Raw genomic sequence first — 59,046 nt, forward strand, 5'->3', positions numbered from 1 at the left:
CCAGCATTCTTCAGATTATGTTCAGCGTAAGAAAGAAACTCATACAGGTTTGGAAAGACATGAAAGTAAGTTAATCAATGGCAAAACTTCTATTTTTGGATGAACTCTCCCTTTAAAGGTTCTTCACACAACCATAGATGTCTATAAAGAAAGTGTATTCATGTTAGTGCAACTCAAAAACACCTCGTCTTGTACAGACACGAAGAAAGATCTAGACACGCACATACACTTTTGCAAAAACAACCTAAAGTAGCCTCAACAGGCTGACGTGTATAGGGTGAAACAGACTTAGGACTTTATTTGGAAACGTGTTGAAGTTCAATTACGCAAGACAAGAGCCTGTAAGCATTTATCTGTCTGCCGGTGGATGGGGAACAGAATATAAAAGACGCTATAACAAGTGTGTTATCATATTAAGAACTCAGATATGAGTTACTTATTCTTAAATGCCAGATCGTTGATCACGGTTTAATGCGATCAATCAGAATGTATATTATGTGAAGAGCCATATCTTTTTAACAGGTAATCTCATTTTAGTCTTTCTTATCTTACAACAAGCCCCAGCAAAAAACACAGCCCCACATCAACACACACACACACACACACGCACGCACACACGCACACACACACGCACACACACACTCACTCACATAACATTTATCTGAGTAGTTGCACTTTGGCACTTGAGTTATCAGGTCATCTGTACCCATATATAAGATAGGCCAAAGAGTTTTTGCCGCTAACCCATCTGACACACTTTCCGCAGAGGAGACACTGTGAGTACATCCATATTTTCCCTCTTGTTTTAAAGTGCATTGTAAAATGTTTAGATATTGGAACGGATTTTATGACTGTTTAGCACCAATGAATTTATAAACCTGACAAATTCCTAAAATGCACATGACGTAAGTCTCCATAGATAATATTACAGTATAGCAAGGACTGTATATCTGTATATTTAGTCTTTTGTAAAAACGTATATTTTATAGCAAAGTATTATCATTTTTAGTCCATTTATTATATATTACAAAAATTTAGAACTAATAATCAATTAAATAAATCAATGTAAAACATTTTAATGCCACTAAAAGTGCTTCATGAGTCTAGCCTAACAGCATATAAAGCATATGCTTGTTATAGCCCATTGATGATTTAAGTGACTGCGTGCACTAAAAATAAAATAATGCCCTCTTGTGGTCACATTTATAGTGTCATATCTGTGCTGCTGCCATCTGACCAATGCTTTGCTCAACTCCTCAGAGATCCCTGCCATTATGAACAAGCTGCTGGTTATCACCGTCGTCATCACTTTCCTTGCTCTGGGTACGTACAGACACATTCATAAACATATTGTGGATTATTATTATATCTGCTTCGCTGCTAACGAAGTAATCTAAAAGGACAATAAACCATGAAAAGGAATAAAGATTTGTTAACTCCTTTAAACGTGCAGGAGCGGAGAGCTTCCGTGTGCCCAGGCAAGCTGAAGATGAGAAGGGAACCGTTGCCACTGTAGTGGACACACTTAGGTCCTACTACGACCAGAGCGTTGACACTGCCAGCGGCTACGTTGAAACCATCAAGGGCTACAAGCTGGATGAGAAAGCCAAGTAAATCTAGTTTATACATTACCTTATCTAGTCTGTACTTACAAGCATTTTCTTCTGGGCTTTTAGACACAAGCGCAAGTTTAGAGTTCTATTACAATACATGGGCAATGATGAGATTTTAACAGAACAGTAAAGGAAAATGCGTTCGCTCTTAGGCCATCTGAGATGCAGATGAGTTTATTCATTGATCAAAAGAGATTTGGAGACATTTTGCATTATATCCCTGTTAAAAACATTGCAACTGTCCACAAGTAACCCACATGACTCCAGTCCATCAATTAACATCTTGTGAAGTGAAAAGCTATGTGTTTGTAAAAAAAAAACATCCAGGCTTATTTAACTTCAACCAGTTGATTCTGGCTAAAATATGAATCAATCATCCATAATTTTGCTTTCTTCAGGGGAACACTGATTTGAATCAGAAGAGATGTTGACAGATCAAGCGCCGTCTATGAACAGAAACTGTTCTAAACAACTGTGATTGTGTCAGGAAGAAGCGCAATTATGGATTACGGACTTTTTTGGTCATAAGTCAAACATTTTTATTTTTATGTTATTGCTGGACTAGAGTAGTTTTGAATATTTATGGATTATTGTGACGTGTTTATCAGCACCCATTGACTGCAGAACATCCACTGAGTAATGGTTGTATTGTTCCAATGAAAAAAACAAACCTTTGATGGCATGAGGGTGAATACATATTCAGCAAATCGTCAACTACTCTTTTCAAGTTCACGAAATCCTGAAAATGATGACTCATGATGCATTTTGCTCTGACGTTTTGTCTTTCCTCTCTCATCAAGGAACCTGTACGAGGACACAGTTCGTGCTGTCAGCACCTACGCCGGCATCTTCAACGACCAGCTATACCACATTTTGTACCCTCAAGACAGCTCTTAAATCACATTGTATCACACATCAACAAAACTCCATCTCTTTCTGGTCCTGAGTCCATCATCACGCTGGAACTACAATCACATGCATCTCAGAAAAAGATGGCACTGAGCTGAAAATATGACTGTTGAACTCCAAAGGCCTGTTACCTTCGCCCTGTCAAAAATACTGCAAAAGCACGAGCACCCTGACACACATCAGTGGATAATTATGATGTGAAGTTCTGTGGTAAAATCGGGTATAATGCTCAACCACAATCTGTTTTTGGATGAAGATCAGAGACTCTTTGCTGCTGACTGTTACCTGGCGCCCTCTATCGTACATCCAGGTTAAAAAAGAATCATCGACCGTTTCATTGTGGTTTATCTGTACAGATGAAAAAAAATCCTTGTATTATATCAACATTTAGTGGTTCTTTGTCCATGAGCATTAACAAATAGCAATAAAACTCCACATTTGTAGAAAATCAAGTTGTTTTCTTTGTTTTAGAGCCTTTACGTAAGAGATCTGATACATGGAAACTCTAAATACCGGCAATCTAGAAGCTTATGCCACAAAATATGCAAGTTTTAAGAGGTCCGTGAAGAATTACTTTTTAATTGGATTCATTTCCAAGTCATCTGCAAATATAAGCCTTTTTAGCGCGATCAAAAAGGTTATTAGCAACTGTTTACACTAGGTCTTTTGACTGAATACAAACAATCTCTCTCTCTGAGGAGGACACTTGTTAATCAGTTAGTAAGCACAATTTGTCATGACTGACTATAATTGAGGAATTTCGGTTTAATGAGCTTTTGAATGAAATGACCTTTTAGTATCATGAGCTGATGCTCTTTGTTTATAAATCGTATATGTAAAAATCCACCAAAATATATCTTTCCATCAGTCATCTGGCATCAAGACGTTGAAACTGATAAGCTTTAACAAATAATTATTTTGCAACAAGAGAGTGGCTTTTCAACCTTTAACTATGCTGGAAATGTAAAAAAATGTCCTTGTGATCCTTATATTAGATATCTTGTTAATATGTCGGATGCTTATTTCTTATTATCAATGTTTTAAAGATGTGCCCCTTAATATTTTTGTGGAGAATCATCAGCATCATTACAATTGTTAAGAATGTCCCTTTTATAAGATGCAAAGCCTAGAAAACACCACAGACAAAAATCCAGACATAAATGTGTGGAGGACCCTGTACAGAACAACATGAGAGTGAATAACCCTATGACGGTATTATTTACTTGCTTCGCCTCATCTGAAAAATCGTAACTTTGTAGTCGTGCTCTCCATACACTCACTCATTTTAGGTTTAAATATTTATAATCATCAGGTTTGCACAAACAAAGAAAGAAAACGGTCGGCCTTGGCACACAGCAGGCAGTACTTTGCTCGAGGGCAACAGCTGAATTCAGACGAAAAGAGTTTTGGCAGGGATTCTAACAACCTTCCTGTTTAGCCACCTGCCATATCGAAAATAATAAAACACCACGCCTGATTTGATTGATTTCAGACCTCCTGTCAGTGTTATTATCCCAACTACGATATAAAACCAGAACTATGTTATTAATGCAAATCTTTTGATTATGTTCATGAACCGATTCATTTACCCATATTATCAATATCACAAGCGCACGAGTTCTGTCAAAATCTTAAGTCTGTTTAATAATTTATTCCAATGTTTAATAATATATTCCAGTTTTGGACACAAGTGAGTTTTAAACAAATTTATTAAGCCTGATAAGAAAAACAAACATGAATGAATTCTTATAAAATTGTGCAATGTTGACCTTTAATTATTAACTAATGCTAGACTATCTTGTTAGCAACGCACCGCCTGCCTCTCATATAGTATAAATATAATGAAAAAAGACCAATGATGCCTGTTTTTTTTTTTCAGTATACATTTAAAAACTAATGAATGAATTGATTATAGTGTCCTTTCCCATTCCCTATGCCTACTTCTAAACTTTATTTTATTGCTTTATTTTTATACCATTTCCACACATGAGAACGTTCTTAAACGGAGGTTTTTCGGATTTTGCTCAAAATCCTGAGTGCTAAAATATTAACACCCACTTGAAATTTGAAAACAGCCCACGTAACTTTTTTTGCTTACTTAACCTCACATTCTGTCCAGATGGTTAAAGCTCTTTAATGGCTGCTCTGTGTCTGATTCCAGAGCTCAAGTCACGGTGACGCATCTAGAGAAGACTGGCTTGAGCACAGAGGACAGAGCAGGTGATCACTGCCAGAACAGTGGATCATGACCTTTAAGGTTCCCCCAGGGTTCAAACAGGAGCCCAAGTAAGACACAGACTAACGTTTGAAAACTCTTCACTCAAATGTACAGTAGAACAGCGTGATGAATACAGATCTCTGAAACGGTTTGCACTGCAATGCTTTAAAATAAACGTGATTGTGTTGACATTTTATATTTAATGCAATTACATTATTAACTTATGCATCTAAAAATGTCTTGTCATGTGTTTGCAATATTCTTTATTATATTATGGAACACACTGCGCTGGGTTAAAAGAAATAAAGCCGTTAGATTTAGTCACAGTACTTGATATTTCCAAATTCATTGAACACTTCAGGTGGATATTGCCTTGTGAGAATCTCACAGATCTATTCTTACACACCTCTTTCCCACTTCTTTCTGTCTTCATCGATCTTGCTCTTTTTCTCCGAGATTAGAACCGCAGCCCTATGGGATCACGTTCTCTTCACACCTGAAAAATATATAAATAATAACCTGAAAAATTATGCTAATGTGTCCTTTCTTTAATGGGTTCTTTATCTGGAGGAGTGTCTCCAGGCTAATTTTCCGCTCTCAGGTGTTGAGCGAGTGTTTTACATTTCTCAGTTTTTCCATTGATGCACGGTCCGCTGGGAAACCTCAGCTTTTCTATCCTTCATGCCTAATTCACTTTGATAAAAAGCCATTAATGCTGCATGAGGCACATACACGTACATGAGAACACACGCACGCACTGAGACACACAGGCAGCTGTTCCTCTGGTCTTGATGGTTTGAACTGCATTACTCTTGGGTTTTAATAAGCTCACTAAAAACTGTCCAGTATTGAATACATGACCTAAGCATGTTTTAACAAATCTGTTTTCTTTATCGGCACTAGATGGCAGTGTATGCATATTATTATTTTTAAAATGCATTTTTTTTTATATATTTGACTATTTCTACTAGGCTAAAAACATAAATAAAAAAAAAACCATTTTATTAATATACTTTTTTTTCTATGTCCATATCACATTTTTAAAAAGCTGAACACAAATAAATTTCGAAGGATGGTGGTAACTAGTTTCAGTGCCCATTGAATTTTACAATGGAAATGAATGGGAGCCATAACGGTTACCAACATCCTAAAAAATATGTATTTATTTTTTTGTTCCACAGAACAAAGAAAGAAATGCAACAACATGAGGGGGAATAAATCGTGACAGAAATTTCCTTTTTTCAGCTTACAGCAAAAAAGAAAATCATACAGATTTGAGGGCCACTAGAGGGTGAGTAAATGATGGCACAATTAAATTTTTTGAATGAACTATACTTTTAAGAAACTGCACATAAATAAATAATGTTGCTGGTTGTAAATCTAACATAATATAAGGAAATATTTATACATATTTATATTTTGTGGCTAATTTTGCACCCAGAGAGAGTTAACACATCTACCAGCAGGTGCTCAGCGGTGACAGACACTCAGTTCTTTATCTCACAAATGGATTTGTTTAACGGAAAAGGAACACAGAGAACACAGAGAATAAGAGAATGGAAGTCAAATGTTTTGGGTTTCATCTTATGAGTGGCGCTAATATTCAGGCACATCTCCCTTACACACACACACACACACAGAAGTGACAGCTGTGTCCATTAATACTTCTACCAAAACTGGACTCACTCCACCATCTGTCTTTCCTCCACTGTCATCTATCTCTCTCGCTTTCTTTCTCACATCTACCTCATTCTTCTCCACCCATCACCATCCAAACAGATCCCTCTCGGCCTTCTACATCCCTTCCCTTTAAAAAGGTGCATCTGTTTCAACAGTCAAATATGCTGCAAATTGCGGCCTCATTTCTATTTCTTGATTTCCAGTGATATAGATATGTGTGTATAAATACATACTTTTTCTGTAAAGTCTGTTTTTCAATCATTGAGCAAAATGTCTGTTTAAAACCAGCAAAACAAATGTAAGTGTAAGGAAAAAATAACTTATTTTTGTCTTTGTGTTTTTTGTAATTTATTACCATTTACACAGAGCAGTGCTTTTTAACCACTAAAAATCCCCTGCTACTGACGGACATCATTCAACAGAACACACACTGCATGTTTCCTCCTTCTTTTTCCAATTCATCCTTCTCTACCTGATCACAGCCCCGACGCTATCTGGTCTTTAACAATGAACTGAAGCACATTAGTAACAGATTTCTTACAGCGAAAAACTGATTTTCAACTTTAAATGCTTCTTCAGTATAAATGGTCTTTTCTTTATATTTGTCTTCGCCTTTTCCGACTAAAGGAGTGCGTAAATACTCTCCATAAAACATTCTGTTGTATCCAAGTGCTTTTTCGTCTCGCTTTACCTTCTCTCTCCATCTGCTCTCCTTCTCTCATTTCCTCTAAACCAGCTTCAGTACAGTATTTCCATTCTCCCTCTGTCCAATTACACATATGCTTCACTTTAGATTTATTACAGTATGTTAAAGGGCGGTTGCAAAAGTGACTAGAGTATAATAGTGTTTGATTATGTAGCCCTGTTTTGCATGGCATTGTTTATTATGTGGTTGTGTAAACTCTCTGTGGTCATTTGTTCCACGCTAAACCTCCCTCTCCCATTGTTTCCCCAGGCTGCTAAGTGAGTGCTGATTCTCTCTTCTAATGGTTGCACTGAAGGGCTTTTAATACTGACTGAGTGATCAAGTCTTCAACAGCCGCCATATTGATCTCAAGTGTGTCGAGATAAAAGTACACCTGTGTTTCATAATAACAGCATTCATTACCAACATAATACGATTGGCGATAAGTGGATAATGCGTTTTGCGCCTTTAAACGCACGCAATGCGTTTCGTGTTTGTATAATCCACGCTGAAATGCTTTGTTTTTACTTTTATTAATGTTAGGTCGCAGCACAACTTTGAGTGTTCGCTGTATTGCATTTTATAAAAATTTTTTTTTATCGTTTTAAAGTAACTCGTTTTGAGTAACTTACATTTCAGACAAAACTCGACCGGATTTCTTCTTCTCTAACAAAAATAAATTGACAAAAACGTCGAGTTTTACGTGGAAAGGAGCGACACACGTTCTCTCAAACGCTCGAAGCGTTTTGTAACCGCAGACCAGACGCTCTTCGGCTTTTTCCCATTCTCGCGAGACATTGTCGGAATCCCGCTGTAATAAAATCGCGGCAGACTTACAAGTTCGAGAACAAGAGTCTATGGCCAAAACCACAGTGTTGATTTGTTAACTAAAACTTTTACAATTGATTTTGTCAATCGAAAAAATGACTACAGTTCATAAAATAAAATGTATATAAATATTTTAAATTACAAAATGTAAAAATGACAAGGGCACTTAACGAAAAGAAAAGAAAGTGACAAGAGCACATAACGAAATTACTAAAGCTTGTAGGAAAAACTATAAACATAAAAAAGAAATGCTGATCAAAAATGCTTCATTAATAATAAATAACAGTGAATACAAACACCAAATGTTTTAATTGAAAACAAGTAGTAATTAAAACAAAATTGTTATGGATAATTTAATATTTTCCTAGGCTCTCATTATTATTATTTGCTGACTTTTTTAAGAGTTTTTCAAAAATGAAAAAAATAAATAAATAAATCACAATATCACAAAAATGCATAAGCAGCCCGGTGGAAAACGGTGGCTCACCTCTGGATTGAGTGGAATTTTAAACTACTCAGTCATACTGCTTTTGCATTCAGTTGGCTTTTCGCTGTTAGAGGATCCAGAGAGATCAAACGGTTGTACTATAAATGTAGCTGAAGAGGACCTTTAATAAAAAACAGCGACCTCACATCTCACATCGACCGCTGTGATAGCAGCACTCTGTCTCCTGCCGCCACAGACACATATTTATCCATCACCAATTTAACCAACACAATTTCACTGCATACCAAAAGCAGTAGACAAACGTTGGCAGCTTTTCACATTTCGAGTACAAATAAAACTCTCCTTTCTAGTTTAAAACAATTTTCTTTTTCAATTTATTTGACCCACTGCCAGTAAATATGGGGAACCATAACACAATGATGAGTCAATTTTGGCACTGCGTTTTAAATGATCTGTTTGCTTACACTTAAGCAACCTTTGATGAGATGAAAATACAGTATTACGTAGAACAAGCTGCATCTTGTTTGCGGCGTATGAAAATGCATTGCTAAAAGGCACAATTGCATAAGTGCTAGTCACAGAAACAGACCTGTAAACACACATTCAGTGTGTTCGAATGAACCAGAGTTTCCTATACACAACACCTGTGTGTGTTTGTCTAGTGCGCACCTTGAAAGAATGCCAAAGGGAACTTGTAGCCCAAGGACAAACAAACCCGTCACACGCTTTTTACAGCAACTTAAAATACACAGAATATTTTTTAGAGACCTAACCTAACTTAACAAAACAAGCATTCAAGAAAAAGGCAGGAATGATTAAATACACTTTCAGGTCATTTGCAATGTGTACAGTACACGAAAATGTGCAAAGAACTGACAATACCTGTCATGAGCTGTTTATAATGGCACTTACAGGAATTCATTTCATCTTAAAAGCTCTCTTTACAGTAATACTAACAGAATCCTAGGGTGGGAGTGATGAGGAGCACGCTTTACCTGACATGAAGAAAGTTATTCAGATACCTTTAACATAAGAGCATCATAAATACATAAATAGACAGACCGACATCTGTTTTACTCTTACAATTGACTTTCATGATGTTATATCTTAAAGGCGCTTTTCATGCACAGACAGACAGACAGAAAGCAGAATGGACGTAGGGACAGATAGATGGATAACACTTTATCATTGCATACAGGTAAAACAACAAAAAAAACTGGCATTTAAGATATTTATCATCTTAGAGCACCTTTTCTTAGACCACATTCTACAGTCTGTCAAGTATGAAATATTTGCATTTCTTTATTGTTTGGATTTTAAGCATATCTGAGCAAAATGTTCAAATGTAAAAAAACAAAAGAAAAAGTTTATCGGTCTGAGAAAGATAGTTGCAGCATTTACCAGCAAGGCTAACCATCCATCCCTTAACCATTGACCCTTATATACAGTACATAACCCCAGCTGAATTATGTATGTAGTCCCTGAAACACATTTGAGACGCATGTTAATACCAATACTTAGCGGACCTAAGACTAAAAGACATCATTATCAGACTCCAAAGTAAACCCTGAACCACGGGTTACTCCAGAGGGACTGTCTTTGCATTGTAAATCCACTGAGGGAAAAAAAAACTTGACTAACTGTTACTACTTATAACCTGTTCCTTGTTTTAGGAAAAATATTCAGAGGTTCACCATCACTCTCAGTGAGCGAGGAGAAAACAGAAGCTAACCAGAGCTGTGAACCGGCACTACCAGGGACCGCAAACTAAACAAGAGGATCTATAAAATCACTCCCATACTCGCATACACATAATCCGTGTCCTACAGATAATCTTAAATGGAAGTAGACATATCCTAAAACAAATCGTCCTAGGAATAAATAAAGAAGGAGCGCACACACATACACGCTCAAGAGAGCCAGACAGGCCATCACGAGTGCTCGGCGGTGAACTAAAGCACAAGTAGTGCTGATAAACAGAGAGGGTTCAGCTATGGGAGTAATGTCAAGGCTTTTTCTGCTATCTCTGCTTTAATGCCTGAGAAATTCCCTCCCGAATGCTGACAACCATAACACTCCCACATTTCGCCTGCTGGTTCTGGTGTCACCGAAATCTCTTCTCATCAGTCACAGAATCTAAATTAAAACAATAAACTCATCACAAAAGCAGCTAATTAAAAAAAAAAAAGAGGTCTCACTTGAAGTAGCGAAGCCAGATAATTTAGCTAATCTTCAAGGTTGGTTTGATAACATTCTGCTCTGAAACCGAACACAGCAGGGGCTGTAACGGAGGGCCAAGGATAACGACAAACTGAGGAGGTCTCGTTCACTGCATCATTAAAGAGCAAATTGAGTGAACATTTTACATATAATATACACGCACACGCAGAGATGCGCAATTAGCAGTTTCTAAGAAAAATCCCCAGGAAATCAAGCCACAAAACCCCCTCCGATTACAGAAGGGGAATGTGGGTATAAGAATAGGAGTCAGTGAAAAGAAAGCTTGTGAGAACATGATGTGTGGGATGCACTTTTAATCATCATCTTGCTGTTTGCATATTGATGTTCTTTGTCAAGAAGGACTGGAATTTTTTATTTATTTTTTCAGTAAAAATATGACCTTACGAATGCTTAAGCACTTTTCTCTCACTGTCTGTCATACCTGTGCTGATATAACAGCAGGACAGCACTGACTGTCGGCACGTCCAGGCAGATCGTACGGCTGCCCTCGGTTTCAAAGTAACTCCTGCACATTTTTTCTATTGCTTCAAATGCATTGCTGCTTCATGTCTGTTCACAGAGGCACAGAAAATACACACTTCAGCTTTAAAGGTGCACTTCTGAACTTATACTGACATTTTTGCCATAATGCAGTTACAGTTTCAACATTCCCTCATATGAGTTGTAAAATAAGATGGCTTATTTTATATTAAGTACTACATGTGTACTTTCTAAAAGAGGTAAAAAATAGTGTAGTACCTTGAGTGTAACTTTTAAGTGTTATAATTCATTTTCCGGCAGGGTTGATATGGATAACTATAACTAAAACTGTACCTTTTTTTTTTTTTTTTTTTTTACAATAATTAAAGATTAAAATAACACACAAATATTATGAGCAATTATGAAAATGATTGCTTTGGCAGCTAACTTAAGCAAATATGTTTAAGTTCTCAGTCAAATCAAAAATAAAAAAGCACATATACACACATGTAAACCTAAACTAAACTAATATAGAATCTAATTAAAAATATTGATTGAATTAATATTAAAATAACAATGATTTCTGGCAGGGTTTTGGGACCACTTAAGTAAAGTGGCAGTATTTCACTTCGTCTTAATCACTCATACTAACAAGAAGTACAGAGTGGATTGGTATTGGGGAAAGATGGAGAGCCACTTGCTTTGATGAGAGAGAATCATCTTAAATCAATGGAATAGATCCAGACATAAATGTCTGCATTCACTAAACACAAATGCATAACAATGTGCTTGAGAGCATCTGATAGCTGACTCACTTACATCCCCTTTTTCTCTTTCTTTCCATTCACATCATTCTCCAAAGCATCCTTCCTAATTTCCTCCATCTACAGATCTTGTTCAGCTGCGGCCTATTGTAACAAGTCTTTTCTCCTCTTATTAAATGTCCTTTCTTCTCTAAAACAATTATGATTTCAATTTCCATTTCTCGTCCTTATTTTCATCTCAATATCAAACTGCGTTAACATGCATTTGTTCCTGTGCTGCTGATCTGACAGGTGAATGAGCTCCGGCTGGTGATTGAACTGTCACAATCAATGATTTAAGAAGGATCCACAGATGCTTCTGTCTCATTTCACAAACTCACACGGACAGTGCAAGCAAATAATGTTAATCACGCCTAGGGGTGTATCTGGCTTAGTATGTATTTTTAAAATGATCGACTTGCTTGCAGATTTCAACACAGGAGGAATTCCAGCACCTTGACTGACACCTGGCAGGCCGGGCAAGAATGGACAAGGCTGTGGGTGAAGGTTTCACGACATATTGCCTTTGTCATCTGTCCAAATATGCTGTGTAGGTTGCAGCTTTCTACATTTTGAGACAACCTTAAGAATGTGTAGAAAGTATCCAGTTCACAACTCATCAAACACTGTACATCAAGTACTTGTACACTAGCCTTATCACACTAAGCACAGTATGCTAAAAAAGGGGCAAATGGGACAAATATACAGACATGCATGAGTCGTTAGGCTACTAAATAATTTTAGGTTCTTGCATGACTGGTTAATAATAATAATGAAAAAATGTTTAGATTCAATGAACGAGTTTGACCCTAAATGATTATATTATGTGCAAAAAGGAGCGTATGGAGAGAAGCCATAATGTACATTTTTGTCCCTCTCCAAAGCAGATTCCACTCTTGAAGTTTTTTAGGAGTATAATCTTTGTGGTTTTGTTCTACACCACGAATTACATACTTTCACAAATCCATTTTTTTTTATTGTGGGTTATCAAGATAAAATGGTGTTTCAGCTTATTGCATAGTGTTGTTTCACGCACGACGACTAGTGTGTTCACAATCATAAAGAAAGCAGAATTTTCCTAAATACAACTTCCTTCTCACAAAGATGAAATAACCAAACCCCACGCCTATCAGATTACAAAACGCAATGATCGCACATAAATGTCATTCAGTTCGGAAGCGTGTACCTGTCCTCAGAGATAATGCTGTCTTTACATGTAGAAATCCCTTACGGGGATTTTGCATTATCATTTAACAAGATCATACATGATATAGTCACTTACCTGACGGTTCCAACAGATTAATGTCTATTAAATCTAAACTGTCATTAGAAGCAGAAAACAAAGACTGAAACTCCATAGTGAAAATCGAGATGAATTTTAAGAAGGTGAGTAACAATGTTTAACACACTCAGTTGGTTTACCTCTTTATATTATAAAGTCACCTGAGGATTACATACATTTTAGACACAAAAAAAGAGACCGTTTCAGATTTGTTGTAGTTGTTGTTGTTTTTGTTTGGCAGTATAAACTCTACACAGTTCCAATCAGAAGAAGACAAGCTACAAAGTTCACAAATGAGTACCACAAATATACAGTATACCTGGAGGGCACAAACAATTGCAGACATCCATAAAGTATGACATCTTATTCAAAACAGCGCTCTTCTTTCTTGCAAAACCAGCGAAATTGCTAAATCGTTCAGTAGTTAAGACGTGTATTTTTAAGAAAACCTTTTTTTTTGTTACACAATACTCTAGGAAATGGGCATTCAAATAACTTGTATGCAAATATTGACCATAACTATAAATCACACATTGCATTGACAGAACACATGACCACATTTTGCAAAATGAAATCATTAAATGTAAAAAAGAGCATCAAGATAAAAGTAAAAAATATTCTATGAGGAGTCTAAAACAGAGGCCTTCATAAAGGGGCCATCATACATTTTCCAGTGTTTGAGATGTTCAGAGATACTTTAGCTCACGTTCCATGTGTCTACTGGACAATTCATAATGATTCATTAAAATACTCTCAACTACACACAAAGACTCAGTAGGTAAAAAAATAATAATGTTATATCCAAACCAAGCCCTCTTCCACTCTCTATCCACCTCACCTCTCCTCAGTCCTCGTTTTACCCTCATCCAATTGTACCAAACCTGCTGCTTAGAGACTCTAGAATCACTGTTTTGTTGGTACAGAGAAACACTGTATGTATACTGTATAAGTGTCTGTGACCATGTTCAAAAATTGCATAAACGTTTGTAAAACTGTCCCTGGGTGTTGCTCTGACACGCGGAGGACCCGACTCAAAGAACAGCAGTTTGTGAATCTGTTATTTGAAGTAAATAACAAGGCTCACCGCTTTGTTTAACAGTAGGGCCTGGGAAAAAATGACAGGGTTTTCCAACAACATAGTGATTCTAGAATGTTCCAGCTGTGCCACCTGAACAACAGTGTGCTTTTACTGAAAAAGATACAAAATACATATATATGCACAACAAAGAAACTTGTAAAGTCGTATACAAGCTTAAAGAAATCATTTTTGCACCCCATGTTCACTCATATTTTTGGTTTTAGGAAACAAGGTGAAAGCGGCAATGGATAGCAATATTGATAAATAACAACAACAACAAAAAAAAGATTAGCCTACAATTCTGGCCCTGCCCTTCAACTTTGACCTTTTTTTTGTTTAGCTCCTTGCTCTCTGAATTTAAATTGATAGTTCTCCCACAAAGTAAAATTTCCAGTATATCATAATTTACTCACCCTCATGTCATTTTTAATTTTCTATTTTTTTTTGTTTTTACAGTGAAAATCAGTGGGATCAAATTTGGTTCTGTACTCCATTGACTTTCATTACGTACAAAACCAGTTTTAAAAAAAAAAATCTTCATTTTTGTTCAACAGAAGAAAGTAAGTTATCTAGGTTTGGAATGATATGAGGATAAGTAAATGATAAGAGAAATTGTTGTTGTGTGAATTGCGGAAGCATAAAGCCTTGGGGTTTCACATAACTAAACAGAGAGCGAAAAATTTTAAGCTGTAAGAAAAGGCTAAAAGTGTTTCATTTGATATGTTTCTCTAAATATAAATAATGAAAAACTTAGTGATATTAATAGTGTCGGAAAAACTTCAAACAGAATAGCATATTGGGACAGTATTTTCATTATGATTTCTGCTCCGTGAGTAGAACATTTCCAATCAGCGTTTTAATCATCCAAAAGAATAGTGAAGTTGAGACTATATAAAAAAGTGAACTATTAATCCTTACAGGATGCATTTTAAAAAATAGACCTGTCCTCTTACTAACCCATGTGTAATAATTACAGAGTTAGGTTAAAGTCTTTGAACATGTTTGGGCTGTCGAATGGAATTCAGTGCAGTACAGAGTGAATGAGATGATTGAGTTAGTTCTGTAACTCTTCCTCAACTCTCAGACTTGAGCTGAATGGGTCCATGCATTCAGATATACGGTTTAAATGGGATTCTCACACACATGCTATTTCTTTTTTGCCACCTCTAGCTTTTGGTTATAGCTCAAAACATACAGGTGTATCTAAGGCGCTGAAAGGAACAGCTGGACCGTGTGTATAATGGCACATCCATATGCTCCATGCACATCACGGCCGAAGCGTATAGTGGTCTGTAGGGTTTGCTAATCAGTGTAATGGCATGTGTGCAGTTCGCAATCAAAAATGTACATAGTAAGTGCAGTTTGTAATGCAAAAAGAGGCGGTCCTGCACTAATTTAACAACACTAACAAACTAATCGACATAACCAGGGTGCAGCACAGCATCCAGTGTCCACAGTGAATTTTCTGCTTTGTTTTGAGTAGAAGAACTCCACATTTTCACAGAGTTGTACTACAAAGATTGGCTTGATTACGTAATCAGGACACAGTATGCAGCTTTATCAAAATAATGCCAGATTTACATTTATTGCCCCTCCCACTTCTAAACTGAAACCCACCCTCAGTTCAACATCATAGCCCCTCCCACAATCTTTCAAAAAAAGAAAACTGTACAGCTAAAAAGAATTCATCATCTCTTTTCTCCGTCTCCTCTCTTGTCCTCCATCATCATCATCCTCTAGGTGTCTGAAGATCTTGTTTTTACTTGTACCTTTTTTATCACTGTGAAAGAGGAAAGGTTGTTAATGAACACATACTATTTTGTCTGGCCATCAATTAGCTGCATAGAGAAATACCATTCTTGAGATTAAAGGATTTAAAGGTAATGTTTGGCCAAAAAATTAAAATTACCCCATTATTTCTTTTCCCTCAAGCCATCCTAGCTGTATACAACTTTCTTCAAATACAATTTGAGTTTCACATTTCATATTTTATATATTAATTTTATATATAAAAAATGTGTTGGCTAGTCCCAGCTTTATAATTTCAATGAATGGAGGTAGAGATTTTGAAACCTGAACAAGTGTATCCATCTATCATAAAAAGTGCTCCAGTCGACTCCGGAGGCTTTTTGAAATAAAGCAATGCTTTTGTTTAAGTAAAACGTCCAACATTTAAAACATCAGTGAGAATATGTTAGTCTTGCAAGACCCATGTTTTGTATAGAGCACAGAAAAACCAGTCTCCTCTGATATTTTGTACTTCTGTGTTTTGTTTTGCTCTGTTCTCTGTACTCACCGGAGCCTACATTACACCTACATCCTGTCCTCCTCTGGAACACCAATCTCTTGTGTATCCACAACAGTTAGTGGAAGTTAAGAGATTACTGCTCATAGTTTTAAATGTGGACATTTGTCTTACACAAACACATTAAATCACATCAGAAGACCTTTATTAACCCTTCGGAGAAGGAGTGACTTTTTTATTGAAGAAGGGATACACTTTTTGGGCTTCAAAATCTTGATCACCATTCACTGCCATAATAAGTATTTTTATTTAATATAACTCAGACTGTATTTGCCTGAACGAAGGAACTCATATATACCTAGGATGGCATGAGGGTGAGTAAATCATGAGGTCATTTTAGTTTTTTGGGTTAACTATGCCTTTAAGGATCACAGTGCAGGCCTTGTAGTGTGAATTATGAAAGTATGATAACTAAACAAGAGAGCAAAAGCTTTTAAGCAAAGTTTTTAATTTGATATGTTTCTCTAAATATAAATAATGTAAAACTTCACAGTGTTGGAAAAACGTCACATAGAATCGTATATTTGCACAGTAAGTTCATGACGGTTTATAACGTATAAAAATGTATATTTTTCTTACACAAGCACATTAATTCACATCAGAAGGCCTTTATTAACCCATAAGAGCCATATGAAGCACTTTTTATGATGAATGAATGCACTTTTTGGGCTGCAAAATCTCAACCACCATTCACTTGCATAATAAAGCATGGAAAAGCCAAGACATTTTTGTTGCACAATAAACAATTTTGGTATTGTGCTGTGTTGCCACTTGATGTAAAATCTCCTTAATCAAAATCAGCCATGATAAATTCCAACTTTGACCCCTCACCTGTTTTGCAATTGGGTCGTTTAGCAGAACAGCCCCTTCATTGCCTTTCTCATTGGACTTCATCTCCACCACAATACTACCTTTCTCTCCTCCAGAAGCCCTGGAAGGAGAAAGTGACAAAATTGATCAAACAAATAAATGGAAATGTGAACACATGACCTGCAAATGTTTGTTATCATGGTTCGTCCTACTCACACATCTTTCTTGTCCTTTTTCCCACAGCTCAGCTTGCCCTTCTTGCTAAGGAAGAAGAGCAGAGCAACCAGGATGAGAAGCAGCAGAACGCACACCACCACGGCGATCACGACCGCGCTGGAACCTCCCTGCTGTTTCTCCGCTGAGAAGATCGAACGACAAAAGAGTTGTTGAGAAGCTGAGGGTTATAGGTAAGTGTGAAATAGTGATGATCTTGGGTGGGAGAGGAAAAAAAAGGGAAAACAGAAGTGGAAGGGGTGGGGAGGAAGTAAACCAGAACAATAGAGCAAGTGTTCTTTTGTCTACATTAAAGCAAGTAAGCAAATAAGGTCACAGTTTGAGAAATAATATATACGAATACACACACGCAATCTCACAGCTGTAAACAAACAGACAATCACATGCGTACACATTTTTTCATTCTCACGAAAAGACAGAAAAGCAGCAGGGGTTATACAGACCTGTTTCAAACACAGGGTTTCCTTTGAGCAGCATTATGGGAAAGAGAAAGTTGAGTCCAGTTGAACAGCGCACAGGAAAAAAAAACTCTACCATTAACCCACATATACATACACACACACACACACACACAATGAGGCCAATCACCAAGATGAAGACAAACACGTAAACACGCTAAAAGTGACCGCACGAGCTAAACACTTGACAGCACACTCAGGGATGAATGGACGGCGGTATTAAGAGACAAACACCCAGACACAGAGAGGAAGGAAAGAGAGGAAAGTAAAATAGAACAGAATCCTTTATTGTCCCAAATAAGGGAAAAGTTAAAGGTGCAGCATCAACAAAATAGAGGACGGACATCATACAAAGATCACAAACGTAATACAATATACAATATACACAGTGTTTGGTAACAGTACATAATATACAGTGTAAAGGGCAGGAAAGGTAGATCACGGAGTATGTACAAGAAAGAGTCCTGAGAGGGAGAGGAGGAGCAGAGAGAGCTGGGACAAGTGTCTACCTCGGTTAGCAGCATTGGGATTTGATGATTTGTCTGGATCTGTACAGAGGAAATAAAAGAACAAGATTTAGTTTATGGGTAATATTTTGCATGTAACTCAGAGTCTTTGGAGATATGCTTTGGAGTAAATCTGAGTACAGTACATACAACAAGAAGTTTATATTATTATTCAGCAATGAGCATTAAATCAACTATGAAAGATTTCTATTTCAAATAGATGTTGTTACTTTTTTTTAATATTAACCTTTTTTGCAACCATTTTCAACTTGATAATAAGAACGTTCTTGAGCAATAATGAAGAATCTCAGCTCAAGCACATTCTGCACAGGTCAATTTCTTTAGAATTAGCATCAAGGTGAATGCTTTGACTTCTGATCAATTACGTAACGTAACTAAAGATTTCAATGAGAAACATCATTGCACATCTATTCATATTCATGAGCATAGTGTTTCTAGATATTGATGTCACAACCTTTAGCTCATAATCCCACTCTACAAAAAAAAAAAAAGATATTTAAGGTCAGGGCGACCAATTATGTTTTCGAAAATGTGCAGCATACAGTCATAGCACTCTGCGTAAGATATGGCATTCTACAATCCACGGTGCACTTGACCATTCATTTTCAGTTTATTAAATGAACTGGAAGCAATATCCATGATTTTTTAAATCTTCTTAACTTACTATTTGCCAAATTGTTTATAAAACTGCATTCTTATATAATTGAAATATCTGGTGGCTACTGGCTAAATAAACCATGCAACATAATGAGGTCATGTGACAATGTACAAAACCCTACTGCTGGTTTATGTGTACTAAACTTGAACAAACTGCAAGATAAGCCAATGTCCGATATTAAACCAGTGTTGGGTTGCCAATGGTTATTTTTAACCCAGTCAAATTTAGAGTGTAGTATTCCAGTCCTTAACATAGTCTGTAAGAGTAGGAAAGACTAACCTGATTTGATGGACACCTTGAAGCTCTTGCTGTCTCTTCCATTCTTGTTGTATGCTTCACAAATCACACCATCCTTTAGAACCGCAGCCGAGGCCTCAAGAGTGACTGTGCTGATAAACTTATTCCCAATTACTGTCACTGACTACACACAGACACACAGATGAATATACAATGAATGAGTTTTCTGATTTAAATATCAGACCTGATTTATTTAAAGCACATTCACGCACCTCTTTTCCAGAAGGTGTCCAGGTGAACTGTGGAGCAGGATACCCAAGAACAGAGCAGTTGAGGGTGACCATCCCTCCTTCCTTATCAACAAAACCATGTTGTGGAGCAGCAATCTCAGGTGCACCTTAAAGTCAAAAACATGTTTATTATCACTGCCAGTATTTAAGTTTGTTAACTTGTCTTTGAGTTGTAAATTCTATTGTCAGCTGATGATGAGGATTCTAAATTAAACCTCCCACCATATCTTAACAAGTTTAACCTTTCTGAGGATTCGGTAAAACATCATATTCATCAGATATTATATTACTTGTGTTCAGACCAAAGAGAGAATTTACAGACCATGTTATGAATGCCTCACAATCCTTTCTTGGAAACCAGGAAAAGATGTGAACTACTCCCATACATACTACAAATGCCATGTAGGCACAGAACAAAACCAGGAAATCAACTATAGAATGAAAGTTTTTCCGATGGCACAGATAAGGTACATGAGTACATATACAGAATGGCTCGTATTGCAGGGCGACAAAGTATTTAAAAGCTTGTGTTTTATTAAAGGGATTCATTCAACATTGCTAGTGGCCTTGGAAATATACCTCCATTTAGCATTTCTGGAAATTAAACCAAATGAAACTCTGAGATGAATCACAACATTTGATTTGAAGCATTTTGCTTTCATCGATTGAATTTCATCGATTTCTCCCCTTTTAACAATCCTAGGTTCCGACTGTCTTGGCGGACTCCACACAAACTATAAAAGCAAAATGGTTACATCTAGGATTTTTTTTCCCCCATGTCTGTGTTCTCTCACATTTTGAAGATCTTATAAGATTAAAAAATCTTTTAGTGCGTACCCAGCCTAAGCTACTACATCTTAGGTTCACTAAAACTCTTTACACATTCAGGAATTAGGAAGCAGTTGGATGGACATGATTGGCTTAATTAAAGTCTGGCACCTTATTTGTTATTTTTTTTACATCCTAAGTTGGGGGTGTATAAATTCAATTTGTATGGTGGAAGCAAATTGTTATGGATCATAATAAGCTGTAAATGTGAATGTTGACAGTGCCATTTAGCTTGTAAGAATTTTGTTTACTGCCAGACAACCCAACTCATTTAGCTGGTTTATGAGCAGACTAACATTTCCCATCATCCTCTATGGCAGCAGGAGAATGATAAAACACGCAGATCAGCATCAATTACACACCTAATGTGGATTCTTTACTCTTCATTAGGGTGCATTAGTGCTAAAAAGCTTCCTGACTTGGGAATTAAAAAAAGAGAGATGGATATGAAACTGAAAGAAAATTACTTGAAATGACACGAGTGCACATCATATGGTAATTATGATTTGAAAGAAGGAAATTCCGAGGAGAATGTCGAGAACGCAGCATCTGTTCTCATTTGCTTGGTAAGACAGACTTCACAATTATAGATGACTTACGACCTGACATATTGAGCAGTAACGCACCATCATTTAACAACCTAAGCAAAAAACAAACACACTTGACTATTTTCTCTTGGCATTGTACTCCTACCTGTATCCAAACATAATATCCACACTACGGAAAGCAGCTGGTATAACAACAGAGTTTGTTGACAGCCCATAGTTTAGTTCTATCTGTTGAATGCAAGCTGTTTTGATACTGATGACAGCTTGCACTCACACTTTGCACTGATAATACTTATGTTATGATACTATAAAGCTGTGTGTGTCTGTGTTTGCACTTTAGTACCTGTGACTGTAAGGGTGACATTGGCTTGTTTTCGGAGACCAGGCACTGAAGGTACAGCTCCGACACATAAATACACACCAGCGTCAGCCAGAGTTACTGACTGGAGAGTCAACACACCCATCTGGGACAGCTCCTTTGAGTCCTATGGTGCACAGTGAGATCAATTGAGATGTCAAGTCAAGTCAATTAAGTTTTCCATTTCCATTGTTTTACTCAATCTTGTGTGGTTCCAAACCTATTAGGCTTTGTTTCATCTTCGAAACACAAATTAAGATAATATAAATGGTTTCTTTGCCTCCACTGAAGGTCCAGGTAACAAAAAATGTAAAGATCTGAAAAAGTTATTAAGTCATAGAAGCATTTAAGCCTTTTGAAGCTTGTTTGTTTGTTCGTTCTAGTGCATGAAGCATGACACAATCTTTTATGTTTTCCATATGTGATGCACTCTATGTATGTGTGTTTATATGTGCATATAATTCTAAATGAAATATATTCATTATATTAAGCCACCATATGTCATCCCAAGACTTGAGTTAAACCACTTGAACCATCTGGATTTATTACAGACTTTTGGCCTTATTGGATGTTGGCTAACTGCACTTTCAATGGGAGAAGATCCTATTGGTTTGGATTGACAAGAGAGTAAGAAAATGAAAGCAGAATATTCAGCTGTAGAAGAACAACCCTTAAAAATTCCAAAGGTGGACACAGCATAGAACCATGATTAAAACTAAAATAACATTATTCAGAAAAAAACACACCAGAGAGAAACGTCACAGTGGACAAAAAAAAAAGAGGGTAAAAATTGGGGTAGGGATGGAGGCTTGCTGAGATCGATACATGCCTTTCTCCACTGCAGGGTGTATTCATCAGAGGACTTGGTCTTACACTGAAGCTCCACGGTATCTCCTTTAGAAGCAACCAGTGGGCCTTCTGGGGACACTGCCACAGGGTCAAGATCTGACAGAGTGACAAAAGAATGAATATAGCTCAGAGGAAAAATCAATTTAAACCTGAAATAAACAACTGATCCATTGCTAAGCACAACCCTAAAACTTTATAGACCAATCTTAACTTAGAAAATGTTCTAAGTTAAAAAGAAATGTTACCAGAATGACATCATTTAATTGACATATTAATAGAGATTACTGTATTGTTGAAATAACTACACTGTGAAAAAATGCAACTGCACAGTTTCCCGTTTTCTCAGAGTCTCAAACACAAAAAATGCTATTTTCTTAAAACTACAAAAAAAAACTTGCTCCCAGAATGCATAAATTATGCAGTTACTGTTATAGGATTGTTGTTTTGCTGATTGCAGATTTCAGTATAATTTTTGTCAAAGATAATGTTGCCTAATTATTAGACTAACTTATCCATTAATGTTTGTCATTTGTAAACTTATAAAAAGCAGCAAGTTACCTTGAAATTTTAAGTTTACAATGTTAAAGTGAATGTGTTACAAAAAACATTCATTTGTAGTTGCTTTTAAATAGCAGTGTTACCTAAAAAGTTAGATCTTTTTTAAAAAACAAAAATCTAAGAAAAAGTAAAATAAAATAGAATAATAGAAAATACTTAAAACAACAACAACAACAACAACAAAACCTAGGTTTAAAATGACAAATGTTGCCTTGGATACTATACAAAATAGGTTTAAGTACTAAAATAAAAATATGTTTAAAGTCCATAAAATGCTAAAACTAAATACAAAACAGCCAAATAAAATCTTAATTTAAAATATGAACAATATATACAATACAATTTTTTTTTTTTTTTTTGCCATAATTTAAATATGTGCCATCGCCACAGTATTTCACGTTTGTCCCTGAAGTCTCTTTTTCATTCCACTGAGATGGTCTTTTCTAAATTAGCACTGGTAATGAAGGAGGTCAGCGGTTTACAAAGGATCAGTTATGTTTCATTTAGCAACTCGTTCAGTTAATTATATTAAGTGCCTGGGACTGATACTTACAGTGTACATTTAAGCTTAGAGTTTTGGAAAGGTCGACATCGTCTTCAGCATCAAAATCCAGAGCTTCACACTTATAGCTTCCTTCATCCTTTCGAGTGACGCTCTTCACTTTTAGCATTCCATTTAATCCTTCCAGTTTTACGTCCTTATGAGGGAGTATGTTAATACATGAGTAAGAATAATATCGTCAGCAAAATCATTTGGTTGTGATTTGACACGAAAAGTCTCTCACCTCTTTATAAAATTCAAACTCTGGCTGAGGGTTTCCATCAGTCTCACACTCCATGACCACATCGTCCCCCTCTTTCACTGGCCCCTGGTTCTTCAGTTTGAAGTAAACCGTCTCTGTCGAATCTGATTGGAGGAGAGCACAGGATGAGGAATCTGAGGCAAAAGGGTGTACTTTTGACACATTGTGAGTGTGTGCACGTCGGACTCACAGAGCAGCGAGAGGCTGAACTTATCGGAGCTCTCCTGTTTGATCTGGTTGTTTGGCATGGTGTACTCCACCGTGCAGTGGAAGACTGATTTAGCATCGGCTTTAACCAGCTTCATGAACAGCGTGCTGGTCATGGTGTGCAGGCCTGAGGCTTCTTTCACCAGACTAGGTATCATATATACAGCTGAGAAAGAGAGAACCGAGATGAACTTCACTGTAAGATGTCTACAGGTCTGTGTAGAGTTGTGAAATGCTACTATGCTAATTTAAAAAAAAAACATTATATATGTATATATTCTGAAAGGTACTGAATACATTTCTGTATGACTTGTATTTGAAAGTATTAAATATTAAATAATATTATATTTTAGAATTTTATTTTAACCGCTTTAATAACCGCTTTCTATTTTAATATATTTCAAATGTAATTTGTGCTGCTTAAAATTATTTGTGGAATTTGTAATTCATTTTTTCCAGGATTCTTTGATTAATAGAAAGTTTAAGATAACAGTGTTTATTTGAAACATATGCTATATATATATATATATATATATATATATATATATATATATATATATATACACATATACATATATATATATATATATATATAGCACTTTTCTGATTCTGCACTTACTATCCTTTTGGTCCTTTACTTCAGGCAGAGGGGTGGCATCTTTAAACCAGATAATACGAGGCTCAGGGTAACCATTCCTACTGATGCATTTGCCCACCTAAACAAAATTATTGTAATCATGCACAAAATGAATTTACATTTAAAGGCTCACAGTTCTCATAAACAGATATGAACATATGCAATACTCACTTCAGCAGAGGTGGTAGTTTTGGGACTGACGGTAATAGCCTGATTATTTCCTGTAATTATTGGCTTCTCTGGAGCAACTGGAATAGGAACAGAGAAGTTCATGAGTAACTTAAATCAAGTCAGAGATACGGTTTCCTAAACAACCGGCCATATAAATACAAACACGTTGAGGTTGAAAGTCACTGAAAGAATCATAACTGGCTGAACTATACTGAATGTATACCCAGGATGCCTTGCTAGAATGCTCCTCTTCATCATTTAATCATTATTTTATGTATAACTGCTGCCACAATCAATAATGGTACGCTCAAAGTTTTATTTTTTTAATTTTTTATGAAATTCAGTTTACCACCAGCTGTCTGTGGGCGGTAGTAGCGTAACGTTAAATGTGCCAGGTAAATTGTACTGAATTTTGTGAATAAAGTATAATATGATGAGCCTAATTTGCATACAATGTTTTTTTTGTGCTGAAAATAATGACATTCACTAAATTTAAATGTTTTCACAAGCTAAAACCAGATTGCAGCTAGTTAGCGAATAACAATCAGGCTTTTGCACTCAATTTTCCCCCGAATTTAACAAACAGAAATATTAATAATAGTTACATATATAAAAAAGCCATGCATTAACATTATGGCACTTTCAATTCCCTTTTCAAATCGAGCTGCAAGCTCTCCCCCACCCACCAATTCACACGCAAGGTCACCGTATCACTGCTCCCAGCTGTCATCTGGTACAAAAATAAACTGAATCATTTTTAATAACATTAGCAGTCATGCCATTCTTCCAAGAGCGCTTAGTTTCTCAGTCTCTCTTCTTCCTGCATGATTTTTCTCAACTAAAGCATTTCTCTCACGTTTTAATATTTCTCAAAATGTGTTTGAAAGACACTTTAAAAGCAGCAGAGAACATGTGTGAGATTGCGTGGAGATGGATGTCTCTTTTTCTCTCTACATAAGGACATGTCCCTCTGGTGCAGCCATTAGCCATGAAGCAGGCAGCAGCATTTGTCTCCAGGGAAGAGATGCCATTGTTTTCCAGTCCCCCTGCTCTCATTCACAATTATTACAGCCATTACTGCCTCTCTCACTCCATGCAGTCTGGGGTGGAACAGTAAACAAAGAGTTTTCTCTGGTCTGCACACACACACACACACACACACACACACACACACACACACACACACACACACTATCCCACGCAGCCTACGCCCTCCTACACACAAACAGTTGTCTAATTTTTCATAAAGCGTCCCCATCAGTGACCCCATCACACACAGATGGGGGAGGGTCTCTAAAGAAATAATGAACTGCTGAGCAGGGGTCAAAATATTCAATACAGTACAATGCAGGCTAATTAGAGAGATGCAATGTGATCTTAAAAGAAGTCTAGAAACTGTGCTAAATTAAATATTCTATAAATAATTATATAAATACACCATGTACCCTGACTAAGGTTTGTAATATATAATTTGCTGTTACATCACCTTTTATAGTAAACCCAAGGTTTATTCTATGAAATAAATAACACTTTAGGAAAACACACACCAATACTGCATTTATTTGATCAAAAATTCAGAACAAAAGTGATAATATTCATATTATGAAATTATATTAGATTTTTAAAAACAATTTTTTAAATGTAAATGTTGTTCCTGTGATAGCAAGAAATCCTTCTAATAGGTGGTGCTCAAGAAATATTTCTCATTATCAATGTTGAATAAATATGTTGCTAAATAAAAGAAATCTCATAAAAAACAATTTATTTAAAAAAGAACAAATAGATTGTAACATTATAAATATCAATCAAAAGTATGCCGGCTCAATACAAATATTAATGCATTTAAAAAAACGTACTGACTTGATTTTTTTACTAGAAATTTTACAGTTGACTGCAATTTTTTACAGTTCTAAAAAACAATGTCATCTGACATCTATTTTAGTTTCTACATTATTTAGAACACACAGGGAACATGTGCAGAACCTCTAGGTTGACAGTTTACATCTTACTTCTGTGCCAGAACCTAATTTCAGCAATACACAAACATGCAGCCTCTTCAGAAAACACACCTCACCTCATCACCACTAATTAAATGTTCCCGCCTTAAATGTTTTCTCATTGTAAGACCAGACTCCCGATGCTTTGCATCTGATTTGGGATCAGTTAAGCAAGGACAGGGACCTCTGCTCTCAGGTCAGCGGTCATTAGTGTAATGCTTAATGCACATGGAGCTCTTGGCTCTCATAACCCTTAAAATGACATCCATCAAACATGACAAGTGCAATCACTCTATTAATCAATAGTGTCAAATGCAATCTGTACAGCTATAATTGACCCAGGGCAAACTCACAAACAACACCCAAGGCTAATGAATAGGGGTAAAAGTGGCTGGCCATATGTCTCATTTACTTCATGGAAATCAGAGAGGAGTGGACAACATGGAGGAAAGAAACAGAATATGTACTAATTTTCAGTCAGACTTACAGAAAACCTTGATCTGGGTCTTATCTTCAGAGAACCCTAAAGCTCCTGCGGACACTTGGCAGATGTAGACTCTCTCATCTTCCACCATGACTGGGGAGATGGTGATGGACAGGTCTTCTCCCATGGTTAAGCGATCTGTCATTGTTGTGCCTGAATCAACACCAAAACCTTGTGGAGACTTGAAAGCAATTTGCTTTCTTGCACCTGCAACCTCCTGAGGACGACGGAAACATATATTCATCAGTGTAGTATAGCATTTTACATGTAAAACCCAAATAAAAACGGTATACACTCATTAAAAAAAGTCATTTGTGTTACTTACAATCAACCACTGGACCACAATGGCAGAGCCCGGTGCAGATGTGGTATAGCTGCAATGCAGTTTAGCTGTCTCCCCTTTAATCACTTCCACCTCTGGAGTCACCTTGACCGTGACCGAAGCCAGACATACTGTAAAGAAAAGGGAAAAGAGACAAAAAGTTACATATGTGATAGCAATGATGGCTATTTCACTGGACAGTTGGAGTTGGTTTTGGCGGGAAGGATCGAGGGCTAGACAGGCGGCAGTGAACAACACTCATAATAATTTGCCAGACGGCTTTTCACTGCAGCAGCCTCGGAGTCACACGCAGTGAGAAATGATCCACACGCTGTGAGTCTGAAACAGCCATTGTGTTCCCGCTGCCTCCAAACATGAAGCCCAGCTGCACAGAACCAGGTGCAAGAGAGAAAGAAAAAAAAGACTGCCGATAACCCTTTGCGGGAAGTAGGAGCTTGTTATGGAGTCCACAGCGGGACTGGGTGATATATTTAATAAATCAGTATATTTTCAATGATTCTGAAGACAACAAATTAGGAAGCAACATAAATATTTAACAGAGTTTAAAGCATCTTTTATTTCTCCTTTAAGATCTTTGCACATGTGTGTGTGAATAGCCGGATGTCACTTATTTTAAAGTGTACCATATTTCCTAAGTTCGAAGAAGAAATATCTTCTGTTAAATCTTTTGTTTACTAACACTTTTGATCAATGAATGCATGCATGCTGTAGAAAAAAAATAGAATATAAGTAACAGTTCCTCTGATCGTAAAACAAAAAAATGCTAAATATAATATGGCACATTTTTATGCGACCCAACAAACTGACTCATACTAAGTTATGTTTTTCAAAACACTTCCAATCTCAGACTACTTTTGAGTGTGTAATGAAACCCATATTAAGAGTCCTTTTGTGTGTATTTGTAATATGAGCATGGAGCTGCCTTGTTTAGATAGATCATAGGAGTAGTGTGGCATCCAGACAGACAATAATCTCCTCTAGGATCCTCCCTCTTCCCTAGATGCCTCTGGCTGATAGACAACACACAATCACACCCGCTAACAGATTCTCATGACTTCCACAGAACCCAAACAAACAACTCATGACCACTGTACTGTTTTACAGAACAACAGATTTTTTTTTAGTAGAAGTGGGAATTAGCTCCACAGGAATTAAATGAGTTGATATGGACAGCACACAACATATAGCAAAAAAAATGTGTATATGCACCATAGAGTTTTTGTGACATTCCTCTGGTGATTGACAGAGAACGCTTCAGAGACCTCAGCATGTAATAGTGGGGTCAAAGGTCAGTATGTGTTGACATTCACAGAGCACAACGTTCTGTCTCCCATACATCCTCTGTAGTCTACAGTACACTCAAAAACAGCACTCTTGTCTTTTTCCACTTCCTTTTGCATTTTAACCCTTGATTTTACTTAATCTCAATCGCTTTCTATAAAGCCCTGTCTGAAACCGGCAGCCTTAGCAGTCCATTTAGTTCTGACGTATTACATAATAGACGGTGTTGTAATATCCGCTGTGAGATATCGCAAGTCTCAAGGCAGAGGCCATCGCAATGTGTCAAGTCGCTCTGTCAATTCTCTGTCGCTACGTTTTTTTAGGAAGTTTAAGTGAAGGTCATTTTAATTTCTACTTACTTTTTATTCATTATCTAATTAATACCAGTACATAATAGTTAACAATTCTGAAATAAAGGACTTTTCATTTTGGGTTTCTCAGCAAATTTCCTATGTAATTTGATTGACTCTATTTAATAAATCATATAATACATTGAATTATCTTTTTAATTGATTGACTGGTTTGTAGCTCTAAGACACACCATTTTATGCTCATAAAAGAGTATTACACTGTATTGCTCTGGAAACCTGTGTTAAAACAAGCTTTATTTTTGCAGTTCTGTTTGGCTCATCATTGTTTGATGAGGCCATGTACACGTCCACATGGCAGGAAAAAAAAGAGCCAGATGGTCAGAACTATCCATTAGAAACTCATTTATTAAAAAAATACAATATCACCAGAGGTTTTTGGCCATCACTAAGACACTATTACATTGTATTTATAATTGTCTATACAGTTGTAAGATTTATTTTATTTCAATTACTTATATTGGAACTTAAAGTAACACTAAATGAAAGTGAATGCAATTAGCTGTAATAAAACAAGCTTAGTTTTAAAAGCAATTTATTTTATTTCAAATAATGAAAAAAACGATGGCTTTAGTATAATAACTCTGAATATCAAATAATACCTTGTTTGGTTTGTAATTATTATCCAGTCAAAACTGGAATCCACTGAAGGTATTCTCTGAATATATATTTTTGTTCAACAAAAGAAAGTCATACAGGATTGGAATACTATGAAGGTGTAAATTATATTATAAATGTAATATATATAAATGTAATATTTAGGTGAGCCATCTCTTTAATAATATCTGTTTAAAACTCTCAACCTCTGTTCTACTTTTCTTTTTATTCTCACGACTTAGATATGATCAATATTACTTATCCGCTCGCCTTTTCTGCCTAGGGGAGCAGCTGGACAGACAGAGGGGCAATTAAGGGGCAATTAGTGCCTCCTCTGTTCAATCTCCACCTCAGCAGGGGCTGGATGGGTGCGGTCAAGGGCACGTGCGGGTGGGTGCAAGCGATAGCGAGTGGTATAATCGGATTTACAGAAAGAAAGAGAGTGCGTGTGATGACCGGCGAGAGAAGCAGATGGACAGGAGACGTTCTGACTGTGAGCAGCAGACACATCGACAGACACTCACACTGAGAGGATACCGTACACACACTCACACACACACACTGAGTATTTATGAAGCGCATCAGGTCGCTGCACTCAGAAAACTCAAGGCAGTTTTCAGACGGATGGATCTTTTCAGTACCACCAATTTCTGGCAAGAGCGTTACAGACAGAACTGGGCCAGTCAGCTTCAGAAAGACAGAGAGCTGCCATAGCCAAGTCTGCCCCAAGTTCTGCCCCAAAGTGTTAACTGAGTAACTGAACTGTCCCACACACACAGAGATGGAGAACAGACGATGCTGTGAAAAGAGCTAGCTGCCTCTTCACTTCAACTTCTAATGTGTTTTCTATTTCTTTCTCTTCTTAGTATTTTCTAAAAAAAAAGGAAAGGGAAAAAAAAATCACCACGTGTGTTGTTATACAACACTTGTCCTCGTTTGTGTGTTCCAGACAAGACTGTCAATCTGTATATCAGAGGTAGTTATTTTTCAATGACACAGGTTACATCATTACACCAGTATAACCTCATTTTGAGAGTCACTGAATCATTCATTCAAAGGATTCTGTTGATGAGTGAATCATTGAATAATTTAGTCGACTGATTCAATACAATTTAAGTTCACCGTTAAAAAATACATACAATACTTTTTTATATAATAGAATGTTGCAGTATTTGATTTGATGTACATCATCATTTTTTTTTTATTAGCATGCCCTCTAATCACAAATCAAATCAGAATATTAACATTCACTTCAGATATTAGTAGCAACTAAGTCTTTTTTGTAAGTTTCGTTTAAAATTGTAAAATTTACAGGTTTACATTTACAGAATTATTCTGGCAACTACTAAAATAGATATTTTAAACAGCGTACTTCAGCATCTTGTTTATGCTCGGTTCAAATATTAATGTTATTCGCACAAAGCGTACATTTAATGGTTAATTTGTCCAAGTGATAGTGGGCAGAGTCGGTGCCATTTTTTAATCTAACAATGTTCCCTCCCCTATATTTTATAACCCACTTCCATTAATGTTCTGGCTGGTGTCACACAAGCGCATACAGAGGGACTGATGTATTATAGAGATGAATGGTGTGCATACAGTACCTTTCCACTGAGCAGACATAATGTACACTCATACAAACACACACAGATCTGACAGGCGGAAAGGTGATCGCTCCCTCATGGCCAACAGCTTCAAATGTAAACTCGGTTTTCCATTAACACTCTGTCATTATCGGTCCTTTCTCTGAGCGCTCGAACAGCACGTTTGAGTCTGGCACACTCATTAAAGCTATGCTGTGGAAAAAACTATGTATTAACAACGATGAGTTTAGAAGTACTGCATGTTTGGATGCTCCACACACAGGTTATAAAAGAGATAATAGTGTTTCTAGTGAGGGCGCATTTGACATGTGGGGTGCGTGAGTGTGTGTGCTTGGATACAAAACCAAAGACTGTCATGAGAGCTCTGTGGCTGATCTAAATCATAGCACAAAAGAGTCACATAAACAGAAACATTGCTGCCCACAAAGTACAGTATAAATAATAGTTAAGCTAATAATGCTCTAAAAGCGTCTTCACTCTGCTACAGTATTTCTATAGCTGCTTGGCCGCTTTCAATTTGCTTTTATTTTCAAAATAAATCTTGACCTTTTACGCCTTTCATTTTAGAATGACATCCTTTATTACCGTCAGTCCTCAAAATAACCTCCCAGGTCCAAGGAGAACGAATGGATGAAGCTGTCTGTCTAACTTCTTGTGACAGCGGTTCAGCACAGATGAGCAGTCTCATTAAATACAAAGTTTCTGTTTAAAAACTGCCTCTGCTTGTCATTAACACAACCGGAGAATACAAAAAACACCAGACTGAAATCAGCCCTTGAGAGTAGTCGTGATGTAATGCACAGCAAAAACGCAAAAAAAACTTTCTTAATGAGTAAATTCACAATACCCCAGTGGTATACTTTTTTTCAGATTTCTGCTTTTAAATTCTATAATAAGCTCTGGTTTAACTATATACTTCATTAATAATTGCTTATAAAAGCAGATGTATACCTTTACCCACAGAATTTTAATTACCATAAGTTTCTTTAAGTTTAAAAAAAAAAAAAAAAACTTCTTCTGGATACTAACCCAAGCAGACAGATGCTTATTTTTCGAATTAAATACATTTAGACACAAACCGTGCATGAATATTCATGAAAACAAACCACCCACATGCATGTACACAAACAGGAAACCTTGCTGATTTTTGTGGAGGGCTGCAATTTTCAGTGATAATGTTGTGCTGAAAATTATTGCTATGGCAACAGGGTAGCAGGACTGCCGGGGGGATACAAGTGAGTGGGAAGGAAGTGGGAATATCAGTAGTTACAGCTGGATGTCATTCACTACTGCAGATGCTGACAGCCGATGTCAAGACTTACATTTCAGTCCTTTTGGATTATTGTATGTATAAGGATTAGAAAAACTTAAGGTTTGACTACCTTTCTGTAGTGCTGCTACTTTTGTTGATTAAAAAAAAACTAATAAAATGTTTTTTATTGCTGAAATAAAGCTAAAATTAAAGAAAAACCTAAATGAAAATGAAAACATTGCTTTGACGACTAACTGAAATAAGATGAAATTTCTGTAATGATAAATTACAAAAATTATTAAAATATAAATAAAGCTAAATTAATACATTAATATAATAATAATAATATTATTATAATGCATTAATAATACATTTACATGTATAATGCAGCACATACATACATACATATATATATATATATATATATATATATATATATATATATATATATATATATATATATATATATATATATAATTAATGACTCCCAGGACTTCAAGAAAAATATACAGTGTAAAGTAACTTCAGGAAAAGGAAGTGGGTGGCAAATTTAGAACTTCCTTCCTGTCATCTTTTAATAAGCTGCCAAATACAAAATGAGCAAACAGTAGATAAAGAAAGCCTGCTGTTAGCATGTGTGTGCGTTTAATGGATGTGTAGGGTGGAGAGGGGCATGATGGGTCCATGTACGGCCTGACATCAGTCATCACTGCCGTGATGAGACAAGAACAGGTGCAAGAGCACCAACAGCAGCTGCTGGCTCTCTCACACCCTCAGTCACATGGCACAGACCAAGGGGAGGGGAAACAGACAGACAGACATACACAAAGAATAAGAAATGAAACTAGTGGTGGCCAACCATTAAAGTCACACCCTTGTGTGTGTGAACCAGTGACAAACAACAAATGCAGACATTTTACAACAAAGAAAAAGGGGCTCTCTGATTTTCAAGCTTCTGTTCTAAGATCAATATATTTTACTCAGTTTAACTGATAATTCCAGTTTGAGTCAAGCGTGTGACTTCCATCAAGGAGAAAGAGGTTTCATCTGAAACACTTTGCTTCTGGTTGCACTACACTTTCGCTGACATAAAACTGAGATTTTGATTTTATCGCTTAAGCATTTAGGTTTAACTGGCCGAGGTTTACAGACTCTGTGTGTGTGGTCAGAGTCTTCTGCTAAAACAGGACATCAAAAGATTGTGGGAATTTATCTTTTGGCTCCCATCGAGTGCAACATTCCTCCGCCTCATGCATCTCTCCCTGCCGTTCTGTTTTCATTTTGGGACCGCAGACCTGTGACAAATGACACTAGAGTATATATTTACAGTCATGCTGTTATGATTCAAGAATGTTATTGGTTGTTAAACATTCAGCGATGCTTCACATCATTCACTGGCCTTATGCACTTCATGCTAGTAAACAAATCTCTACCCATTCCTCTTTCTCACCTTTGCTTGGGCAAAATTGCTGTGAATTGCTGTTTGCAAAACATGTACTTCCCTTTACAGATGTATTTCTAAATGAAAGGTGCATTCAGTGCTTTGGTGCTAATTTAAAAATAAATTGTGTTTTTGTGAAGTCACCGGAACGACGTACACTTAGTCTGCACTCATGTTAGTTTTCTTTAAAAGAGTTTTAATTATATAGAGAGAGTGTCACCCCCCCTCAGTGTATTTTGTCATGTTGAAGCAGCATGATCTGCAGTGTTTCACTAAACAACAGAGGCTGGCTCTTACTGGCTGTCAACTTTGTGAATAGGCTGATAAAGATTGATAAAAAAGCAAATTCAGACATCAGAATACACTTATTATTGAAGCCAGGAAGTCACACAAAGACAAAAACAAGCATACGCACAAAAATCTGTACATAACGTACACAGAGAACACTGATGCTAATGCCAGATAATTCATGTTTAAACTAAATATTCAGAGACTAAATAAATACGGGCCATGACTTCCATCTTGTCACAGGGTATTTATATTAAATACACAAATACGTAAAAGTATTTGTAGTGTACTTATCATGAAATCAATATATTTCAAATGCATTTCAGTATATTGAGTTACATTAGCAGATCATTATGTGTCGATTCAAAATGACAAAGATTTTCTAAATATATCTCAAAAGTTATTTGTATGTTGGAAGAGTCAGTCAGGGATTGACAAATTGTGAAAAAAACTAAAATTTGTATTTTGCCTGCACACAGACACATTGCATCTCACAGCAACGAGAAAGTAAAAACATGATTCCGTATCGACTTGATTTTTTTCATGCCCTTGCTCTCTTAATGATATATACTCTATTTTTCCTATAAATAGGCAAAGAGTCTCCGTCTCTTGATCTCTGGAGATAAACAGTGTGAAGTAGGCTACAAGGTCAGTTCACGCTCGGTCTTTTGTTCTATAGGCATACCACCCCACTACTCCAGTCGTCCTGACAACAGCGTCACGAGTCAAACAAATTCAATCTGAGGGCCGGCGCCAACAACGACACGACATGAAAGAAGACACTTTGGAAACTACGTTTACACAAATAACATGGCGCAGTGTGCAAATCGCATTATGATGATCTGTACAATGAATAAATAAAAGATGAGAGTTTATTAAGCATGCACTTCATCATCCTACATTGAATCTATGTACAAGCTATATTAAAAGCTATCCGATACAGATAAATCTATAATTTATAGTCTGGTTAGTTAGACTGCTGCATTTTGTCTAAGGAGGTTATGCTGCAAATCTTGAATTAATAATTCAGACAAAATATGTCCTCTGCAGCCAACGCAGCTGATGTTTTATTCTTTTTTTACTTAGTTTTTAAGTAGGTTCAAATGCCTAAGAGAAAAAAATATCCCGCTCCATCTTAGTGAGCTTGCACTACAAGACTAAATATAGAAGCGTATCTGTTTGCCAAAATGATGAAATCCGATTGTAGTTTGTAATGTGGTCAACAAGAAAGGATGGGCCGCAATCTTAAGGCCCTTCTCAAAAGTTTTGAATTACTCGTTTCGGGAAACTCGATTTGAAATCGCCTCTAAGGGACTGGAATGAAACTCACATGACATTGATAAAAATGAAGAGATGGGATTCTTATTAGGGCATGTCAGCAAAGAGGCAGGGATGAAAAAAAGAGTTAATATTTAATGCTGAGGGACAACTCTCGCTCTCTCGATCACCTCACCGGCCCCCAGGCGGTGCAATTACAGCCCCGTATTCCTAACTCCAGTTCCCAGCGCGAAGCCGAACGTGAGAATGAAATTTAGGGAGGGAAATGGGGTACACTTTGGGGGTTGGGCGATTACATATAAGTGCAAAAACCCAAAGAAAGATGGATGCAAATGGGGGGGATATAAAAAGAAACAGAGATGTCTAAATGGAAGGAGTCTAAACGCTCCAACTGAGTGCTTGTCTGCACTCCCCCCATTTATTTTAGCAAAAATTGAGCATCTAAAGCAGGAGCCAGATATATGCATTGTTTGGCAGCGCAATCAGTCGGGCTAGATGACAGTTAATGGTGGAACAGCCAGTAATGGACATCTAAAATGAAGTGAATTAAATAGGAGAGCTTTGAGAGAGAAAGAGATGGAATAAAAACTGAAAATGGAAGCAGGCTGCAATAAAAACAAATAACTTGATTGACAGCACAGGGCTGGGAGTGGATGAAGGGGTTGTATTAGCGCTGACAGTTACTGTACGAGAGCCGCCACAACGCTGCTGTGTTGTGTTTTAATGCTGTAGCCGGCGCATCCACAATACAGCCTCTACCGTACCACCCGAACTCATTATTGCGATAGAAGGATAAGGAAAAAAGGGAGAGAGAGAGCTGAGTCAGAAGATAAATAGTAGGGCCATGTGAGAGAGACATTACGGCTCGAGTTAATCTCGCTAAAAGGGTTAGGACAGCCAGCACTGCCCCCTCACTCGCTTTCTCTCCCTCTATCCATCCAGAGCCACTTCTCCACTCCATCTCTCGCTCTCTCTCTCTCTCTCTCTCTCTGTCCCAGCATTCCCCCTTCGAAGCATGCTTTTCTCTGAGGGATGATAGTAAGTTGCATTTATAAATATTGAGCAGACGCTGCGGTGTGTTTAGGGTGTAGATAACCAGAAGGAAAAGGGGTTATCCTGGCTCAAATGAGGCCAAATCAACAAAGCTTTGTTCAAGCAGGAAATATGTTTCTGAGGAACGAAAATAAAAAAAACACCTCAATGTCCTTTAAGGTTCTAGACATCTTTGTCAGTGATCTGTTATTGAACTATCAACTTTGTCTTTGTCTTTTGGTGTTTCTTCTTAAATAATTCATAAAAAAAAAAAAAAACTACGGTTAACAATTTATTCTTTTGATCTCCATGCTTTAGGGAAACATTGAAGATATTAAAAGATGTAATTTTCTACTACTTTCTCTCTCCTTGTTTTCTCACAGGCCGTTATGAACTTATCAAGTTTAAACGAAGGTCTTTTAAGCAGGCCACACACGAAAACATGTCCCCTCCTCCAGCCCTCTGCTGCCCATGTCAGCTTTAATTCTAGTCTCCTGACTTCAGTTAACACTTCTCCTTTTGTCTGCTCTTTCCCTCTTTCTTTCACCCTCCTTCCCTCCGTAAGCTCCACATTTCTCACACACAGGTGCTTTATTAACTGGACAATGGTGCGGGTGACTTTTGGATGGTTTGTGGGGGGACTGGGGGGGTGGCTGACACACAAACCCCATAATCACACACCAGTCAAAGTACGTTTTTTCTAGTTTTACTGTAAATTGAGGAAGATCCTCCAAAAACAGAACTTCAGCTCTTCAGCCTATTTAACTCGTTTCACTCTTCTTTTTATAACGGAGAAGAATTGAAAATCTGTATTGAAGCGGGTCATTTTTTCTAGTAAAATATGGTGATGATTACGCAGTATACCACATTTTGTTTTAGTAGCATTTCACACAGTACACATAACCTTGTGGTAAAGGCCAGATTTTTAACACTGGGTTCAGAAATGTTTCACATTAGTCATTTTGAAAGGGAGCTGGCAGCATTTCTGACCCTGGGGTATAAGCCCAGCTCAATTGCTCTGCCAAAACTGTACAGTGTGAAACAATGCGGCGCGAGAGTGTTAGACAGCCAATCATAAATGATACAATGCCTCATTAAATATTCATGAGGCCTGTACAGTCGCAGAAACTTTCGTGCGCTGTGTTTAGTTTCAGCGTCTGAGGAAACCCGTACAAACTGTCAAACATATTAACTGGGAGGATGACATTTCACAAACAGAGAATACAGGTTATACGCTTGTTGCATGCTGTATTTGTCCAACCTTTGCCATGTTGTTATAACATTGTTATTAAAATATGTATTATTAACATCAATTTGCAAATAAGAATTTTAACCAGGTTTTCCAGTGTTTTCAGTATATACAGTATATATATATACATACATATACATACACACATATACATACACACACACCGTTTGTTTACCCATCCCAAAAGAAAATACCTTAATTTAAAAGTGCTGATCACGTTAATTCATAATTTTGTTCTTTATTCTACACACCTTCTCTTGCTCTCTTTTTCTCCCCCTCATCTTTCACCCAGTCTGGCAGGAGCCCCTTTCTATTTAGTCAGGAATCTCTTTTCCTCTAATGAGCTTCGGTTTGGCAGCAGAGAGGAGCGGAGGGAGGGAGAGAGGGAGAGTGACTCCAATCCCTGAGGCTGCTGATGTTTGACTGTACATCCCCGGGCCTGCTTCCCTGTCAACCAGCATATAGTTAAGATGGTGTAGTTTTCCCTTCCCCTTTCCAGGTTAGTGAGAATAGGAGGAGTAAGAAATGAGGGTAGCATATTAAAAAATGAGCATCTGTTGTGGCCCGAACGATAAACGTCGAATGACTTCGCATAATTACATCTGCAATGCGTATATTAACAGATTCAGCCATGAGCGAAAATTTAATCAAATGATATGGTGTTAATCCGATAGGATTAAGGGAAAGTGTTATCGTAACATTGCACGTCTCCATGGTGAAGCAGAATAAGAGTCGTCTTGTCAAACCGGTCCCGTGAAAACAGGGAAAGAGAACACCAGGGAGATCTCATGAGGTCCACTTAGTCGGTCTGTGTCTGTGTGTGTGTGTGAAGAACAGATAGCAAAATGCACTGAACTGTGTAAATCTCAGCTCTTATAGAGTAAAGCAAAATCTGAGCAATAGTTTTAAGAGTAAGAGTGGAAGAAGGGAGGACGGAGGGCTGATAAAGGGGATAGAGGGTGAAGGACAGAGCGAGAGGAGTAGAGAACAGGTCAGGGTTTGCTTGTGTCCTGCTGTTTCCAGCACAATGCTATTACAGTCAGTCTTGCACCTGCCTTGCTCTCCCCCCTTCCCCATTCGCTTCAATTTCTCTCTCTTCACTTTTTCTCCACCTCACGTCTCTCCCTCCAGATTTTCTTTTCTTCCCGCTGCTTCAGTCTCTCTCTGTCTCTTATTTTATTTTTTTTTGTCTCTGAGCCTGTCTCCGATATGAAGTGAGTTTGTTTACAGTGTTGACAGCGCTAACAGCAGACTGAGGGCTAAAGGTCAGAATCACACACATGCATTCTACACACTCTTTCATCTTTTCTCTCCAGTGTTTCGATCACTCTTCTGCTGAGCATCTGACCGATTTTTTTGTACCATTTGCAAAAATGGTGGTACCTTGGTACAATGACACTCTCAGATGGTAAGACTAAGGGACCTCAGTAAGAATGCACAATTTGTTAGGGAGCACATCAGAATCGCAATTTTTGCTTTTCAGATATGGACAATATTTGTAGGTTGTATAATAAAAATTTATAATTTTTGTAATATAGGTTAGATAACACGTAAATATGTAAACCATGAATATGTAAATAAGAACATTAACCATGATTTACAGATTTTTTGAGAACAGTAAGTATCCTGAAAACAGGTTGCACAAAAAAAGCAATGTGCAAAAAATACAGCACAATTAACCATATAATCATGCACTTACGATAGTAATAATGAATATTTTAACTTCACTTTGAAAATTTTACATATCTATACATAAATTAAATTAATGAAACATTAGTTACTGCATTGGGTGAAAAAACTATTATTTACCATATACCAAAGACTCTTTATTGTAAACAGTACATTTAAAAAACAAACATGGTACCATTGCACTTCATTACTAGTGTCCTTGCCATTCTCCTTTGACAGTTTTTTATTTTTTTTTTTATCAGTGTATTTCAGTGTTTTGAGGGGATTTATGTATGATTATGGCTGGGTTTAGACTAGCGGGACAAAACATGACATACCATCATCACCCGGGACTGTCTGTACAGGTTATCAGTGTCTCAAAGCAAGAACACAGCGCTAAGCCTCTAGTATGAAACCACTCTTCCATTTTATCCGTCTATTTTGCTTGCTCTCCTTCACTACTATACCAAGCCCTCTGTTTCCCTCTCTCCTTCTCTCCCCTATTAGGGCGGATTAGCTTTATAATGCTCGAATGACCACGAGTAAGTGGTGGGTAACGAATCACAGTCTTACAGGCACGTTTCTAGCTCTGCAACTCAGGGCATCGAGTGCGTAAACAAGTCAGAGAGTATGACAGAAGGATCGATGCCGCTCATGGCCGGCTAATCCATCTTATCCCCGTTAGCGCAGCGCACTCTACCTTTAAAGATTCCCCTTCTTCTCTCCTGTGCAATTACTGCATATCTTTCCTCATCTTTCTACTGTACTTTCCGTCTTTCTTCACATCCTGTATGAGCCAAGCTGTCAAGGTCTTGTGAGCCACTTTGATTGATTAAAACAAAGGGTCACCTAGCGCAGAGGACGCTACAGCAAACAACCTCACACACAGACGCTGAAGGGTACATGCAGACCTTAATTCATTTCAGCAGGAAATTCAATTTGTTGTGAACTGAACCTAATTATGCTAAATATTAGCAAGAGGGCATGTGAATGGTGCGGAGTGGAAACAGGTTTGTGCGATTCTATTTGGAGTAATAATGACTGCCCAACAGTTCTTAATGAAATAAATAAATATATATATATATATATAAACTGACCCAAAGTGTGAGCATGAGTTTTTTTTTGTGAGCATATTTATTTGAATACATGATAAATAGACCATGCAAGAAACATACAGTTGAATTACAGCTACTTTTAAATATAAAAATATTATGGTACAGCTTATTAAACATTTTACTGCAGAATCCTGCAAATTATTAATCATAATGAAGCGCTGCAGACTACCACCTAAAAAATTCAGATGTCTCTGTCGTCTCTTGCTCTCACATTGTTTCGAAACCTCTCCATCACAAGCTTACCACTTTAGTAGCCAATAATGGAATTGCGCATCAGCAAAAACTCACTACAGGTTAATGGAGCATTTTCATCGCTATAATAACACATTTCTCTCACAAATGCAAGGAAATTACACAATGATTTTAGATAATACGTCTGGTGCCCATGATATTTGGGAAAAAAAAAAAACATCCTGAAAAACAAAAGTAAAGTAAGAGAGAAAGAGGAAATGGAAAACGTGGAGTGGCCTTAATGTGAACTGGTTACAGAATGCTTTTAGTGTGGGGAAGGGAAATTGTCGAGTTACTCTGCTCATGCACTTTTATTAACGCCGTAGCACAAAAATGACTGCGTTTCTGTCAGTGTTACATGCAAGAAAGGCCTTTCGTTTTAACAACTTGCCTAATCTGTAACACACACACGAGATAACAAACTCACATGTGATCGTGTTACTGCACAGTGCGTTTCTGCATTATCTGCACTAGGACGTGTGTCTATATCATGCGTTCATTACCTCTATCAGTTCTGTGTTCTGTGTCATGCGAGCAATAGCATTCCACAAACTACATACGTAAATATACAGATGTCTGAATACCGTGGAAAACGATGTTAAAGGACAGGACACCGATAAACCGATGGGACAGATGAGTGCAGACACATGAGTAGCACGCCCCAAAGCATTTCCCCAGTGTATCTGTGTGGAACGTTCAAAGCTAATCTGTCTAATTATGAGACACCTGGCATCTATCTGTCTGTTAACACGCACGCACACACTCAACCAACACATTCACTTGCCCTTTCCATCTGAGTCACGAAAAGAGTTCAGCTATGTCTGAGCATACATAAGAAATCAGAAAAAAATAAATGCTTCCCCTTTTTAATCCGCTGGGAAAAGCCCTAAAATCTGAAGGGCGGAGAGGACAACAATGGAATGTCAACAAGGTTACAAGCAGGGGGTAATTGTCTTCGTAGGATGGTCACTAAGGGGACAGAGATAGATGGGGGAGGGTGTGTCCCCTTTGAGGCGGGACGGAGGACTGAGGGTCTAGGGTGGGGTCAGGTCACAGGCAGGTCTGTCTTCATTGATTGCTTTAGATTCAGTCTGACACTGCTGGAGGTTATAAAGCAGAGTCCAGAGTGAAGACATCGCAGAAAAAACAAATAATGTGCCACTCCACATGACTGATCTATACCACAGAAAGAAAGTGATACAAAAATAAAGAAAAGTGGAAAAAATAGGGATATATATGTATATAAAAGTGTTAACTAGGATGTTTTATATTTATTATACAATTAAAACATTTAAGTATCATTTTAACAAATATTATACTTTTATTTTTTTGTGAATATCCTATCCTGTTTCACTTTTATGAACAATGTTTGATGTCGTAGTTAATATTAGTAACATACAAAGCACAAAGAAGAGCAATGTATAATGGGACAAGCTAATAAGTGATCTCTAAAATCTGAGTGGTATTACAAATTAAAGAAGGAACGGTAAATGAATAGTAAAATACTAGCTAAAGTATGTGGCTGCAGGACTCCACACGAAGTCTCACAGATCTCCACAGCTTTTGCACACCCACAACGAACTCTGAGCCTCACACTCGTGTCTTTATTTTTTATTTATTTTGGCTAAATAAGATTTCCGCTAGTTGTCCTCTCAGCGACAGGGTTCAAATCCATTCCATGGCATTCCAAAGATTTTCCTTCTAAAATCAGCTGTAAAACGCCTACGTTTTAGCGAATAGTAAAAGCATTGTAAAAGTTTAACAACAGAGCGCAGCCCAAACTGGACGAGCTGCGGTACAGATTGGTATCTGCAGTGTGAAATGCAGAATCTCCCTTATCTGCATTTCAGACATAACACGTCTCAACCTGCAGGAGCCAGGAACTAGAGAGATGAGAGATAGAATGGGGGGGAGGATAGTGTCAGGGGTAGAGCGCTATAATTAATGAGCAGCGCCAGAAAAGTCTGTAAACACAAAAATGGAGATGAAAATGGAGTGTCAGTACACACACACACACACACACAAGTAGTGAAGGGAGGTGGAATAAAACATTCTGCTGAGGACCACACATGGAATCCACGACACCATCCAGACTGAGATAATCACACACACACACACACTCTCCTAGTTGTTTAAAATCCGTCACTCAACATCGGATGTGGAGACAGGGGTTCCTTAAGGCTGTGGAGGGGATATGAGGATCGGATGTACGTATTATTGCATCTTTCTCTTTTTATGATCAGACTGTGGGACGTGTTTGTTGCTCACGCCACCTTCCAGTGCTGCTGTTGTCAGTAAACACAACGTCATCTCCATTTTTGATTTCAGATCTGATTCTGACATTCCACTACCTGCTGCGGTTTTACTTTCTTTCCCCGTGACTTAATATGGAGAACACGTAAAAGCACAACATGGAAAATTGGTTATGTACAATTTTCGAATGTAGAAATAGCACGCTGCGACTGACCAATCGTTTTAGACTCGTATTGAATTTTACATGGTGTTTACAATGCCACGCACTATGTAAAAGTCCTGGATCACGTAATTTCACAACTTTCAAAACTGTTATGGAATTTTGTCTTTTGAAGTTAATTTTCAGCTGAACAAACTGTATGTTTTGAAACAAAAAAATCGTCCGACTGAATGCACTCAAAAATTAAATATGGCACTACCACTAATGTGGCATTTAATAATAAAACACACGTCTTGTCTGCTCATACCAAAGACAATGAAAAACAAAGGCAGAACAATAATCAGATGTTTCAGGTTAGCTAATTCGTTGCTGGCTCAAAGACACCAACATAAAAACAAATACAATACAGCTAGCCGCACCGATAGAACTGCTGATAATGTATACGCCCACAAAATAGACTTATAAACATGGGCATGAATAGGCCTGGGGAGTGGGGGTGCAGACCGGGACTTCACGGTCTGCTGAGAAGCAGATAAGTTTAAAGACAAAAAGTGCAGAGAAAACAAAGACATGAAGGAAGAACCAGCATTGCATGATTAAAAAATATGATGTTTATCATTAGGGCAGCAGGTGACAAATTACCGATTTTATCACAATTCCAGCTGGACAGGGAGAGAGGACGTGAAAGAGAGCAAGAGAGAGAGAGACAGAGGAGGAGGATTTTCACATTTTGGTGGTCTGACTTCAGAAAATTAAGATTAAATCCCTCCCCAGTGGAAATCAAAAACCAAAGGTTGGGGTGGGTTTAAAATAATGCAGCATGGAAATCTGGTTGGGACTAAAAATCGTTCTTGTAAGCTAAATTGAATTGCATGTCATGAATACATTTCCCACACAGCTGACTCATGAAGTTCATCTTCAAAGTTATTGAACTGAAACTTTGTATTTTTCATCAGATGAAAAATGTAAGATCCCAAACCACACTAAGTGAATATCAATGTAAATATGCAGACCGTAAAAGCTTAAATAGACGAAACAATTCGTGTTTGGGGGCAGCCATCCGAAACGTCAGCCCTCCGACCCCCAGAGCAAACCCCCTTGAAAAGTCATTGTCTAATGAACTCATTTTAAAACTATGGCTTCTAGCAACTACGGGAGAGGGATCTAATTGTAAAAGAAAAACAATGAGGAGAAAAGCTATGAAAAAATGGATGAAATTGAACACAGACCGCTCTGCCTCAACTGTTCTGGCAGGATGGACAGAACCTCGGGCATGTGGAGATAAGAGGAGGGGATAGTCTGAGAGAGCCGCAGTGAAGAGCACTGAGCTGAAACCTTGAGTGAAAGAAAGCGATAAGAACAGAGGCTACTGCTGCCTCCTCTGTGTCCCATTATGTCTTTTGTAATCCAAACACACAAAATCAGATTGGTGAAGTCGCTAAACAGTTGCGCCACATTCACTTGCAGTATTTCAATTCTTGTGCCATGTTACCTGATTTGCATAATTCTGAACAGTGCTGCTGCGGAGCAGACGGTGCATGCAAATAAACAACACTATCAGTGGACGCAAATCCTTCTTAGCGAAATTTCCAAGAATGGAGCACAATAACATTTCAAAAGCAAAAGATGTCCTCAAATATGCTCAAATATGAGAAGTATTTGAAAAACATGATAAAAAAACCCCCAAACATTAAAGGAGCGTGATGAAATCTCTTTCTTTCTTCAGTGCTGTGACTTATTGCCTGACTGGTGAGGTAGGCGATACGCACACGTCTGACATGAAAAGACATGTCACAGTTTATCTGCTAAACATCACACAAACACAAACTTGTCAAGGAGAATGAAACTGTATCAGAGTGTTTCAGATATGGAAACTAGTCCTTCTTTGCTCTGCTAGACCTGTCAATAAATCCCTAAAGAGCTACTGTGCCACAAAGAATCTGCCGAGGACCCTCGGGGTAGCTGTTTGTAATACCTGAACAGTAACACAAAAAAAAATATGTAAAACATTTAAGAATGTGTGAAATGTAGAACTAAACATTTGTGCATGGTAAAGGTAAAGCTAGCAGGCTAATAAGGTATGCTATGAGGAACCGTTAACACATTACGTACAGGCTACTTTGAAAATCTCATATATATTATATATAACATGGGTAGTGTGACTCATTTTTGTGTGTTTTGGTGAACTAGTTTGTATTCATTTTGGCATTAAGCATTTACAATTCAATAATCATTAATCATCTTTTACATTTGATATATTAATTTACATTTTTAGATGCTTTTATGTTATTGTTCTTCATATTTTTATTTATAAGTTTTTTGTAATTTTTGCACTTTAACAATGACAACGCTGCTGTTGCATCATTACCAGAACACTGCTGGCGGGTCTAAGCCGATAACACCATCTTTTGCCAGAAACTAACTTTCTTCTGGTGGTCAACAAATAACTAGCTTGAATCAGCTTGGACCTGCTAGAAATCAGCAACTCTGTACCATGTTCCAAAACAAAGCTGACATTTTAGGCTTGTTCCCATCTTAGAGATCACACCTGGAGAAGATTGCATGGCCCCGGGCTGTGTCCTAACTCTTGGGTAAAGCGTGGATTTTAGAATGTTTGCTGAAGGTGGGGGTTTTACGAGGCTGGAGAAGGGAGAAGACAGGGTCCGTGTCCAGGCAGGTATGAAGAAGAGAGACCAGAGTGACAGAAGAAAAGAAAAAGAGTAAAAAACAGCCATCTGTCACCTCAAAAACAGGGGGTGCAGAAGGAGAGAAGGGGGCAGGGTGTTGGGGCACTTTCTGCCTGTCTGTCACTCAATCTGCACGCTCTAGATTTTTCCATGTGCAATCCGTTCCATTCTTTATCAATGAATGACACGGCAGGGGCTTGAGGAGTCATGCCTTTAATACGTGTTTCCATTTGAATGTGTGTGTGTTTGTAGACAGGGGCTCATGGTTACTGCCCCGGAGCAGTTTCATCCTGTTTTCATGACTTCATTGTTTAGATGTGTGTTTGATGTCAGGCTTGAGCTGCGCTCCGGATAAACCGACACAAGATGACAACTCTACCGTAACACATAGCACCATGTGTGTGTAGGGAGTTTGTTTGACTGAAACAGAGCAATGGTCCGAGCAAATAAGAGAAGTGGAACGAAAGAGACGAGGGACAGAAAGAGAGGGAGACTGCAGCCAGACATGCCTGTGAGTTTGTGTAAACTGATCTTTGGAGCCATGAGTGTCCAGCTGTCTCTCTCCCTCTCTGTCACTCCATCCAGAGCTCAACACAACACTTTAAACTATGAATCACAGATACAGAGAGATGGAAAGATCAAGACGGAGTTAGAGGCTGCAATAAGAAAATGATAAAGAGTACACAAAAATTTTGTTGTCCATTAACTAGTGCTCTGATGTCATATGTAATGCCAAACAAAAGCATCAACAAATGCATCAGTATTTTAACGATATTCAGTATAGCTTAAAAGTAATTAAAAAAGGGGTTACTTTTGATCAACAGAATCACCATTTCAACCAATCAGTCACCAAGCTGATAACTTAAATTACAGTAAACATCTATTTAAAAAAAAAAAAAGATTTCACCAAAACGAACAAGTAACAATTATTTTAATTTAATTATTTAATTTTAATTATTTTTTTATATTAAAAAAATAAAATAAGTTTAAAAGGGTTGATTTTTGCAGCAACACCCATTCAACCAAACAGCCACTGGGTTGTTAACTTACAGTAAATATATATTTAGTTTTACTAAACCAACAAGTTCAGATTATACTTATTTTTATATCAAATACCGAATACATATTACATTTTATATAAAATAAAATAAAATAAAATAAAATAGGATTATCTAAAGGCAGAAAAGTCTAAACAAATGGCAAAGAAATTATACACTTCAGCTTTAAATTAAACATTAAAACTGAATTTTGTTAAATGTGTGATATTTTTACTAGGAGCTTTTGGAATTTGGTGCATTTTTGATATGGGACACCCACAAATGTTAAATGAATCTCAACCCATCCGCGCAGCACATACAGGAAGCAGATGGAGAGATGGGTGGGGATTCGAGGAGGGGTGAGGGCAGATCATGGGGTAGAGGAGGTTGACTTTGACATTGATTACACCACCTTGTGTGTTGGAAGGGGTGTGTAGTAGTTAATGCCAGGACATGTTGCTGGTTGATGCCACCTGGCCATATAGCAGAGATGGCACGGCTGACATTGGTTGGCAATGCGGCCATCACCATGGAAGCACCAACAGGCAACCCCCGCCTGCTCTCGTCCTCCCTTTCTCACACACAGATCCATGGCAGATCCGATCACCAGCTGGTACTGCCATCATTATGTCGGGACCTCCCAGGCAATCCACTTCCTATTTTTAAATGCAGTTATATCCAAATTCCTCTCTGGAACGAAAAAGGCGAAATTCCTCTCTGGAATGTTCGATAGAAATGTACCACACGCACACTTCCAATGTCAACACGCACAGTATAGTGCAGTATTAGTTCTGTCAGTAAGAAACACATTCCTGACACTCACACAGTCAACACATAAACTTAAAAGGATAGTTCCCCCCAAATCTAATCCTCTTATCATTTACTCACCCACGTATCATTCTAAACCTGTGACTTTTTCTACTGAGCAACACAGAAGACTTTCCATACAATGACAGTATACAGGGAATGGAATTTTCATCATAAGAGCGGTCCATGCGATTTATTCACCACATTAAAAGCCTTTCTGAAGTAGTCTGATGGCTTTACAAGAGAAACAGACCAAAACTGATGTTAACTCAACTGGATCACTGTGTCTGTGATTAGTACTGCATGGCTTCAGAAGATTTGAAATATCAGTCACATGGGCCACTTGCATGATACTTTATATTGCTTTTGTGCCCTTTTTGAGGCTTGAAAGCTTTAGTTTTCATTCACCGTACAGTAAGTGCATAGGAAAGGCACAGCCTCGTTCTTCACAGTCAGGCATAGGTTTGGAACAACATGACGGTCATTAAATTATGGCAGAATGTTCTTTTTAAGGTGAACTATCCCTTTAAGTATAGAAAATCAATGTGGCCATTGAATCCTCTCCTCAGTTCGGCTTCAAAACAATTTGTCATTCTCATTCTGCAATATGTTCCCTTTCTGTACCTCTCTATATCCCACTCTACCTCTCTATTCTTCCCAATCCAGCCCCTCTGTCCTTCTTTTTTCCTTTCTGTCACTCCCCCTCCTCTCTGCACTCGTTCTCTCGCTGTGTCTAATCACTCCGCATTAATACCTGCATTCCAGCAGCCCCAGGAATGCCTTAACAATGTAGCCTTGTCCTTTAACTGCTGCACAGGTACAAGAGCATGTGGGTATGCGTGTGTGTGGCCACATGTAGACAGAAAGTGAGAAGATATGGATATAGATGCCTTGGACCCTACATAACCAAGTTAAAATAAATAAGAGTTGGTACATTTTTTATGTTTTTAAAAGAAGTCTATCATGCTCATCAAGGCTGCATTTGTTTATATATATCATTTTTTTATGATATATTTATATATTTTAGATATTTTGATGTACTTATTTCATATGTTACCTGTTGAAAAATGAGCTTATACTGGTTTGAATCATGAATCGTTTAAGTTTGTTTTAAGCTGGTTCCAAGCTGGTTATGAGCACTTTAGAATAGGTAGCACTTGTTAACTATCAACTACAACTTTTCCCTTAATAAATTCTTAATAAGCTGCTTAATAATTAATAATGTAGTTGTAAAGTTTAGGTATTGGGTAGGATTAGAAATGTAGAATAGGGTAATGTTGAAAAAGGCATCAATATATGCTTAATTAACACAAATAAATGGCTAATATTCTAGTTATATGCATGATAATAAGCAACTAATACTGTAAAATAACGTGTTAATATATAATCATCAGAGCAAAATTGCATAATAGAGCATAATTGCATAAATTGCATAAGATCTGTATTCGACTATAACTTTTTTTGTATTTTATTCTCTGTGTTCTAATTGCATTTATGGCTTTCACTAATTGTACCGTATGACGTAACTGTCTAAAGAGTATAGTGTCTGAGCAGCTAAAAAGAGGAAAAAGAGAAGGAAAGGGGCTTCCCCAAAAGAAAGGGAGCCACTAACAAAGCGAGTGAGAATGAATGAAGGACAAAGGAAAGGGCAGAGCAGTGTGAGAAAGTTGCCTTCAGCCCACTGAGGTACAGTATCATCCTCCCAAACCAACAACACAAGCATTTCAAAGAGACTGGGAGAGAGAGAAAGAAAGGGAGGGAGGGAAAAAGCTCCAGATCCACCATCTGATCCAGGATGGATGATTTTAATGAACATGTGTCCTCTGTTCTCACTCCGTCGGCCCTCCCCACCGCCAGTCAATATGCGCCCACACGCCCGCTCCTACTCCCACTCCCACTGTTAATTGACTAGGGAATTCCACGTGCCCGTCGCCATGGTTACTTGGCAAGGAACAGAGGGGTTAGACTGACCGCTGTCCCAAAAATGTTCAGCCGAGGTGGGGAGTGACAGCCGCCACTGTCAGCGGGCGATCCACACCCTATACAGGACACCAGGAGGACCAAAGACAGCAACAACACCAACAAAGTCCCTCAAACATATGCCTAACAGATTCTATCTTCCAAAGCGTGACGACCTCTTCCCAAAATAACAGTCTAATTAAGTCCGTCTTAAAGAGTTAAAGCCCTGTGTGTCTTAGCGCAGAACCATTTCATGAGCTTCTGTGTTTTTAACGAACTATACTAATCCATTGTAAGCCAAATGCCACCGTCGTCTGCATAATTGTCTTTTAAGAGATTCTGGACTCTGTGAGGAATAGACAGCAAACAAAGAATTACTGGCCCACATGAAAGCTTAATTTGATCGCACAAAGCTCATTTCCTTTGATAATACATAACAAGATTTTCATTTGCGCTACATTTTAGTTCTTCAAACTCGATAAACCGGTGTATTATGATCTTCTGAGATCCTAGCGCTGGTAAAAATATCCTTCCCATCGGAGTTGAAGCATAATGTGAATGTTACAAACTTCATCTGTGTTCTCTGTGAAACGCAAATTACATCCAAGACTGATTACTGGCCATTAATAGGATTTCATTTCAGGGCAAATGGATGGCTACAACCTTTAAGAAGTGACAAGGTATGAAACCTGAAACTCCGTAGGAAGTGTAGCCGTGCTAGCTGTCAGTCAGGCTAGTACTGTACAGGGAAATCAGTGATTGGTTGAGATTATGCAGGGGGGAACCAATGCCGGGGCCCCGCAGGCCTGAATATGATTATCAAACTAAGTGTCAATCAGCAAGGCAACAGAATTAGAGTTGGCTCCGCGCTCCTTGGGGTCCATCATACCACCTTCCTGATTAGCTATCAGCGAGGGACACTCATTAACCACAAACGAAAGCAGAGCGCTCGCTAATCTACAGAGATGAAGGGTTTCGATACAGAGGAGGGAGAGAGAAAAAGAGCAAACCCGAAATAATTTCCTTTATCGTGTTTTCCAGTGAAGATATAAACCTCTTTAAAACTGGATAAATTATACAAACAGTGTTGCATCAGATTGCATAAGACATGTCAAATTTGAATTAATTAATTTTAATAAAAATAAAGTTTATTCTATTCCCTTTTTGCAAATAGCTTTTTTTTTTTTTTTTTTCATGTTTTAAGTGCATGCGTTATAAGCAAAGGCATTTATAATGTTTAAATGTTAAATATTCCTATTAAAGGATGTTCTTTCAGACACTGGTATTAATAAGAAATGTTATTTGACCACCAAATCAGCATATTAAAATAATTACTGAAAAATCCCATAACACTGAAAACTGGAGTAGTGGCTGATAAAAATACAGCTATATATATATACTCTAGTGTGTGTGTGTGTGTGTGTGTGTGCCCACGCATGTATGTATATATATATATATATATAATATATAAATATATCTTTTTATTTTATTTTTTTAATTATATATAGAAATAAATGTATATACTTTATATAATTTAAACTCTTATGCAACCTAATGTAATCTTATATCTTGTTTTAATTAGGTTTACATATTTTCTCTAGAAAACAAGACCTATACTGCTTAAGTCAGTGATTTTTGAATAAGTAGGAGCAAAAAGTGCTAGTGCTGGTCATATTCAAAGTCATGTTCGCACAGGTTTTACAAGACGCAGGACAGCAGAGTGTGTGTTACAGAGACCGAGCAGGTTGTGGGGGTTGAGGTTGTGTAAAGCGAGAGACACTCTTCTCCCGCAGGTAATCACCTGAACATGTGTCTACTAAATGAAATGTGATCTGACACCCAATCTCAGCGTGCAATGGGGAAGCCCCAATCTCAAATACTCAAACCTTCCCCAAATGTCTGTCACAAACATACGTAATGCACAAAAATATAAATGTGACTCTTTTACAAGTGGGAATAGCCAGAAACCACCATGTTCCTCTGCGAAATCTTTCAAGGGATAGTTTAATCCATCGGTATGAAGACATTATAGATTCAGCAGAGGTACTTCACGGGTCAAGCACTGTTAAAGCAACAATGCGGCTCGTCAAAGAGTGACCATTTTCGTTGGAGAGGTTAACAATGCTTGGCTAACCATTAACCAGATATAAAAAACTACAAAATACCGTCTCAAGGGGGAAAAAAACGTCCTTCGTGTTAAAGGCACACGCTGTGCAAATGGATTGTAAAGGAGATTGCTGATGATAAATCACAGCCGGAAAAAACACACACATAACCTGGACACTTAGTTTCACCCACTGAACTATGATTCACCCCAACAATATTTAAACATTGATACAAAAGTGATTGAGATCAAACAAGAACCAAACTTGTTTACTAAAAGCACTTTTTTTTTACATTTTTTAGAGTGTGTGTAAACTAGGGGTCAGGATTACAAATAGCGTTTGTGTGTGTTTAATCTACAGCGAGACCACGTCTTGAAGGGTCTCTTGAGTGCGGGACAGTGAATAGCTCAGCCCGGGGGTGCGCTCCACTAACCAAACAGCCGTAAGCTGAGGGCTATAAAAGCTTTTCTCTCCCTTGCGTCAGTAGACTGTTCTCCAGGGAATGTTTGCCAGCTGATAGTATAAGGACAATGGGCATAGTCTGTGTGAGGAAAGGGATGTTTGAAGAGCTCTTAAACAAGCACTGTTTCAACACGACAGTGTTTTCAGGCACATCAGGTAAAGCTGAAACAGCTTAAACCAGCTGCAATGGAGGTCCAACTGAGATATGATGCTAAAAACAAGAAAGCAACCAATGATTTACTTAGAGCTGGACGGTACATTAAATGTTGATTGTGTATTTGTGATTATCCTTACCAGTATTTTGTTAGTTTTTTTTATACTTTCCTAAAGATTCACAATTTTTTCTTGTCTCGCAACTCATGACTTAACTTAAAATTAATAAAGTCTGTATATTTAAATATTATAATTAGTGCTGTCAAATGATTAATTGCAATTAATCCTATCTAAAATAAAAGTTTGTTTACATAATATACTTATATTTATATATATATATATAAATACAGTATACATTTAAAAAAATATGTATTTACATGTAATAAGTTATATGAATATAAATATATACATGTATATTATAAATAACATTTTAAATATATACATTGTGTATTTATATATACATAAATATAAACAGTAAACTTTTATTCACAATTAATCGTTTGAGGCACTAATTTTAATATATACAAATTTGGGGGCAAATATGTGAAAATAGAGAAAAAAAGTACTGCAAAAAATATACATTTACATGTGGATTTTTAAATAATGATTTATTATTGTCCAGCCCTAATCACACCAAAAGTTAGATCACCTATGACAGAAAACGAGCTGTGGAAGTACGTCAAGAAGAAGCATTTCTTGTAAGCCAAATCCCCAAACACTGCTAGGATAAACAAATCAATTCAGAACAACTAATGTCCATCTCCCAATCGATACGGGTATAATAGAGCTAAGGGAGATGTGGCAATGTACTACAAGATGGACGATAGTGTAGCACGACCTCTCTAGTTCCTCTCTAAAAAGCGATATTTTCCCCAAAAGGAAACCCATCAGCCCTGAATCCATTAGGAATGCCTGAGAGAGGCTTCAGGATTTGCGTCGGCCAATCACCCTGCCGATCTCCACAGCTAAATGGATCAGCCGCTCTTAACCTCGTCTCCCCAAAGAGCCTCCGAAGCGCCTATTCTTCAAAGCACTATAGCCCAACACACAGATGCAGCTTTTCACTGTGCCTCATATCCTTCTGCTCCCCACTTTAGTATCAGACCACTTCAACATCCTTTACAGAAAACAGCCATAACGCACACACAAAATATCTTCCGCATACTCTGTTTCCTGTATGGCACTAATAACAGCCTTGAAGCTGCAGCCTTGGTGAAATCAAAGGGCAGCAGGCTACTGGGCTTCCTCTATCTCTGTTTTTGCCTTGCCCGGATACTTTGTAGTGTGGGCAGAGTGTTTGAACACCGAAGGACTGGGCAGGGCCCAGATTTCATGAAAGACGGGAGGATTGGTGGGGGGCTTGTGTGCAGACGGAAAGGAGGAGTGATGTAGGGATACTGCATTCTTTTTTGAAGAAATGACTCGGTAGTACTGGTTATAAATTCTGAGTGAAAGAGCTCAGTGGGTCTGCATGAATAAATTCTATCCTGCCAGCACAGAATCTATAGACACACTGTCTGTCTTCCCGGTTAACTTTTCAGTTATCTATGCCGGAGCACGTACAATACCATCCGTAAATCACCCGAAACATCAATGGTCACCCACTGATCACAAACAGCACCACCATTACTGAAAACAAAGAGAGACTAACAAACACAGAAGCAACTCAGACAGAGCTAATCCACGGCATTAAAACTGTGTGTGTGTTTTGTCTGAGCGCGCAACATCTGCATCAGCATCTGAACTGCTGTGGCTTAGATCAGTCAATACACTTACGTGCACTTCAAGAGTTTCTTTCAGTTGGGCCGACACAATCATTTGTCTTGCTGAAAACCTTAGCTTCACCAAAATCTGACAATTCTGTTATCATTTACCTACCTGTCTTTTTGTTTTTTTCTGTAGAACACACACACGCAAAAAGTTGTTCCACACAAAAAAAGTGAGGGAAGGGAATGCAGACAGAATTTTATTTCATTTAATTTTAACGCTTCCAACTGCAAGCAGGCCTATATTTATGCTAAAGATTTTGGATAAATAAACCTTACAAAAAACATAAAAATGTTCATAAATTATACAGCTTCTAAAACATGCCAAACACAAAGCTAAAGCTTTCTCCTTAAAGAGCTAATTTTTCTTGTTTTTTAAGTTGACTTTCTCTAATCTTTTATGACCTAATGTCATTATTATAACATTTAACAATGTTAAATTATACTCAACTTAAAAAAGTTAAAAAGTATGATTTGGTGTTTATGAGAGGATGGGATACACAAGACAAAAAATAAAACAAAAGATCAGGAGGAACTGGCTTAGATGATATTAAGTTGAAACGCCAGACTGCTTAGTATCTTTCTTTCTGGGCAAGCATGTGGTTGCTGCTGCTTTGTGCCAGAGCAGTGAGCAGCGAGCTTTCCTCGAGCCAATCCAAAAACAAGCTTTCATGATGGGTCTCCAGACGATTAAAACAAGCCCAAAAGCTCTTGATTATTATTGAAGGCATCTTAGATATGATCTTCTTTATCATTCTTATGACATATACAAATATACATACTTCTCTATTTTAAACAGTGGGTCTGAACTAATAGAATACATAACACAATACCCAAATGACCCATTACTTCCAGTGAGATTCATAAGTGCACATCCAATGGACACTTTAGCAACCCATGAGGCCACAAGAGAGGACTTGTGAAGAGCAATGAATGAAGAGAATAAAAAAATATGCTTGCATTTTCTCTAATAAACATATCAGTTGCAAAAAAAAAAAAAAAAAAAAAAAAAAAAAAAACATGCTACAGTATCAGGGGTCTGTCAAACCACTAAAATGTGATTGCTGCGTAAAAAATGTTTTATGGTCTAGCAGCAAAGTGCCATATTGTGATCTTGGATTAAAACCAGTGTGTTGTGGTTGCGTGACTTGCTTTCACTGGCAGCCTGCGTGTCCATCTGTGCCGAACGAAAGAGAGACAGAGAAATAGAGAAGGGACTGAAAGAGAGAGAATCCGGGGGGGTTGAAGAGTCAGGGGGCGAGATGTAACCTGTCCCCTGCTGAATGCTTCTCATTCCAAGCAGTGACTCCCCCCTCCTCACGGGCATGAATCACAAAGCTGATATGAGAGACTGGGGCCCACAGCGAGCGAGCCCAATCGTACACTTCACCGGCTCTTTACACCACTACCATCATCCCCGGCCAAATTAGCACCTTGGGTTAGCACAGTAACGCGTGGGCTTACTCCACACACAGGTGTGCGTGACTAGATTATTGCGCAGGTGTGTGCGTGATGGATATCTATAGGAGCCTTGAGCTCGCAGAAGCCACCTCAGATTGGCTTTTATCTGCTGGCCCAGCACAAAAAGCGGGTTTTAATTTGAAGCCTCCTAATTCCATAATAATTACTGCCGGCTGCGGGGGGTGACGTGTGTGTGTGCGCGCGCGCTTGTGTTTGATGCCGCTGCGGTTGGGGAGGTTCTGCTGAGGAGAAAATTTAAGCAAGGAAATGAGCAGGGGAAATAGACAAAGAAGGGAAGAGCGTTGTTTCTGCGAGGCTTCTTAAACTCAGCTGACAAGCTGTCTCGATGATTCTTTCCGCCACCTTCTGACATCCCACCACGATCAAACGCTCAGAGTCGTGGAGGTACTTCTAAGTATATGCAACTGAGGCTTGAAAATGCAAATAATGTTGTGTAAATGTCATCTGGGAGGGTATTGCTTTGGTATCAGTTCTTGTGGTTACAGTAACAAGGTCAGGTGGCTCCAATATGAGGCTGGACGGGAACCATTTTAAATGCTAATCACTGAGACTTCCATTATAAGGCAAATTATATGAAAGCTCTAACAGAGGCTGGCGTACCTCGGGGAGAGGTAGGAAACAAATTGAAATGAACGGGCAGAGTTCCAGCAGCTGTCATTTGGCAGTTAAACGCTAGAGATCAATTGAAATTTATGCCCAGAAAGAGGATAAAGTCATTAAAAGAGGTTTGCCTGTTGACGCACTCAAAGAAAAGAAGCTAGGGAGCTTTTGGAAGTGTTGCAGTTTTCAACCTTGCGGAGTTTAAAAAGTCACGGATCATGCGGTATGATACCAGAAACTGCCAGAGCAGCCTGGCCGTCAGATAGTTTGGCATCAAACCGAGGATCCCCTGATCGACCCAATTAAAGCACATGCAAAAAAGAGTAAATTCTTAATGACGTTCGAGTTAAAGAGAGAGGGGGAAAACAGCTACAGAAGAGATCATCTCAGAGGACCTGCTTTCAGAGCAACAGCTGCATCACAGATCAGTGTATTAAACCCAAACGCAGCACCCTGGAGCCTTGAGTGAGATCATCAGAAGAAACGCTTCATCTGTCTGTTGCACCACTCGTATTTTCACACTGGACACGAGAAGAGCCTCGAACAACGGAAGAAAGGCAAGGCGCTGAGGGATGAGATAGGTAGTTTAAAAAAGAAAGACTGCAGATAGCCGCAGCATTGAAAGAAGGTGAGCATGCTGGAAGAGCCAGATACACAGTAGGGGAAGGGAGTGAGAGAGCCTTAAGAGCAGATAGAAAGATAAAACGCAAGTACCTCTGGGATGGTGAAGAATGTCTGCCTGGGAGGGTTATTTTTTTTTTTTGGAGAGGGCTTCTTTATTTGAATGTTTTCACTCAAAGTCACTCATGTTTAAGCGAAAAAACGGGCAGGCTTTCAACGTTGACCTAAGTCAAATTGCCAGACATACAATTTAAATTTGGTGTTAAAGTAAAATACACTTATCTGCAATTCAAACATGCGGTCATTTGAAAGTAGGCTTCATTTTTAAAGCGATAATACGTGGTGGACGTCGGATAGTGGGCGGAGCTAGGGGCGGAGCCACAGTTCTTTCGCGCAGAAAAAAATCATTGGTCATCGGAAGCCAAACACTTCAAAGCAGAACAAAACTGCTACCAACTGAACTGCAGACAGTTACAGCCCAATGGAGCAGGTTCATATATTGGCACAGAATATTAACATCACATTCTTTTTACTCTTAACGAATAAAACAGGCTACAGATACTTTTTGTAGCATTTGTACATTCAGGCATGTATTACGGAAGTACAACTTGATTCGACTGTTTGTTGAAAAATCTTGCATAGGCTTAATAGCCATATTTTAACATTGGTATTTGTATTGTAGGCTATGGTGCCCAAACAGTAGGCTACATAATTCTGTACAGGGTAATTTTATATCTACATAAGACATTTCTTTTTTTATGATTTGTTATAAATCCAAAAATAATTTAATTTTATAGATTACGTTATATTGTAATCCCAACTGTAAATCTCTAAATATTAGTAAACTATAATTTTGAAATTAATGTTACGCCATTATCTCTAAAATGTAAAAAGCGTAGTGGGCTAATACGTATGCGAATGTACATTTAGCCAAGGTTTCAGTATCTCAGGATCATACTGACATGATATGAATTTAGATTCTCCGCAGCTGCACACTTGAACTCAGATGAAAGTACGCGCGTCTGTCCGGCGATACCGCCTCTCTCTCAAGCGCAGCGGAGCAGGAGCTCCTCTCCCCTCCTCAAAGACCAAGACCACTCCGGCTTGTTAACCCTTCAACCATTCCCTGACTTAAACAGGAGACCCTCAAAGACGCCATCAACCACTAAACCCCTGTTTATTTTAAGTGTCCTAAAATGTCTTACGCGCAACGTCTCGCAAGTCCCCAAAGTTGCTTTCGACGCTTGCGCTATTTCTCCTCCACATAGGTTCCAAGGTAACAGGTTGTTCCAAGAACCAACAGAAAAGTAACCTATTCTTAATTTACTCCACGTTCAAACATGCAATTTACATGTATGCTCACAAAATAGGAAATAATCCTTATGGTTAACAAAACAAAAAAAACTACTTAAGCGTTTAATTATTTAATAAACTTCTTTTGAAAGATACTATTATTACTACTTACCTTGCAGCGCAACAGCAAGCAAGGTGCAGAAAATCCCGAAGCGTCCCAACATCGCTCTCTCCATAGTTGCGTCTCAACTTGGCGGCTTTGTTTGGCGTCGCGCCGTTGTGTTTCTTTGCAGCTTCTGGTCTCGGTACAGCTCCTTCGCCCTCTGCTCTGCTGTCGTGCTCACTCGCAGTAATGCGGTGCGCTCCCCAGTCCTTCTTGGCGCAAGAAATCTGATGCGGATGGCAGTGACTTGGCTGATATATTTGCACAAAAGGTGACCGTGCGCCCCTCCCCTCTCCACTCCTCTCCCTTCCCAAACGAGTAAAGTGCTGCTTGAGTGTACGGCCAGAAGAGAGAGATTTTTTTTACAGGTTATTGGCTAATTATTAAAAAGGATGATACACTGAGAAGCGTTTTGACTTTTTGTAAGGCACTTCGTTAATCCAATAAGGCTTTTTGGTTTGACCTCTAATGCTGTCTTGTATTACTTACTGTTTTCCAGCGTGTCCAAAAACATGCTGGTAAACACATATAAAGCAAAAGGCTACTAT

At 37.9% G+C, this 59,046-nt stretch overlaps 2 protein-coding genes across 3 annotated transcripts; one reads left to right on the forward strand and one right to left on the reverse strand.

Moving 5' to 3' along the window:
* The first annotated feature begins 650 nt into the window (after nucleotides 1-650).
* Nucleotides 651-2,970, forward strand: apoc2 (apolipoprotein C-II). Its single transcript, XM_043259986.1, has 4 exons — nucleotides 651-776; nucleotides 1,261-1,323; nucleotides 1,454-1,610; nucleotides 2,414-2,970. The coding sequence occupies exons 2-4, from the start codon at nucleotides 1,275-1,277 to the stop codon at nucleotides 2,508-2,510; spliced, it is 303 nt and encodes a 100-aa protein (XP_043115921.1). The 5' UTR covers nucleotides 651-776; nucleotides 1,261-1,274; the 3' UTR covers nucleotides 2,511-2,970.
* A 10,397-nt stretch (nucleotides 2,971-13,367) lies between these two features.
* Nucleotides 13,368-58,752, reverse strand: bcam (basal cell adhesion molecule (Lutheran blood group)). Of its 2 annotated transcripts, XM_043260915.1 has the most exons (17): nucleotides 58,508-58,752; nucleotides 27,529-27,656; nucleotides 27,207-27,420; nucleotides 24,723-24,799; nucleotides 24,534-24,630; nucleotides 23,898-24,080; nucleotides 23,690-23,811; nucleotides 23,458-23,602; nucleotides 22,327-22,442; nucleotides 21,483-21,624; nucleotides 19,746-19,870; nucleotides 19,516-19,657; nucleotides 18,561-18,599; nucleotides 18,037-18,057; nucleotides 17,576-17,717; nucleotides 17,381-17,480; nucleotides 13,368-16,024 (listed from the first exon to the last, which is right to left on the reverse strand). In XM_043260915.1, the coding sequence occupies exons 1-17, from the start codon at nucleotides 58,569-58,571 to the stop codon at nucleotides 16,022-16,024; spliced, it is 1,860 nt and encodes a 619-aa protein (XP_043116850.1). In that variant the 5' UTR covers nucleotides 58,572-58,752; the 3' UTR covers nucleotides 13,368-16,021. The 2 variants fall into 2 exon arrangements, with proteins under 2 accessions (XP_043116850.1, XP_043116851.1); XM_043260916.1 differs by lacking the exon at nucleotides 18,037-18,057 and having other exon boundaries at nucleotides 58,508-58,751.
* Between the last annotated feature and the right edge of the window lie 294 nt (nucleotides 58,753-59,046).

This window comes from Puntigrus tetrazona, chromosome 16, assembly GCF_018831695.1.
Source record: "Puntigrus tetrazona isolate hp1 chromosome 16, ASM1883169v1, whole genome shotgun sequence".
In the NCBI taxonomy this organism is placed as follows: Eukaryota; Metazoa; Chordata; class Actinopteri; order Cypriniformes; family Cyprinidae; genus Puntigrus; species Puntigrus tetrazona.

What these genes read in the sequence shown, in the direction of transcription:
- apoc2 (XM_043259986.1), top strand. Translation starts at nt 1,275, where the DNA reads ATGAACAAGCTGCTGGTTATCACCGTCGTCATCACTTTCCTTGCTCTG. An exon ending in CATCACTTTCCTTGCTCTGG is followed by an intron (nt 1,324 to 1,453) that starts GTACGTACAGAC and finishes TTAAACGTGCAG; the next exon opens with GAGCGGAGAGCTTCCGTGTG. An exon ending in AAGCTGGATGAGAAAGCCAA is followed by an intron (nt 1,611 to 2,413) that starts GTAAATCTAGTT and finishes TCTCTCATCAAG; the next exon opens with GAACCTGTACGAGGACACAG.
- bcam (XM_043260915.1), bottom strand. Translation starts at nt 58,571, where the DNA reads ATGGAGAGAGCGATGTTGGGACGCTTCGGGATTTTCTGCACCTTGCTT. An exon ending in CAAGGTGTCCATCAAATCAG is followed by an intron (nt 18,600 to 19,515) that starts GTTAGTCTTTCC and finishes TCCTCTGTACAG; the next exon opens with ATCCAGACAAATCATCAAAT. An exon ending in AAAAAGGACAAGAAAGATGT is followed by an intron (nt 17,481 to 17,575) that starts GTGAGTAGGACG and finishes TTCTCCTTCCAG; the next exon opens with GGCTTCTGGAGGAGAGAAAG.